Source organism: Clytia hemisphaerica, unplaced genomic scaffold (assembly GCF_902728285.1).
Source record: "Clytia hemisphaerica strain Z4C2 unplaced genomic scaffold, Clytia hemisphaerica genome assembly, whole genome shotgun sequence".
Taxonomy (NCBI): Eukaryota; Metazoa; Cnidaria; class Hydrozoa; order Leptothecata; family Clytiidae; genus Clytia; species Clytia hemisphaerica.
This window is the reverse complement of record NW_027104215.1, coordinates 189815-261903: the sequence shown is the minus strand read 5'-3', so window position 1 is coordinate 261903 and position 72089 is coordinate 189815. Positions and strand designations below refer to the sequence as shown.

The window sequence follows — 72089 nt, the reverse complement described above, 5'->3', positions numbered from 1 at the left end:
GGAATACCATTCATTCAATGGATTCATTATCTCTCGAACAGGAAAGGGTTACCAGAAAGAATTCAAGTTATGGTTAGCTCAAGTTAAAAGAGAAACAGAATAGTCTGTAAGATTTCTTCAGACAATAAAACGACAATAAAATCGTTCAAGTTAAGATTGGCGTTTTTTTTGGTCAGCGATCACGTTCAAAATAAAATGATATTCAACAAATTCATGATATTCAAGACGTAATGTTTTTTACGGAAAAAGCCGAAATAGCCAGATGGTTTGCCGCTAGTTTCATTGTTTTAACTCAAAGTTAGTATTTTTTGGGTGCTCCAATATAAAACCCTACGTCATGATAATCAACAATTGCTAAACTAATTGGTGTCAATGATATAACTTTAGAGCGAATAAAATAACATTTAAAACATCGCCTTCAAGAAAAAACGAACCAACTAAAAATCATAGAGTTTATATTATAAAAAAACTATTAAAAATGCTATTATACGTAGGTACACAAACAATCAGTTTCCTTCACACACAACGTTGTTTCAACGTTTATCTAACATTATATGGACGTTATGAACATTAGATAAACGTTGAAACAACGTTGTGTGTCAGCTGCATTGTTCTCCTTCATAACGTTATCACTGCAATTCTTGATATGCGTAGATCATCTTTATAACGGAAACACCCGAAAAAGCCGGGATTTGATTCATCTCTGTTATTAAAACACGGTGGTCTAAATCCGGCTTTTTTTGGGTGCTCCCATTAGAAATTATGACGTCACCTCGCTTTACTCATATCAAGAATACAATACGTTTTACCGCAAACCATGATTCCTTCTTTGTAACACTGTCCAAAAGCAAATCTATCAGGAGTATGCAAGAAACTTCAAAATTAGTCCCATACGAACTATTGAAGCAGATCAAAAGGGTTCTCCTTGTAGAGTGCCAGCTCTAATACTGGCCAACTCGAATCACCTTTGCGTAGGGAAACCATAACTCACCTAACACTGAGGGATGCACTAATCTACAAAAAGCTTTCGAATGTTTCCTTTGGTATTAATATTCTAGATGTGGTCAGTTGGTATAGAATGATATATATTACTGCAAAGAAAACTACTTTTTGAATACGTTTTCATTATTATAGATTGTTGTCCCTTCTTCTCACGTTTCAATAGGTATGTTTGAATTTTGCATGTAAAACGCACTGATCGGGTTGTGTTGGCATGATGCTGAAATTTAAAAAGATGCAAAAAAGTTTCAATAATCAAGTTCATTATTTACATTTTCTAACCTACTTTGTAAAACTACTTTAATTTTTTCAGAAATAGATGTTTATCTACTACCTAAGAGATCAAAACCCTTAGATCATTTCCCGACAGGTATCCACTTATAGGGCTACATAAACTCCAGGGCATAAACAAGAACCTAGATAATCATAAAACTAGCAGAGTTTGATTAATTGTTGTCCTAATCATCGCAAAATACCGAGAGGCCACCAACCGAAATGGATTGCCCTCATTTGACGTCAATGCAATGACTTTTTTCAAGCAAAAAAATTAACTGACAACTTTCTGCCCACTTTTAACCTATTCTAACAATTAGAATAGACAGGACAGAAAGTCAGTCGTCTAAAAGAAAATATAATTTTGGTCCTCCGCAAGTCGAGCATAATGGAAAAATATCTCACAAGCTTTGATGTGTTGTGTTTTCTTCAACATTCGTGATAATTCACTTGGATCAGAACCTGACATACATTGGATCTCTTGATCGTACGCTTGTACCTAAACATGAAAAATGCAATTTGAATCAGAAAAGGCTTTTTTTATTTTTCAAAAATTCGTCTGGTATGGAAGAACTTTAAACACTAATAATGCAAAGGATACTTGACACCTGTAGGTATTTAGGTAAAGGTTTTTAAGTTTGTGACAGTGCGCTGTAAGGCTCAAAAGTAAAATATTTGTCCACTAATTGGTGGATAATCTTAAAGATGTCATATTCCGATGAATTCGACAGCTTACTTTAGTAGTAAGTTCAGGGTATTTCATAGCATACACATACAGTAGAGTCTCTTTAACTCGAACGTCTATAACTTGAATGTCTCTTTAACTCGAGCAAGTCTTCTAGTCTCTTCAAGTTACAATCCATTTTAAACCTTACTCCATAACTCGAAATTTCCTTAACTCGAATAAATTTGTGTTCAAGTTACGGAGACTCCGCCGTGTTTTACTCCCGAAAGTCTTTTCACATTTCTCAAGTGTTTTTTTCTTCATTTTTAGGCTTAAAAATGCTTACCTTAGCAGCAAGTTCAGGGTATTTCATGGCATATGAGTGTAGAACATGGTTTTCATTGATCAAGCATGATAATTCTTGTTCACTACCCATAGCATGTGAATCGTACTGCCACAACAAGTAATTTGTCTCGATCATTAACCCGCAACACATGATAAAGATAAGCTAGAAATAAATAAGGCAAAATTTGTAATCTTTAAAAAAATTATCTATATTTTGAGAGACCCTTAGAATGAGTGCTACTTAGTGTGCAATTAGTTCGAAACGAAAGAAGAGTAGTTTTGGGACTATTTGAGACACAATACAGACAGAACTCTTAACCCAAAAATCAAATTAAGGATTTTTCAAAGTAAAAGAGATACAAGCTTACCTCTTCTAGTTCTTTGTTGCTTGAAATGGGTTGTCCATCACCCTGCATATCTTCGTTCAAGTTGTCAACCATACTGGCGGAAGCTTCAAGTTGTTCTTGAATTTCAAGTTGTTGTTCTTTCAAATCTAGCGGGATTGCACCTTCAATCTGTATGCTGTATTTCATGTTTCGAATGTAAATGTAATTACTGATGATTCCCTCAGCCAGTGTGAAAAGGGGATTCCTATGTTTCAAGGGAATCTCTTCGAACATTTCACGCATAGCTTTGTATTCACCATCCTCAATTCGTTGGTCACGGCAGACATTCAAAAGTTGTTTGAGCGTGAATCCCCACCAGAAATACAACGATTGATAATGTAAGGAGACTGGGTCGATTTGCTCGCTGACTGGACCAGTTCCCAGGCTCTCCAGATAGGAAATAGCACGCTGACGAAGTTCAATTTTACCTTCGTTGGGATAAAAGGTGTCAGGTACGATGATTCGTTTCAAAGCTTTACTCAGTAAGTGTTCTTGGAATTGTACAAAAACAATTTGTAGGAGGTCATCTACAAAGAAAAGAGAATTTTTTTTACAGAATCTGTTAAAATAATAACTTGGTACTGAGATTTAACGGTCAAGACTTTCAATTTTATGCCAGGAAAATATTTTTAAGGAAAGAAACTAGCCTAGTATTCTAAGCCAGATTAATTCAGTCAGTAATTCAGTAAAATCTAATGGTTTTTCAAGTCAAACTTAAAATCCGTACATCATAAAATATCATTAAAGCGCCGATAATGCTATATTGTCGTAAGCCGTATCGTAGCCTTGTAAAAACTGGCTTGGTTAACCAGGCTAGAAAGAAACCAGGCAAAATAATATATTAGAATTTTATGTGGAAAATCTAAACCAGTTTTTTTCCTGAAAATTCTCTCCGTCAAATAATCAAGATATTTTTGGAAACCATCTACAAAAGTTAAGTCATTCTAAGGCTGAATATGAAATTGAACTGAAAGAAAATGCTACAATTTGTTTCTCAAAATAACCTATAATTGGAAAAATAATTCAGCTCATTTTGAAGCGAGCAATAAAGCGTGCGTTTGAATTTCTGAAATGAAATCGACTTACTTGCATCGAGCTTGGATTCGTCATCTAGAAGACAAATAGAGAGAGAAAAATGATTAGTTTGTTGAAAGGACTAGGTTCAAAGCTTCTTTGCGGAAGAAGAGAAAAGCTAGCAGGGACTTTAGCCTATGTTTGAACCTAATGTTGAACTTTTATCGTTTAATTTGACCTACAGTTGTTGACACTCTCTAATTCGATTTCCAAGGAGAATTGGATCGAATAATAAAGCGTATGGAATAGTAGAGCGTCGTTTATAAGAGTTTCTTGCTGACGGTAGCTATCAATATCGAATAATAGAGCGCATCGTATAGTAGAATGTCGAACTAGAGAGCGTCAACTGTATTTTCAAGACATAATCTCAATTCAAAATTTTTTAACTTTTGAAATTCAACACATTATAAAACAAACATTAAAAAATTACCTGTTGCATTGAACACAGTTCCACGATTGATGTCCCATATGGAGCTGACGAAGAATGCATAGCCTCTGTTCTCAAAGATCCAGTCTACAGCAAACACACCGTCTTTACTGGCCAGAGAAGCGTGGTGAGCACAGGCTAAGAAGTAGTACTAAAATAAAGAAATTATGGCTATAGTTTTCTTTCAACCCATTCATAAAGAGAATGTAGTGCAGTGGTAGAGCATCCGGCTACAGTTCGCAAGGTTGTGGGTTCAACCCCCAGCCGGGTCATATTGATATTAAAGATTCCCAAAATGGTACTTGATGCCTCTCTGCTTGATGCTCAGCAATTAAGAGAAGAATCTAGGGTAAGTGAAGAAATCAAGGGAGAAAGAGTGGCGCCCTCCCCTACCTTCGGGTAGATAGCTATCGAAAGAGGAGCCTTCGGGTCGCCTCCGACTAAGGTCGCAGACTTACTTATAAAGAGAATTAATTTCAATTATTTAATACAAACAAGCTCTCCTCACCTCAGGGAAGGGAGCAAGCCATGTCCACAAGCGTTCTCTCATATGGACGACGGCGGTGGCATATAGCGTACACAATGCTTCCTTATCATTGGAAACTTCAGCCGCATAAATAGCGTTCATGATGTAACACGCTGACTCCATGTAAGTGCTTGACGAGTCTATGAAAGATATATAAGAAAGACACAGTATTAAAAAAAGGTCGAACTTTTTTCTTGTAATACATTTGAAACTGAAGCTCGATGAAAGGGGATTGTTGGGCTCGAGTTTGCTTTGATGGAATGTCTTCAGCTTGTCTGAATTATTTCAAGTCATCTGGCTTTGGTCAACTCTGGCAATCTTTGTCCAATGGTTAATAACCTTGTGAAATTACTCAGTAAATGATGGGATAAAAAAAACAAAAGTCGAGAATTTTTAGTGCTTTCAAGTGGATAACAACAACGTGTGCACTCTTCCTTGCTGCCAAGTGGTTTTAACATGGTAACAAAGAGGAGTGCGCACTGTAAGCTCATAGATGTTAAAAAAAATATTCAAAGGATCTTTGGATGGACATGATACATTTGGTAGCTTGGTTTGAATTAAAAAGGAAAAGATAATAATCTAACCTTTCAACGCAATCTCGTGTAATTTCTTGTACGCTTTAGCGGACAACTTGGCCGCAAATTGTCGCTGCTCTTTCTCATTGCGACAAGACACGGCAGCAGGTAAGATGGAATTTCCAATACTTTCAAGAGCTGTTAAGATACCAAGCTGATACAACATGTGACAAACACATTTCCATGCGAAGCTGGCTAACATTCCGTGGAAAGTTTTTGGACAACTGTTCCCAATAACGAACAATGCGATACGTAGTGAACTCTTAGCGTCGTGGTAGTCACCCTGTTGAAACAGAAATAAAGATCGAATTTTTTTATAAATATCCAAATTTAGTTCACAACCATTAGCGTGGTGGGTGATCGAAATTGTGACAAGCTGGAAAGTTAATTTTTCAAAGTTGGTATTTCTTGCTTAAAAAAATATCTTTGGAAAAGTTACGTGAGCGATGTCAACACGAAATACTTTTCCTTTTTGAAGCTGAAAACTGGTAAATGTAGGATGTAAAAATGTAAAGGAACCGAAATTAGCAATCAGAGGCCCAAAATAAGGAACCAAGTTGCCCCCTACCACCTATGCACCATGCATCTGTTCATAACCTTCATCCTTTAGAGAAGCTGTTAGAGAGGCAACTTTTCCGGATATACGCTAATCACAAGTAAATATTACCTTGTTGATTCTCTTTTGAGCTTTCCTGAACTGGCTTCGGAAACATTGCGTCAATTTGGAATTCTTTTCACATCTGGGATTACCACGTAATAACATAACCATTAGAATGAAGAGAGAGGAGAAAACATTGACCAGTGTGGAGAATAGCGAGAATCCTGGTGATGCATCTTGTTCACCACGAACGCCAAGTAAATGCCTGGAACTGAAGACTGGTGCTGGAAATGGCGGAAATAGATATTCATCAGTATAAGATAAAAAGTTCCAAATGAGCTTTAAGACTCGCAGCGCAATGGACTGTGTTCGAATCCCAAGCATTGCCAGGCAGTGGTACTTGAAATATTGAAAGTAATCTATTTAGCATGGTCAGAAATTGAAAAGATAAATATACCAAGGAGAGTTGAAACTCTTCGATGGGAAAATTTTCCATTCAGAACGCGTGACCAGCGCGGTTTCCATACAAACGCCAGATTGAAAAAACGTCATTTTAATGCGGTGCAAATCCTAAGGCTTCACTTTTTCTTGATTGAGAAAGGTTGAAGATTCCTCTCTAGCTATTCGGACCTTAAACTCAATGGTTAGGTCTTAGTATTAATGTATTCATGATATGCACCAATGGAGAGTCTTCTGAGAACTTTTAGAAATTTCCACCCAATACGTCACTTAAACAATAGAAAAAGTGACGTATTGTGTGGAACAAAAACAGAAAAATTGCATAATTTCGTGAAGTCATTGCAGTGGTGCATCACGACTTACCATTCACTGTGTCACCTTTACCACCGGCGAACAAAGACAACGGGTTGAAAATCAAGAAAGCGAACAGCGCAAAACAAGTCATGACTTTGGCCCCATCCTTGGCACTCTGTCTTTGGAACGGCGACGCATAATGGTCCTGGTTGACCTCGGGTTCAATGCTTTTGTTGGTAGCATCGGAGGCGGAGGATGTGTTTTCAGAGGTTGTCGTGCAATCATCGGATACACTGGAATCACTACTTGAACTTGATATACACATTTGTGACTGGGATAAGATACCAATATTTCGGACTGTAGATGAAATAAAACAACAGTGTTATACAAGTGTCAAAAGTTCATCAGCTACTATGGCGCAGTCCATTTTACTCTGTAGGAAATAGGGCTTTTATTTGAAAATAGAAAAGAAAGAGATAAACCTGTTGTCACGTTATGACTTAATTCACGAAAATCAAAAATTAATCAAAATCAAAAATTGAAATCGAAAAGTAAATTAGTTTTTCAAACGGTTTCCACCGACCCCATAATTAATTTTCAAGAAATTAATTCGTTTGTATCAGTATTAACATCCTTTTCAAAAGTTTTCCGTCCTGGATATTCTTAACCCCTGGTATAATGGTAGCCGAGAGTATAAATAAACGAAATACAAGAAGACTCACGTTCATCAAAAACACCTTTCATTTTATCGAATCGTCTTCTCAAAGTGTCGTTTTGTTTCTTTAAACGCTTGATTTCTTCAATAGCAGCTTGCAAAATGGAATTTTTTGTCGCCTAAGAGAGATTTAAGGGAGAATGGAAATTAGCCCCTTCAAACTGTTTTTATCCTGAAAACTCTGTACTTGCTAGTGTTTATTTTAAAGGCAGAAGCTGTTGGAAAAATATTTTGCTTATTCGCAAAAGTTTCTTTCACTAAAGAAAATCTCTTTTGGTTCCTCACATTAACAAATTGGTTAGAATTTTTAGTAATTCCATAGATTACGTCATGAACAGCATTTACTTTGTTTTCGTAGTAATGTTATAATATGAAAACCTATCCCCAAAGAATTGCGTTTATGAAATTCAATAGTCAAATTCAATAGACCTTCAAAAATACTTCAAGTTAGATAATCACATTAGGGATCGTTTCAAAACGAGGCAAGACCTCGTGTTGGTGAATATAAGAATCACAGACAATATCTGTTAACTTTGATTACCTTTTTATCGTCACTGCCCGGTAACATAATTTTCAACTCATTCAAAGAGTCTGTGATCTTCATCCGGTATCGTTTCTCAATGATCACGTGCTCAACACGTGATTTTTTCGCTTCAGCTACTTTTGCCGCTCGCTTCGCTTCTTTCTTAGCTTTATTATGAGCTTTCGAATGGACATGATGGTGAGGCGAGTGATGGTGATGCGTTTTATGTTGTTTTTCAATGGAAATTTTTGATGTATTGAGACTAGTGTTGGAAGCAACTGAAGGAGTAGTTGCGGTGACCAACCTTGGTAGAGGAGGGAGGGAGCTTTGTGAAACACTTTGTGGTGTTCGGTTGCTGGTTGTCATTTGGATAAGGTTGGTGTCTACAGTTGATGGAGGCTAGAAAAAATATGATAAGATTTATTTATCAATAAGAAAAGAAACGAAATATAACTAGTAAGTCCACTCACAACCATCTTTCCAACGAGCAGAACATTGCTACCTTTTTGGAAGTCGGATCAGAAGTAATTTTTATAAAAGCTAAGTGTTTGTTTGCTAGTTATAATTATATAAATGGTGAAGATCAGAGATACCTCAAGAAAAGGAAGTGTTGAAAGTACTAACTAGATTATTATTTTTTTAATTATTATCATACAATTATAATTTATAAATGGAAGCACCTGATTCTTATTCTAAAAAGGTCCATTTTATATGTTGAAAAAAAATTATTATAAATTTGTTTACCTGTATTGTTGTTTTAGGAGGTGCCACTGTTTTTGTTTGTCTTAAAAGAGCTTCTAAACTTTCAGCAGAGACAGGAATCTCTTTTAGAGCTCCAGGAATCATGATGTTGTCTTGTGGTGCACAGAGGGCTTGAACTTTATTCTCCATTTTAACATCTTCTGATGAACTGGTTATTTTTCTTTTGCCTGGCTTAGTGTTGGCTTTAGGAAAAACACGTTGTATTTTTTCTTTCTTGTCTTGAAGAGAATGGATGATTGTGTTTTTGGTTTGAGTGATGTTGTTCTTTGTTTGTGTCAGCATTTTACGGAGCTGGCTGTCATTCTTTGATCCGTTGATTGTTTGATCAATCAGATGACTATTGTGTTGTTGGGCTAAGAAGTTATTCACTTGTTGTTGTTGAAGATTTCGTTGTAATTCTAGTTGACTGGCTTGTTGGCTAGTTTGCTGGGTCAAATGCTGTTGTAGGGCAGTTTGATGATTTGTTAAGGAAGTCTGCTGATTTGATAATGAAGTTTGTTGATTTGGTACTGGAGAATGTTGATTTGGTATTGGAGATGGTAAGGCAGTTTGTTGAGCTTGACCTTGTTGAACTTGTTGTTGCTGTTGTTGAATCAAAGCTTGTTGAACCTGTTGTTGAATAAGTTTCAACAACATTTGTGGGGAGATTTGATTCCCATCTAACGAAGTAGGTTGTTGTCCTCTATTCATTAAAAGATCATTTAAGTTTGGTTCATCAGTGATAGGGCTTGGATAATCATAACAACTCAACGTTTCAGGAGACAGGATTGGAGAGTCAGCAAACTCACTTGGTATGCCACTATCAACGCTAGTTGTAGATGGTGAATACTGATTACCATAAGGGCTGGCTGATGAGAATGGTGGTGAATATTGACCAGCCAAACTTGAGTTGGAATCACTGATTATACTTTGATGATCAAAACTTTCAACGCTACCAAAAACCATGTTTGGGTTGGTCATGTGCATGTTAGCTCCACTCACTACCTCCCCATTTTCAATGTCTGCTAGCAATTTCTGGAAAGTTTTATCCTCTTGCAGCATGTCTGAAAAGTATAAAGAAAGTAGAAAATTACTTATTTTAAAACATATTAACGAGACTATAATATAGTAAGTAGGTCAAGGTTTCCTTTTGTATAAACAAAATACTAGTCTTGCATTTGGCAATCTTTGGGGAGGCTAGTTTGGTATGGTTCGGTTCAGAACTCGGGACCCAATAGAAAGATTGAAAGACTTCTCTAAGTCCTAGATTACTGGTAAACCTATACAATATATACATCTAGCTATAAAATAAACCAGGATGAAATCTTCTATCTATCTCTATCTATATTTTAAGTATTTTAAGAGGTCCTAAGACCCATTATCCATACATACAAGCTGATTGTAAAATAATTGCTTGAAACAAGGGAATGCTATCCTAGGTATCAAAACAATTGGTAAAAATAAATTTTATTAATAAATTATGTAGAGATAATAAAATGTTAATAAAGTCTAAAGGTTCTGACGCACAAAAAAAAAGAAACTCAATCTTTACTTACTACTAATATCAGGGTCAGTGAAATTTTCCAACGAGGAATCATTGGGCCAATCTTCCGTATCCATTGCATCCATTTCCATTTCGATTTTTCCTTCTAATTTGTATTTTATTTTTATTTGGGTATCATTTTCAAAACATTGATTGCTATGTCATATTAATTGCAGATGTCTAAAATAGTAATAAGTATAATACAAATTTAAGGTCCGAAAGCCATAAAAAGTTTGAAGCAAGGATGGGGAAAACTGAATTGACAGAATGAAAAACTAGACTATGAAAAAGACTTTGCCATCTATTCATTTCATTTGAAAATTACATCATTTAGCCAAAGAATAGCGTTTTGCAAGTGAGTTGTTTGGTAAAAAGAATCGCCCTGACTGGTGATTTATGCTAGAAAAGTAGAAAAACAAAGTGAGATGTTTGTGAGAGATGTTCTGAATGACCTTTCCTTGTATATTTGAGAGTACTGGTCACCTAAACATAAACAATCAAATAAAAGGTCCGACAATTAAAGATGAGGAAAAAGCATAAACCCTAGGATCACAGATTGAAACAAAGAAAATCAAGACTATAATTATAAAGTGCACTCACAAACATCAATTTGTCAGATGTAACAAAATCAAATATGTCACTGTCATAATTTTACAATCAAGCAAAAGATTTTCCATCAAGAATCTTGTAAAAATTCATACAACTTTCATTGAAATGATCTGTGGGTCAACAATCAACCTACACAATACAAACAACATAACCCCAATCTTCAAAGGAGGAGACCAAGGAGAAGCATCCAACTAACGACTAGTTTCTCTAACATCCCATCTAACCAAAATATTTGAGAAAATTGTTAGGAAATCGATCATCCAACACTAAGATGAAAACAATCTTTTCAATTCTTCTCAGCATGGTTTTAGAAAGGGGAGATCTTGTTTGAGCCAACTTCTTACACATTTTTATAGTGTCTTGAAAGAACTGGAGGATGGCATCCTTGTTGACTTGATTTACATATTGACTTCAGTAAAGCTTTCGATAAAGTGGACCACGTCATTTTAATCAATAAACTTAAAGCAGATGGGGTAAATGAAAAACTTCTGACATGGATCAAGTCTTTCCTAACCAAACACAAACAAGTAGCTGTAGTTGATGTTGAAACCTCTGAAGCAACCAGTCAGGAACAAGTGCAAATTAGGATACCTGCCGAATTTCAAAATGGTAGCCGTATAGAAGGAAGGGGCCTGGTGATTTTTGCGCGAAAAAGCTTTCGCGTATGCTAGTTAGCACATTTTGAGTGGTTTTGGGCTTTAGTTTTGCATTCCGCCAGCCAAACTCGATGAAATTCAGTACACAATCTCATTTGCTTATTATTTACATCTTGGAAGTGGTAAGATGGCGCGGATGTCTCTGGTCGGTGAAAAATACAGGGTTTTTTGTTTTTAGTATCCTAATTAGGATGTTGATTGCTATTTTGGATACTTTTTTGTATCCAATTTAAGATACTCTCCTAAGTAGGAGAGATTGCCGAAGGTATCCTAATTTGCACTTGTTCTTGACTGGCAACTGATACAATTTCTGGTGTCCCTCAAGGCTCAGTTTTGGGCCCATTGAAAATGTGGAGTATTCTTAACACTGTCAAGCTTTGCAGATGACACAAGAATGAAAAAAGCTATCCAGAACCTGCTAGACACCTTCAAGCTTCAAGAAGATTTAAACTGAGTCCACAAATGGGCATAATGATAGGCCTTAGGCAAGGCCCAATTGATTGTTTGGTTCGTGTCCTAGAAGCTTTGAAAAATGGGTCGGTCGGTCGGTCGGTAACTAAAATTGGAACCTTTTTTTCACTTTCCCACCAAAAACCTCAATTTTTGAAATTCCTCAAGCAATCATGCAATCTTGGAATCCAGCCGCGAATGTAAAGAAATAGCCTAAAGCCCGGGTTACACCTGGACATTTTCTGTGTGCGAAGTGGATGTTGTTTATAGAAAAATCAAAGCAGTCAGTTAAAAAAGAACCGCAGAGGTAGTTGTTATCATGTGAAAAGGAGGAGAATTTTTCCGACTCAAAGTGACACCTTTTCTCAAAAATTTAGAGTCGGTCGGAGGACACTGCTGTTATGGTGTCCATTCCAGCCAAGCCATATTTTATCATTCTACAGAAATCCCCGCTTGAAAAATCAAAACATTGATAAGTGGTCGAGTTTACTAAACTTTGCCGAATTAAAACGCGGGAAAATATCATATGACATATGACCACGGCTTCCGTTTAGTCCGATCATGATTCTGATCACGTGATATAGCTTGATGTTTTGACTTTTTTAAACCAATGAAATCATTTGTTTATACCGCACTAAAGGCCTTTCTAGATTACCACGCAAAAAAAACCGGGGGTCAACATGAACTTTAAAGCCTGCTGCGGGAAAGGGAAATGGTTTTGAAGAACCAAATATATACAGAAAGGTTTTAATATTATCCAAATATCAGGAAAACAAGTGACATTTACATGGTTGATCTTTATAAAGTTTGATCTGACGGTTTGTTGTAAAGAATGTTGACCCCCGTGTTGGTTTTATAACCTATATTTTTGGATTTGTGAGAAGACAAATGTTATTGTAAAAAAAAGTCATTTGGAAGTGTAATCATACCCTTTCCAGGGAATTGGACCAACATTTTTTAAGTCAGAATTCATTGCCAGTAGTAATGCCGCAGCGTGGTTTGAAACCTTGTTGTAGGCCTGGTGGAAAATGGATTTATTTCTGAATGTAAACATTACTGCAGCTAGAATATTTCCTTTATTTTGACAAACAAAAGGTTCAAGGTTTGTTTACTTTTTATTTTACTGCATTTCTCTGTCTTACAGTTAGGGAAACCATCCAGGATCCTGCCATTCTATAAGCCACCAAAAACTAAATGACACTTGTAAACTTAAGTTTCTTACCATTTTCCATCGAAAACAACCAAAAACATTGCTACTTCCCAAAGCCGGAGATCAAAACAAATTATCTTCCAAGATTATGGCGCCCTTTTGGATCTATTGTTAAGGCCATCTAAAATGGTGGAAAGAGTTGCGGAAAGACAAAGGCGCTCGCTGCGTCGAGGGTGGTAACGCCAAAACGCCCAATATGATCTTCCAACAGAAGGCGAGTTAGTTGCCGCGCAAGTTACGTCATGCACTCCACCGCAGCGCATAACGAAGCTTGTTTAAATGAATATCATTAATTATAAGAATATCTTATGTGCTTACTTTCAGTAAACTTTGAGTTCTTCATTGAAGATGAAGAAGGTAAGAAGATAAAAAATGCGCTGGATAATTTTCATTGTAACAGTTTGATCAATCATCGCTGAAAGTTTGAAAAAGTTTTTCCGACGCAAAAGAAATTGTCAGCCAATTAAAAGCACAGTGTGCTTATACTTACTATGTTTGCTACATCGTCTAGGCTAAAAAACGTGCGAAAAGACACGAACGCCATTTTTTATTGAGTGACGTTATGATTTTTCTGATTGCGGCTGCGTACAGGAACTCGCCAAATGTTCCTAACTGTCTTATTCTGCTGTAGTAGGCAAATGAAAACTCCTGATTTTTTGTTTTTGTCAGTGCTCGCTCGGCAGCCATTTTGAATTTTTTTTTTTCAACGTCTGTACTCGGCAATTTCGTGACCTCTACACTACAGAATCGACGATTTTGCCTGAGCACAAGTGTTTCAACCGGTATTCCAACGAAGCCATATTTTGGTTTGTACAGAAATTTCGCTCACTCAAATCTAAACAACAAAATGGTCAATCTCACTAAAGCTAAACATTGCGGCCACGGCATTTCCCTGGATAAAAATTCTGGTCACGTGACCATCCGTGATTTTAGACCAATGAAAACGCTTCATTTCCCCGGATTAAAGTTGTGTCTACACTAACGCGCGGGAATTTGTTAGAAAACGAGAGAAAAAACCGGGGGTCAAATTAAATATTTCTCCCTTCTTGCGGCAAACATAAAAGACTTTAAGAGGCCATTTATTTAAGAAAGGGGTGTTATATCATATATAAATTATGTAAGTAAGTGATATTTTAAGTAAGAAGTTCATTAACAATTTTATTTTGAAGTTTGTTTTTAAAAACAAAACCCCCGTGCTCTATGATAATCTCATTTTCTTAACTTATGGACCCATTTGGAAGTCTTTGTAATACAGATCATCTGGCAGTGTAGTTGCAGCCTATACAAGAATTGGAATCTAAAGTCTGAAGTCGTAACTCCTTGCCAGTGAACCCGCAGAGAAATTTTTAGTTGGCAGACACTGACTTAAGGTTGGTTTGGAAATCGTTTTATTTTGAAATGTAATCTTCACTTTAGATGAATACCTTTATTTATTTGGATTCATGAAAAGTTCAAGGTTTGTTTACTTTTTATTTCAAATTATTTCATTGATTTATTGAGCTGGCAATGTAGCTGATTGAAAAACGAAGATTTTTGATAGTTATCAGCGTGGGCTTGGCCGCCATTTTGAATTTCGATTTTTTTTCTCCTGTACTCGGCAATTTAGAGGTTGTTCGTAATACGCGATTTGGCTTACGTGTAACACTTGTGGACATGTTCATTAAAAAAGGCAAGTTTTTGAGGTTTCTGTGACATTTGAAGTCTATGTTACAAGATTATCCATTTTAGTGGTTTACCATTTCTTATCAAAGGTCATATTATTCTGATGGTTAAGGTGAAATGTTCTTCTTGGATAATTTGGTAACAGAATTTTTTCCCCTTTAAAAGAACAAAAGATATGTTAGTTTGAACTTTTTACAGTGCTGGATAATGATGTAACACCAACTTTTTCAGTTAAGCTGGATAATGATTTCTAGATCTACTAAGCAGCTTAACCTATAGATATCTTGAGTTATAGAACTTATTTAGGGTATAATAGATATCATTTTGACACGAAAAGTTTGTTGAAATACCCACTGGATAATGATGTAACACAGCTTAAAGGTCACAATATGCTGTTTCATAATATCCAGATATTATCAAAAAACATTTCATTTGAGTTAAAACCTGATGTTTTTATTGTACCTAATGTTTTTAAATTAATTAGCAGAGTAAGGAGTACTGTTTGGTAAGAATTGGATAATAATGTAACATTTTCAAAAGCTACCTTGAAAAAGCTTGCATAATTAACTGTCATTCATACCTCTTCACATGTCTCACCATATCTATAATACTTTTAAAAGCTCATAGGTTTCCTTCAGAGAGAAGTTTTTAAAAGTAGAAACCTTAAGTTTCGCAAAAGAAAAGGTACAAAAAATTGATATAATAGGCACTTTTTGGATAATTTTGTAACGTGATGGGTGAAAAATTAGCAAGAGGAACGCGATATGATAAAACTTCGTTAAATTTTCACTTTTATCACTAGCTGCTTGTTACTTTGTTATCCAAATAGTACTAATTTAAGAATGGGCTTTCAGAATTTATAGTACAATTTATAATTCTCTAATGTTATTCATAATTTTATATTACTAGTATATATTTCGTATCGTTTTCTCACCATAGTGTTTGAGTGGAAGTTCTGTTTTCTTTTATCTATGCAGATCTATGTTATCATGTTATCCAGACCATGTCCCATTAATAAAAATCAAAAATTTGAAAGCACTTATATCTGTTTAATATTTGTATATGCTTTAAATGATAGCAAACCTAAATTTCTAGTTTTTGCAACCAAAAGTGCTAGTAATGATAGGTGACAGTTTTGTTACAAATTATCCAAAAAGCCCCAATTAATGAAAATGTTAGCGTCATTTAGGGATTTCAATATCTTATATTCCTTGTTTATTATATAATGTTCAAGTTTTGACTTTCTATGCTCTATAATATTGAAGTTATTGAAAGATTATGATTTTCTGACTATGTTACTTCATTATCCCATATCTTTGTTACCATTCAACAAAACCTGTCCGAATAACAACAGGTGATAGTTAACATACTAAGCTTTGAAAATTTAAATCAATTTTCATGCATTCTTCAAAAAGTCATTTTCCAGGTCAAGGTGAATTAAACAGTTACATTATTATCCATTCTTGGTAAACTAACAACAAAAAGTGAAATTTTGTCCTTTCAGGGGCTTTGTTGCCATGTTACCTAATTATCCAGCAAATTTCATAGACTTTGAGACAATATTTATTGATTTATTAACAAAAAACGATTTTTCCAACTTTTTGACATGTCACAGGACTTGCCTTTTTTAATGAACATGTCCTTGTGTGAGGGGAACAGCAGTGAGGACAACGAACCAAACTATCAATTGGGCCTGGCCTTCCCCCCCTGCAATTTGGCCCGCCTTTCCACAAGCCGAACTTCTTTTGGCGTGGACCTCACTTTAATCAAATAACAATTCGGCATGGACTTTGCATCGTTTCCACACTGGCAAAAAACACACAAGCAATAAATTGAAATATATACTGTAATCGAAATCCATCGAACGATTAATGTTTATGAATTCAAACCCCAAAACAAAGAAACAAAAAAACTATACACAAGTCTAAACAGGAAATCGTAACAACATTGAGCTAACAAGGACAAGGTGTATAAACTGCAAGGCTCGAAATAAGTCAAAATAACGATATTTCAAGTGGGGTCGGACACAAAATGTCCAATCAGGATTGCTTTAGCTTGAAAATTATGATTTTTGGGTCAAACATGAAGCCATTTGGGTCGGACGATGTTCGATGTACGACCGTTATTTCAAGCCCTGAAACTGATTCTCTTTTTTGGTTGTGTGCGTGTGTTGTGTGTACACTTTTTCTGTGCCATTCCTCTCTCCGCCACCTCACAGCACAGCTAGCAACACAGATGATAGGGTCTCTAAAACACCAAGTAGAAATGGTATTCTGGTACAATAAATATTAAAACTTACCCGACCAAACATTTGAAAAAAAGATTTAAAAAAAGAAAAAAGTAACGGAAAATTGAAGAAACTCGTCATATTTTTTCGGCAAAACTTTTCTCCCACTATTCGCAGCTACCATCTTTGTTTTGATCAGACCATTTCGCTGGCGTCCACGAACCATGAACTTATCGATCAGCGGTTGAGATTACGTAATAGATTTTATTCTCTTTGTTATTTGAGCTGTTGTGGCGGTGGCGGTGGGCGGCTTTGGGGCGGCTGTGCGATTCAAATGATTTTACTTATCGCAGCAGAAATAAAAGGTGGTAAGACTTTCTAACACAATTGAAAGAGGAGTTTCTTGCCCGGGGGGGGGTACTAGGGCAAGATGGGTTACGGGGATGCTCCGCTGGTCAGGGTACCTTTTTTAACCTCCACGAGTCCCAGGTAGGGTCGCAAAAACAACAAAATAGAAAAATCAGTCCCTCGTAGGGTGCCTATTTTTGGAAAATTTAGGGAAAAAGTAGAAATTTTGAGAAAATTTTGGAATTTTAGTCCCATTCAGGGTCAATTTTTCGCAAATTTCGAGTCCCACGTAGGGTCCATTTTTCGAACCTCAGCGGAGCACCCCCGTCGGTCGATAAGGGTAGTACCCCCCCCCCGGGGTTTCTTGCAATTTTATAAAACTAAAAAAGGGCAAAAAGGTGGTTCGAGCTTTTTCATGACATTTCCACAGCGCAAGAATATGAAAACAGGAAGTACAAGTACTAAATAGACCGCAAATTACAAAGGTCGAAAGACGGTGTTTTCATCAGGGTCGAACAAGTGAAATTTACGTTTCATTTTGTGCTTTTTTTATCTTAGCTTCCTTTTTAAGACTTCGAAGTAGATATTTTACGATTTCGGCTTTAGTTTAGGCTATTGCACGCACGCACGCAGTCTTAGATATCCTCCTATAAGCATAGATTGTTCTATGAAAACGTTTCTGTTTATTAGCTTCAATATTTCAAAAACCAACTTGGTATGAGTAAATCATGAGATACTGATTAATTTACCAAAAGTTCTCTGTTCGCATGGTGATGCAGATCACTGTCAATAACCTCTTTGTTACAATAAGCCGAAGTAAGTATTAGAAGAGTTGACTAGACTATTGTTTAAAAGGGAGTCTCGTTTTTCAACGACATTTACCTTATCGGGGAAAACTTCGTCGGGGAAAAGTGACGAAATTTGATTTGCATAGTTGTGAAATCTTATAGCGAAGCACAATCTAGCGGGAAATACAGATGTCATACAACCTCGTCCCTCGTATTTTTGGTTTTTTGATGCTTACTGATAGCGCTAGATAATTTTTTTCTCCGGGCAACCTCGTTCCCTGCGTATTATCAGATATTTGATACTTACAAATAGCGCCAGATAATTTTTTTCCGGGCAACCTCGTTCCCTGCGTATTATCAGATATTTGATACATACTAATAGCTCTAGAGGACGCTGAGACGAGGTTGTTCTCCGGGGTCAATCAGTGGCCGTAAAGAAAGCGTTCTCACGCGAGGAGGTGGTTCGCTGGTACACAATGTTAGTTCAACGTCCATTCAACGTTACGAGGACGTTGAGTGGATTTTGTCTAACGTTCTGTTGTGGCTAGGAAAATTAACAAGGCGTGTATTTTATGTTATGCAAAAAACACAAAATGTTTCCGACTGATATTTACATGATAGGAGATAAAGAACAAAAAATATAGAATATATATAATAAAGAAAAAAAAAGTTTATGAAAACCTATTGCAAAATGTTTCCACACGCAAAACTTGTATACAAAAAGGTAGATGTAAATCAATCAATCAATCAATCAATCAATCAATCAATCAATCAATCAATCAATCAATCAATCAATCAATCAATCAATCAATCAATCAATCAATCAATCAATCAATCAATCAATCAATCAATCAATCAATCAATCAATCAATCAACCAACCAACCAACCAATCAATCAATCGATCAATCGAATTAAGAAACAGCAACAAGATAAAACTCTTATTGCATTTTTATTAAACGAAGAAAAGATACAGAACAGAATTCGCCATTCACCATTAGTTCTATTTATACTGAGACGATTAATTTGTCTGAGACGAGCAATTTAGAAAATGAGCATTATGGAGGAGTGTACTTTCCATTCATGTTTCAATAAATAGGATCTCCTCCACAGATCACATTTACAAACTACTCGTCTCAGACGATTTTTCCGTCTCAGTATAAATGGAACTATTCATCGGATAGTCGATGTAATATGATGCAGTTTTTTTCAAATGACACCTTAAAGTTATTATACTCTGGCTTTGAGACGATACTTAGAACAAAAAATATTTCAAAAAAATCCCTTTGACGTACAAGGGCATCTAAAAAAATCCTCGAATAAAATATTCTTCTATGCTTTTAAATACTTTTAAATTTGTAAATCCTGGTGAGGTATTCTCACTTTCACTTTTTCAAATAAATGTTACACGAAAAATTCCCATATTATCAAAATGATATAATAAATGTTGGATGTTATACCAATGTGTATGTTAATGCATAAATATTATATTATACCTTTGTAATTTTTCTATGATACTCACTACAATATAATACCATTTTTCATTTTTAGAAAATGTTCTTCATTACAATAGACCTTTTCATAAATTACGTCACGAACATCACTTGCCTCGTTTTGAAATTATTGCCATGGTGATTAACTCACAGCGGATTTACTACTTCCTATTCATAAAAGAATCATTTAATGTCTCAAGGGACACAATCACCATGGTAATTGTTTGAATACGAGGCAAATGATGTTCGTGACGTAATTTATGAAAAGGGGTATACTGGTCAAAATTAAATAACATCTAAACAATTTGAAATGTCGTCATAACTTTATAAGTATGGTAAATTGAACAAAACAAAATATTCTTATTCTTTGTCTTGTTAGTCCATATTGAGCAAGGGGACACTCTGCTGCGAGAACCAGATTAGTTTGGCAACAGTCATACATTTTTCTTGAGATGGATAAAATTATAACAGACAAATAATTATCTCCATTGATATTCTTAGAGGTAATTTGTTTTTCCCAGAATGCATTTATCGAAGATGGAAACGAAAGCACATATGCTACTGTACTGCCGAGTTCCCTCGACAATCAAACGCACCGAAATGACAAAAAGTCGGATAGTGCTGCGGTACAGCCATTTTGAAAAAAGACAAAAACAAGTTGGCGCTTTATCCCCGAAAGACTTCTCGCAGAATTTTTTTTTAGCCGGTCAGCTTGATTCGTAACTTTCGTAACAGAAATGTCGATTGTTGAGCGAACTTTTGGATTGTTATGCTTAGTAGTGAGTACAGTAGTTTTGTCAATTTATACTTTATTTGTAAAACGATGTCCAACAAGACAAAAATGCTTTCGTACATCTCAAGAATAGTGACTTTTCTTAAAAGTCATGTATCTACATAACTATGTAAAGTTCTTAGACTACTCAAACATCAATTAATACATTCTCTGGTTCTAAACAAAGAAAACGTTTATACATTGGATCTTATAGGGTCCCCCGTCACGTGCCAGGGCGTTTAGTATCCACGTAAACCCCACGTAAATTACCATCAAGTAGCTGAGAAACCAACCCATTAATCTATCCGCAATATGGGTTCCCATTCATAAACAGGTCCACAGGCTATCTCCCACCTTCTCCTAAAACTTTATATTCACATCACCTTCTTTGTCAAGTGGCTAACGAACCAGCTGAAAAGTCGATGCAATATTTTTGATACTTGTTTTCATAAACAGTCATTTCTTTGTGAAGGTCTTTGAAAGAAGGGCGATCGTGTGGAGACTGGATCCAACAGAGCGACATCAGGTGGAAGCTAAAAACGGAGGAAAAGAAAAAGAAAATGACAAACTTTCCATTTTTAACGTGAATAGCCACAAGAAGTAAATCTCAGGTTTTTATACAATCTTTCAATTGTTTTCACGATGTACAACGTACAACAAACAGCTAGTAGGATCGGCTAACTATGACCTGAAACATTTATAAAAAACAGCAAACTCGGACAGAACTCGAACCAAGGACCCCTGGACGCTTTAGAACACTCGGCCATTGCTCAGATAGGATTTCATCTGAGAAATATATGTAGTATATTATTTGAACAGAAAAACAAAACGGTTGTCAAATCATCACTAGTATTAAGTACGATGGAATTCCAACACAATTTAAACTTTATATTTCCTATCCAGGGAAGTTGAATCTTGAATTCAACTAGAGTGCATGGAAATTAATCTTAATGTCACGAATGGTTAGTGAAACAATAAAAAATCAAAATTATACTCTCAAAGGGTCGAAAATTTCACTATCTGGGTTTGGAAAGAAACGAGAAGTCTCTCTAAGGGTTCCCGTTTGACAAAGGTTTAGTTCTTTCTTAGGCTTTCGGAAGTCCGGTCCGGCATTTAAGATATTTCCAACCTTCGTACCTCCGGGTCTAAGTGTAAACTTTGCTATGTATCTTTCATGTATTATCAACTTACAATTCGTCTGGGCAATTCGTTGGTCGTTCCAATCTTTTTCCTTTGGTCAAAAAATCTTGTACTTGTGTATTATCCAGACCAGAATACGGTTGTTTTCCAAGGCTGATAATTTCCCACAAGACGATTCCGTAAGACCACTAGAACGTTAAAAAATATTGGTAACTACGTTTTCATTTTAAGAGTAAAGTTCAGGTCGTTAGAGCACTGTCAATATCAATATCAGATAATACCAAAGCGCTTAAAACTACAGAAATCAAAGATTAAGCTATACAGTTGGTCCTCTCTAATTCGACTTTCAAGGGGAGAACCTCCGGCAATGGGATCACCCCCCCTCCGTTTATCATAATGTGAAGATAATCCACCCTCCCCGTTTAATTAATCTGTACCGGAGTGTATCTCACGTTTATCGCTTCGTAGTAGACCTCTGTGGGCATTGTCTGCTTGATAAAAAAAATTCCAATACGGAGTCTCACAAACACTCCATCGCAGCGGTTGGTTTGAAAAATTTCAAATGAGAAAAGACAATGACAACAGACCCTCTAAAGCAATGAATTTTCAAATTAGCCGTAGATACTGGGTCTGTGAACACACAACGTTTGATAGGCACCTGAGAATATCAAGGGTTATAAAGGTGTACTCACCACATCACTTTTCTCTGAGAAAACAAACTGCGTCAAACTTTCGGGCGCCATCCATTTGATGGGTAATCGAGTCTTTTTATTCATACGGTAATTCTCTTTACTGATGTCTCGTGCTAACCCCAGATTCGAGATCTTCACTTCGAAATCTTCACCGAGACTGGAAACGAGATCATGTAATTGAAAATAAATTTTGACAAGATCTATCTATCTCTTTTTTAAGTATTAAGAGGTCCTAAGACCCATTATCCATGCATTTTGGTAAAAATTATAAGATTGTATAGAAATAAAAAGGACACAAAGAAAATTAGCTTAAAGTCTCACAATAATTTCCATATGAAGCTCATGGCTGAAAAAACCCTTGCAGAAGTGTATCAATTATCAAAAATTCAAACTCCTTCACCAATATTTATTCATCTGTCATCTTTGTGACAAATTCCTCCTATGAATAGTGGTCCGGGAAGCAAAACTAGACTCGCGTATACAAAATCTTGGAAACCTTTCAAGAGATTTCAAAAAACTTACATGCAATTTCTGGTTGATAAATCCCTGTGTACATATTTCATCGATGACAAATACTCCATACCACAAGAAATTTGCACCGCGAAATTGACCAATTGTCGAGTACTTATGGTCTGATGTCGTCGTGGCGTTCCTCGGGCGTTCCGTAAGAACTGATTTAGATCAGCAAATCTAAGAAAGACATTTAAATCTCTCAATATTACTTCAAAAAAAAAGGTACACTGCAAACTACGCAATGATTTTTATCTTGATTTTAAGCTCAGGGGGTCAATATTTTAGTTCGATTTACAGAAAGGTTCAAATAGTAGAGGTTCGAATTAGAGACAGAGAGAGTTGATTGTATTTACCTCATGAAGGGCATGACAAGGACTGGAGATTCATTTGGACGTAACAACACTCCGACCAACTCCATTAAATTCTTATGTCGTAATTTCTTCATAAGTAAAGCTTCATTGATAAATTTAGACATTGTGTTATTATCTTCGGGACTGGGAACAAGTTTCTTGATGACCACGGGTGTGAATTTGATGTTGTCATCTTTGTCGATCTCTTTCAGTTTACCTTGGTAAACGTTGTTCGTCACACCGCCTGGAATGTTTATAGAAGACAATAGACCTTATCAGAGTTTTTGATTTTTTTTAAAAAGCGATGCATTGTGGGATTGTTTCGGAGTTTTACAATAGAAATCTCTTGGGAATTCCTCGAGAGAAATCTTATGTAATACACTCGAAACAATCCTACAATGCATCGCTTTTTTAGAAAAATCAAAAACTCCGATAAGGTCTATAGTAAGACCATGGTGTCAGCCCCCCCCCAGAAATCTGAAGGGTACCTAGGCCAGGTTAGTAGAGGGGGGCTAATGCCTTGCAATTCTTTGGGGTTACCTATTCATTAAGGGTACCTAGCTGTCTTGATGGAGGCTCTGGGGGCTGGTTATATTTTCCAAATCGAATATTTCAAAATATTTCAAATTATTGAATTTTTTTACTAAACCACCCCAAAAATCATTAAGATTTTACGAATGACAAAAGAACAAAAAGTGTCAATTTAAAATATTTTTTTTCTTGAGAAATTGCTTTGAGTTACTAACTCAAAAGCAATTTCTCAAGGGGACCTAAATTGCTGGGGGCACCATGCTCAATGGGGGGGGGGGCACCTGAAAAGTGGGCTGAAACCATGGTAAGAGCTTCTTTGTTCTCGCGTTCTACACCTTTTCAAATTCTAGCGGTAAGTGTTACTTCCAATCCAGCATTTGTATGGACGAAACCATGCGGGCCGCGTAACTTATATAGGAAATAAGTGGCTTCAAATCCTACTTAGTCCTCCGCTACACCTTACTGATGGCGGTCATTGAATTCGACATTCTTTTGTACCGTTTTGTATTCAACCCTAAACCAGCCATCTATGGAGCTAAGTTTTTATTGGCTTGTATACCAATGTTAAAAAAGAAATTTTGCGAAATCCTTAAAATTGTGAAATGTAAACATGTACACAAAAATGAATGTATGAAATGAATTTATGTATTGGGAGAGAACGAACCTTTTCCGACAGGGTGTTTTCCCATTATGAGTTGTTGAGGTGTCAGCAAGCAATCATGAAACAATTTCATCCATTTGTGATTCAAATATTGAAAGACTGCTTCAAGTTTTGCTGTATCTGCATCTAAAGAAGTCGAAATAAAAGCGTCGTTTTGCATAAGGTTCCCTTTTCCGTACTAAGATTCCTTTGCCATTTTTCTAGCGGAAAAAGACCAGGACTTCGGGTAGTTGAAAAATAATCTTCAGAAAGTTAAGCAGATTCGTGAGTAAACACACGATTTTCTTCACCTTTAGAAAGAAACCCTTTCCAATCACTTGCCGGTTATCCCGGAAAAGAAAGACAAGAAAAAAGATTCCGGAAAAGTGACAAGAATCTTAGTGTTGAAATGGGATTCTTATACAAAACGACGGTAGCGAGTTTATGTATTTGCATTTTAGGAAGGAGGAGTGGCTGATGCGATTTGGATTAACCCACAGTTCTGTCGGACCTGAAAAATCGAGGACCGTAAAAATGCTTGTTTACCGTCGTCCTCAGCTGATCAGGAACTAGACAGAATCAGACACTAACTACCGTCTTTCCGTCGCTAAAAACACACATACAAAAACTCAACAATGTTGGTTTACTGGGGCTCCGAAGAACTGTTTTAGAGCAACTTATAGCAAATCTTTATTAAGTCAAATCTTAGATGTGAACAATGAATGAGGAGGAAGAAAATTGGCTAAAACATTCATCTATCCATTTTCATAATAAAATTGCTGCTTTTTTCATTCCAGTTTTCCATTCTCAAATTTAAATTTGCCACCCCACAGCCTTGAAAACTCAGCAGCTTACCTAATGATAATATCACTTTATCTTCGCCCGGTTTATCAAAAGCTCGTCTCAATTGCTTCTTTTTATAGATGGGTTCATTGTTTGACGGAAGAAAGCCATTACTTATAGTATCTGGAGCAGGATGATGATGATTTTGTGGATGAGATACTGTTATTTTATTTACATATTTACATTTAGTATCACCGGTAAGTTTTTCATCATCAAAATCTGTTTCGATTCCACTTTCGTCTTCAGCTATCTTTGGTAATAAGGGATGATCAACTTCTTCAACACTTTCAAAGTTTGTCAAATTTTTACAATGGTTACTTTGACACTGTTCACCACCACTATCAGTTAATTGATTGTCTATAGTAAAATTATTGGTCAAGATTGAAGATTCATTTTTATTCCCGTTGGGTTCATTTAACAAAGTCTCTTCTTCCGGTATCTTTTCCAGCGGGTGGTTTGCTATACGGATACTACCGGATGAATAGTAAGGTAATTTTAAAGTGTCCATCCAGATTTTGAGATTTTTACTGTATTTATTACTCTTCTGTTTTATACTGTTCTTTGGTACGAAGATTGGTTTTGGCATTTTCTCGATTTTATGTACAAAATCCTCTTCCCTCTCTGATGAGTTTTCTGCTGCATTTTCGATCTTCTCAGGCTCAACGGTTTTGACACTACAAAAAATAATATGAACATCCTCATAATGACTAAATGCTTACTTTGGTTGTGTGTCTTCAGTTGATAAGTTTCTGAAGAAACCCCTTGCAAAAAAATTAAAATCTGTATTTTGTATCTGTATTATAACTCCTAGAAAATTGAAAGAAATTAGGAAAAAATAAAGAGATTTGCTAAATCTATTTCACACTACGTCAAAAAAAAAAAAACCCATGTCGATTTTCATCTACTTGAATTATTCACCTTGAAAATAACAGATTATCATAATAAGAATACCTTAAGGGAAGAAACTTTGGCGGGAAGAAACTTTGGCGGGAACTTAATTTGGCGGATTTGAAATTCAGTTCCCACCAAATTTAATCTTTTCCGTCATCCGCCAAATTAAATTCCCGCCAAATTTAAATTCTTCAATTTATTCCCCAAATGTGCGCTATTTCAGGCTTTAAAACAGATTTTTCCTTTTTTAATGGCGTTTTTGGACAAAAATGTCCTTCATCTGCCAAATTAAATTCCCTCTAGAAAAACCTTTTCGGCCATCCGCCAAATTAGATTCCTGCCAAAATTTCTTCCTTTGAGGAATACCCAATATACATTAAAAATAAAGATTGAATAGGAACAGGGCGTATGAACTTACATTTTACCATTAAGGTTCTTTTCCCTATTCTTCACCATCATTTCATAATCAAAATCAAATTTCACTTGTAACTCCTTCTTTCGTTTTTGTAAATGATAATTCCCAAAACAAAACAAGAAGACACATATAAATACTGTAAGAGCAATTCCAACCGATAAACCGATGACAACACCATAGGATGGTGTTTCAGCACGCACTGCATTGTTGTCTGGGACATTGTCCGGATTCGATCCTGGAATAGATAGCAAAGCAAAATAAAAACAACTTGAATTGACGGCTATTTTACTCCATTATCACTCAATACGATTTTTTTAACTTGATACACCCAAGAGGCATTATAGCATAAGTAAGTTCATATTACTGGTACAATCAAGTCTTGACAAAGATTAAAGTTGACAAAAGAGTCTGCAGCACATTAACCCCCTCATCAATTTGACTGAAAGTTTCAATTTTTGTTTGATGAGGATGGAGGAAGCATTAGGATTAGTATCAAAAAAAGGCAAAACACTAACTTTAGATAATCAACTTTTTGCCGGCTCAAGAGAGCTGATTGTGTACTACTGACGCTGTGGTATAGTGGTCATTGACTTGGTTGCTGCACAGGAGACCGAAATTCGATTCCCACTTGCAGCGGTTCACTTGGCAAGTAAATGAACCTGGGTCAATGTGAGGGGAATTTGAGGTCAGGTCAAGGTGCTAAAGGGCGCTCATTGAAAGCACCTATACCGTATTACTTCGAATAAAAGCCCCCCTTCTTTTAAACGCCCCCCTTGAATAAACGCCCCTCCTAAAAGAAAAATTATTTAATAAACGCCCCCCTCAAATAAACGCCCCCTTCGAATAATCGCCCCTTTAGGAGAGGGGTGTTTATTAAAAAACTTGTGACTTGTGACTTTAATACTTCAATACCAGTGTTAACTGGGTTTGATTTTAGTCATTTCTTGTAACCATAGCAGTTTTCGATGCAATTAGTCGTTGAACCAAAGAAATTTTGCACTAAAATCCTGATAAAGAACAAAAAAAAGGGTGTATTTGCTCTAAATATTCGACTATAGACTAAAATAATTTAATAAATGCCCCCTTCTTTTAAACGCCTCCCTCGAATAAACGCCCCTCCTAAAATCGGAAAAATTAAATAAACGCCCCGGGCGTTTATTCGAAGTAATACGGTAATTGCGAAAAAGGGTCTCCTGCAACTCAACCAAATAGAAATAGAACAATCATATGAACCTTTCTTTTGACAGTGTCGCCGGACAATAACATTAAGGTGTCTTTCTTCTCTTGATTGTGTTGATGTGTAATTGAGATGAAAGCCAAGGTCAACCACACCTTCTTTTATTCCAGAACATGGAAAAAGTACATTAAAATCTGAAAAACGAAAGATAATAATTGTTCAACAATATAGTGGCTGGATAGGTTTTCATTGTATTGAGTGGTTAGATATATAGTCTATTCAGTAACATATAACATTTGGGTAACTGTCAACGACCTTTTCTTGAAAAGAAAAGAATGTCTTTGTATTGTAAGGGTTACAAAAAGCCGCTTAACATGAGAGTGGATGGATGGACTATACTCAAAATTCCTTATCATGCTAAAAATGAATGAATGAATGAATGAATGGAATAATTAATTAATGGAATAATATAATTAATAGACGAATGAGTGAACAATTTATTCTTTTCCGCACCACCCAATAATTATTACACTACGAAAATTTCACTACAAAGTTTTAACTTACTGGATTTGTCATGCTCATAAATAGGAACAAAATCTGAACGTTTGATTGTTAGTTTAGGGGTTGGCATGATTTCAATGTTACTTGATGTCAGCTTGATGGTATATTGAATCCTCTGACAAGGTAAGAGTCATAATAATTTGGTATGTTAAAATATTATTGATAAGTTAGTAGCTATGAACAACAAGTGAGGCGATAGTAAATAGCATTAGAAGATCAGTAAATTAAAAACTTTGGAAAGATTACTTTAAAAGCAACAGGTTTTAAGGAGATATGACACGGGATGTCGAACACTTTAGTAAGTACCAAAAGGGTACAACAAAATCATGATTTTAGAGATGATTTTATTCCTTTCTCTTTTCTTGCAAAAGTTATAAAAAGTATATATCTAAGCTATAAGCACTTTTTCATTTTGATATTTAAATTTGGAATTTCCAATCCGTTTAGGGAAAACAATCTGTGAAGAAGAAACATCAAAATAATGTATTTTAATTTGGAATTTCAATCCGTTTTAGGAAACCAGTATATATTATTATCATTAATGTGAAGTGATTGAATATACTATACCTGGTGCTCATTTTTAACAAAGGAATTCCATTGGAATCGCAATTTGTTGACAGTTGAAGGAAGAGGTGCCAAAAGATCGTGAAATGAATTTGGAGAATGCAGAAGTGGAGCAGGCTCTCCATCATTAACCAAAAATATATCACTTCCAAATTCCAAATCTAAGAAAAGATAGAAATGAGTAGTCAAACTAGTTTTTCAATTTTTATTGATTTTTGAGAAAAATAATATCAAAAATAGTATTCAGTTGTAACAGAAAACTGTCTTCAAGAATTTTGAACAATGAATTATCAATAACTTTTCTTGCAATGAAAATTCGTTCGGATTCAACTATTTTTTTGTTTACAAAAGCAATAGAATGTGAGGTCACATCTCGAAACCACTTGTCAGTATTTCGTTTTGCTTGGGGAATACTGTTGCGTAAATAAGTTGCTTTTATCTATCTTAGTACTCAAATTAGAGATGCCACCATTTCCATCACTTCCTTTTACCCCAAAATTTATCTTTTATAAATACCCCCCAATAAACTGGCTTAGACAAAAGAAAGATTGGGAAAATCTCCCTTTTGAAAAATGTGCAGTTCCTAAAAGAACAATTTTTTTTGGAATGAATATTAACAGGGGAAAGAAGACTTTTATGACGCGAGTGTAAAAAGAGTGAGGTGCAGCTTTCTTGGAGTTGGAGCCCAAGAGGACTCTTTTTTCTGTGAATGTTCTTTCTTTAAAAAAGAATAGTCGTTTGGGAGAATGTGTCTTTTGAATAGCTAATTATTCCAGCATAAATTTTGTTAAATAATGTCATATAATCGATAAACTTGATAAATATTGATAAATTACAACACAGCTGTTACCTAGAGGCAAGATAATTTATTCCGTTTGAACTGGATGAGGGAAAGTAATGTATACTGGAGAACTTTGCTATATTTAATAGACTTTCGTGTTCTCTTAATAGATGACTTTATCTGGAATCTATAAAGGAAAGAAACTTTTCCTCTAGCTCACAACTAAAAATTCTAACTTCTAATATAACAAATTATATCTCATACAGTCTAGACTTTAAAACTCTTTAAAACTGTTATACCAGAATTAGAAACTAGGCTAGTCTTGCAGATCTTACATCTTTTATCTTTCCCTTTGCAACAATACAATGCTGACAACACATTGCCAATAATCTCTGTGAGAAGTTTATATTGAAATCTGCAACAAAAACGAAAGTGGTCTCTTCTACTGATTGCTTTGTGGCAACTCCTTCACTGACTGTTTATTTAATTTCCCCCAATAAGATTGCCATATTTCACGTGGCCTTTCGTTTCAGCGTCTCTGGCCTTTCAGTGTCTTGCCCAACAGGCGGCTGTAAAATCTTACCCTTCATAGAGAGAGATCCCTGATCCTAAGGTATAATTTCTCATCTTCGATTCTCCGAAGAAAGCAGAAATTTGATGTTATATTGTCAACAAAGTACCATATGTAACAAATCATTGAATAAAAGTAGAACTTAAAAATCTGAAGTATTTTCATTTTGAAGAATTTGGGCAAAAAAGTGAAACCTGGAAAAGTTTCATTTTTTATAGTTGTAATCAAAATGGGGGATTTGGAAAATGTTTTATGTTTAAGTCTTTTGCACAAACCCACGTAACTATGGGCAAGCACCATGTTGCTAAGGTGTTGGCTTAAAATCGAAAATGAAACCACTGAAAACGAAAGTAAAATTAACCCGCACTGCAAATCCCATAATCTTGATATAGTAGTTCTTAGTCTATAGTGTCATAACAAAACCTTCCTTTCATGATATTTTCTAATGTTCAACCCCAGCATATTTAATGATGAAATTTATATCCTTTTTTGTTCCCTCTTTTTTGACTCCTCTGCTTTTTTATTTCTCTTTGACCCCTCTTCTTTTTTGATTATTTTTTTATTCTTTTTTGATCCGTCTTTGACCCCTTTTCTTTTTCAATCCCTTTTCTTTTTTAATCCCTCTTCTTTTTTGATCCCTTTTCTTTTGGCTCTTTAAATTTGGATCTTGTTAAAACAAAAAACTAGTCTTTTCAACATTTTTATTCAAAATTTTAACACACCTTTTTGATGCCATACATATCAATATTAGAAAATTTTCTCATTCTCGCTGAAAAGTGACAGGAATGATCGAAAGTTAAAACCTTGTCACACAAACCTAAACGATTCACTGTGACACAATAGTTCCCAAAGCTGGGTGTCCACTGGAAAAAATAAGTTCATTGCGAATTTGTTTGTCATAAAAAATAAATCCAGACAGATGTCTGGAATCATAAACCTATTGTTTTATTTGTGATATGGCGCTAAAATTTTTTTTTCTACATCGTTTATTATTTTTTACTTTGTTGTTAAAAAGAACAATAGATTTTTAATTCCAGACATATTTCTGATTTATTTTTTGTCAACAGGTTTTTGCGACAAACTTTTTTTTTCAGTGGGCACCCAGCTGAAGTGGCAATTGAGACAATGTTTTGATTTGGGTTTGCGATTTCCAAAATACCAAATAATTTTGCCAAAATTTCTGAAATTCCGTAAAAATGGAGGCTAACATGCATAGCCCTCAAATGACTGACCAATCAAAGCAGCAAAATTTCAAAGCAAATGAACTACACAGCTTTGCTCGCAGCTCTATTCTACCATTTTTGTTTTTATTTAACTTTGTATTAAGGACCAGACAGGTCATTCATTTGAGGGCTATGCATGTTAGCCTCCACTGTGATGCAAGTTACCCGACTTCACAGTATTGAATGGAAAGAAAAAGGTCCATTGGCATTGTTGTTTCAAGCAATGCAATGGACCACATTCACACATAGAAGCAAACTGATAGTGCACCAGGGGAAAGCAAGGAAACTTATTCTAACCAGCTACAGGACCCTGCCGACGCACCGGACTTAACGAACACTGGACACACGAAAGTCCGGTGTAAAATGAGAATTTTTTTTACCACCGGATAATTTCTACACCGGACTTAACAAAGTCGGCTGTCCAGTGTCGGAGAAGGAAAGTTTTTCCCACCGGACAATCAAAACACCGGACATGACCAGTCCGGTGGCGTCCGGTATTTCTTAATTTTTTGTTTCATAAATGTCAGTATAGACCTAACTCTTCATACAAAAATTACGGGAAACGCATATTTGGACTTTGAACCCTATGCTGCACTCAAGCACTTGAGCCAAAATCCCGCAAAGGCGGGACAAAAATCAGTTTTTCTAAGTTTGCAAAAAAACGCCACATAGAAGATCTTTCAAATTCAGTATGTGAATAGGGCAGTAAAAAATACAACTTTTCTATTTTTCCTTTTTTTTGCAAAAGTTCTAGGAATGGAAATAAAGGGATAATGATAATTGAATACTATCCATTGATGATCCGCGGCACTATCGTAAAGCTAGAATCACTTCGCGTACACTTCGCTTGAGAAAATGATTGACAGATTGAAGTTTTTCATCCCGCGGCTCGCGCCGCGCGGGAGCTCGGGCGCTATGCGAGAGTTCTCGGCTCAATCCTCGGACCGCGCTAAAATGGTAAACTGAACTGTGATAGATCATTTCGATGGAAGTTGTTGGAATGTTTACAAGGCTCTTGACAGAAAATCGTTTGTTCTATTGTCAATGATGACAGTGTGGTTATTAATTTTGTTAGATCTGACAAATTGATGTTTGTAAGTGCACTTTATAGTTTTGATTCCCATTGAAGAATCATATTCTGGTTTTCATGTTATTAGATGCTGTTTTAGAGCTTTAGGTCTACACTGAATGCAGGTCCTCCAGCTACTTTGCTAAAAGTTTTCATGGGTGTCATCAATCTATCAACCTGTATCAACCAGTAACCAGACAAAAATAATACTTACTCAGATCTTTTTTCAAGTCTTCTTTGTAGATAAAGAGATTAAGGTTTCCACTTGAACTTTCAACAAGCTCAAGAATTAGTAATGTCAGTATAAAAAGGTATCTCATGCTCTTTTTGTCTGGGAATTTCATGTAGATTCGTGTGACAAAGTTGCCAAAAATAAACAATCCAAAAGCCAATTGGAGCGATTTTTGTCAATCCAGAGGTGCATAGCGGAAGTCAAAGTACTTCCTTGTTAAATATTTGGATCCAATTACGACGTTAAGTAAACAAAATAGTCTTTTAAAAAGTATAAACTCAAACACATTTTTCAACAAAAACCAAAATGCAAACACTTTCTCGAATTTCTTTTCTCTGAACTGAAATTGAAACTTGACATTACAACCTGCCGAGACCGCATTTGGGCTATCGAGACAAAAAGTGCAAATAATTTATGCCGGCCGCTAGCTAAATTATGCATGCTGACTAACATTGATTTTTTTTGTGGGTCCGATTTTAGACTAGCAAACTAGTCTGTAAATTAATCATGTCAGAGGGCGGGAACATAAAGGCGGCGGGCGTTTGCTAGAATAGGAGCTGCGTAGGAGAGCTAGCAAAAGTTGGTGAGAGGCTGCTGATATACAGACTAGAACATTCCGCCACGGCTTCATTTTGGAGGTTGTGAGAACGGAGGAGTGCTTTCCTAAATTTTGGAGGGAGAAAAGCCGACAGACCACTTTGTTTTGAATTTTGGGTGGTGGAGGAGCCACCTTTCAAGTTTTGAAACTTTTACATCTTTAGTTGTTTTTGTTATTCATACATTATTAGAAAGGTAAGTATTTGCAATTTAGCTTCAGTTTTCTACAATCATCAAAAGTGTACAAGGATTATTCAGTTTTCCTTATGCAGGTTGGTGGTATATGTTACGTGCTTTTGGGGCTTTTTGCTAGCCTCTTTCATTCAAGGTAAGAAATATTTTTTCTAACAGTCTAATTTGGTTCCACCTAAATACTTTTTGCTTTTTATTTTAGTACTTACAGACTACTTGTTAAGGAACTTGATTACTCTAGTCTCATTGTGGCTAAGTGAACCCCTCCAACACTCTTTTCTATGAATACAACAGTAACACTAACCAGGCAGGAACTCTGCTCAAAAGTACCCAACAAAATAACCTTTTTGAAAAAATTTTGACACTATTTTAAGAATAATAACATATCATAATAATCAATAATTCTGACACTTTTAATATCTCACGATAACCTAACACAGGTTTTCAAGCCGTACCAAAAATTTTTTTGGTACTGTTTGAAAACTATTTTTAGGTTATCGTGAGAATAAACAGCGTTTCCTGGTTAGTTTAAAGAAACTCCAAAGATTATCCCTCTCATCACTCTCAATGTCATTACTGCCAGGCTGCTGTCTGACTGTCCGACCCTCTTCAATAGACTCACTGCTACAAAAAACAACCTGTCCTGACTGTCAGCATGTAACGTACCAGCCAAGCACAGGAAAATTACACGTACTGTACACATAGAAAATTAAATGGAAAACTTACAGAAAAGTACTTACTTTTAATAGTTAAGATGTCATATGTTGAATAACTAAAACTCCAACCACAAAAATGACACATTGGTGCATAATTATTATTATAAGTGTATTATTATAATTAAGTATTTCAGTCTGTCGAATGAAAAATGTAACATCTGTCATGTACAAATTTTAATTTGTGAAAAATTGAAATTTCCAGAATTTAGTGCTGTGATAAGATAGCTCTGATAGAAAATCCAGAGTTTATATGGTGACAGAAAAGTTTTTGGGTACACGTATTCATGATTTTAGAAAAATGCAGTATTTTTGTCATGAGAAGAGAATTATTGTAAAATCTGACCTTTTTCTATAAACTGTGGCTATGTGCTGAAGAATTTTCTTGTCACACCAAAAATGCTGAAAAATTAACCTTACACTTTAAGATTTATGGCTAAATTTTTTTGGGAGTTTTCTTGCCACACTAATTTTACAATTTAATATAATTATTTAAATTAAATTACCTATTGAGAAATTTTTGTTGTCAAACTGAGAATTCTGAATTTTCACCGTAATATAAATTCTGACAAATTTTTCATCTACGTACAACTATAATTTGGGGAATCCCACTTGTTCGACAGTATACTTGTCCGACGGTACATTTGTTAGACCGGTTGTTTGACAGTTATTAGTTCGACACCCATTTGCTCGACTGCATGGTTGTTCGACGACCACTTGTTCGACACTCTTCTCTCAAACAACTGGTCTGTTGAACAACTATGTAGATTGTCGAACAAGTGGATTGTCAATCAACTGCGGGTTGTCGATCATTTTGGCACCCATTTGTTCCACAACCCACTTGTTCGACATTCAATTTGACAAGAATTTGTTGAACAAGTAAGATGTGGAAAAATGGGTTGTTGAACATGTGACATATACTTATCACCCATTTTTCTGTAAATTGTAAGTATGTGTACTATAAAATTAACTTCACACTTGAAGATTTATGGCTGAATGAAAAAAATGAGTTTTCTTGCCACACTAATCTGGCAATTTAAAAATATGTAAATGTTTAAAGTTATAGTAGGTACTATGTGTACAGTACGTTTGAGAAATTTTTGTTGCCAAACTGAGAATTCTTAATTTTCTCCATAAATTCTGCTAAATTTCCCTCTACGTAAGTATATATAAGTTTTGGAAAAAATACTAGAATTGAGTAAAACAGAGTAAAACATAAGCATGGCGAAAAAATTTAATCATTTTTAGATGTAAGAAGACTTTTAATATTTCATAATTTGAAAGAAAATGTTTTTTGGAGAAATTTGTCAGTGCCTCTTTACCATAACTTTATTTCTACTCAAAACTGTGTAATTTTATCATAGGGATAGATACAGTACGTATTAAACTCAAAACAAAGGGATAACCAGGTAGATATTCACAAAAGTTTGTAGCACTTCCAATACACACGACATTGTGTAGTGTAGTAGTCTCTGGTAGTCCAACAACCATATATTTTTGATAAAGAACCTTTGACTTGTGAGTCCTGGAAAATTAAAACGTCTTATGTGTTTGAATGTCAGTAAATAATTGTTAGCTACTGTACCTGGGTTAATCCCTATTGATTACCACCTGCAAACCTAGGAAAAAGAAAGCTGAAATGAAAAAAAAACTCACAGTCCATAGTGTTTTCAATCTGAATATTCCATTCCTAAAATTGAATGAGTTATGAATAGGAAAAGATAACAAGTCAACAAGTTCTGATAACTGATGTTACAAGATTTTCCATCTTCTCTTGCCTCTCAAATCAAAACAAAAAACAATCAAAAATGAGCCAAAGAATTTTGCATGCAGAGAACCATGAAGAAAAGCCACATTATACACAAAGAAGAGACTCATCAATAAGAAACAAGAAACAAAACAAAATCTTTTCAAATAAAAATTTCCACTAGAAGTCAGCCATTATTTTTTCCAATCACTCCCTCCTCAAAAATCAAAACAACACGATCTGCGACTTTGACGGAAGTTTTCATTTCTCATTTCACGAATTTCTCAAAGTTCATTCATTTCTACAACGCCGAAATCTGGCGTTGTAAGATTGGGGCTTCAGCTTAGCCGTTTTTTCCTTCCTGGGGTTTCGCTCCAGTCGGGCTTTCAGCCCTCGCCGCCGACAAAATTTCTTCCTACGCTTACCTAACTCCTACGCTCACTTTTCCCGCGTGATACCGTTCCAGCCCGACTGGCGTGCCAGTCTAGTCCGATTTATCGTATCCTATTTCTTTGTGATTTTACTGAGATATTAGCTACAGGTTTTGATTTTCGTTTATGATTTGTCTATTCATATGTCATAAAAGTGGCAAATAATCAAAATCTAAGTTTGGGGTAAATGTAAGATGTAAGGTAAATTATTCACAAAAAATCGGAAATAAATATTCCCCTATCAGTATCACGATTTAGGGCAAATTCTTTCAATTAGCCTCCGTCTCAGAACGCGGTCAGAAAATTTTGCGGATAATTTCACAGCGAAAATGCATCCAGTGAAACGTAAGTAATGTTTTTTTTTTTTCTAAAAAGGAGTCTTTTGACTCAAGGAGAGCAATCTCTTTTTTTAAAAAAGTATTCACGAAGTAAATTGTCTGCCTCGTAATACGGTAGGTAGGTGGTAGATAGTTTGTGTTTCAGTAGATTTTTTGTATTTTTGTGGGTATTAGTTTATTGTGTTGATTTGAATTCAAGATTAATGAAACAGTTGATTAATGGGAAGTGTTCTTGAGGTCATCAGTTGAATGCTGTCACTCGAGCGAAGCTTTCGACCCTTATTCAATAACTTCATCGCGACAGTGGGCCAAATTGTACAACCGAGTTGAACAAAGTCCTCGACTTCTCATTTTTGTAGTAAGTTTGTCAATGTTTGGTTTTATAGTGTTTTTAGAGTACCAAATTAAGATATATATGATGGATGTGATAGTTATGAAAGGAAAGAGAGGAAAGAGAGGAAAGAGAGGAAAGGAGACACAAGAGAAGAAAAAAGGTTCTTTACCTTCGATAATTGGAGAGTTGATATTGTCCATGTTGTCTCAAGTCTTGTTAGAGTTAAAAGAGGTTTATTTCAATCACGTTTTTCGATTTTGAAAGTTCAGGGCCGTCGGAAAGATGGCCGTAGTTTTTCATCTATTGTTATTTTCTTTTCTTCTTTGTTCGGTTACTTGGGGTAGGCGAGTTCCGTTAGTGGGGGTGGGCGAGTTCCCTGTGGTGGGGGTAGTAAAATATATTTGTGGTCGGGTGTTCGAGGTGGGGCGTGTTTTAATGGCGATGGTGGTGGGTGGTGATAAATAGGGCGGTCGAAAAAGGCGTGTAGAAGAGTAAGGGAGGGATCTAAATCTAAGTTTGGGGTAAATGTAAGATGTAAGGTAAATTATTCACAAAAAATCGGAAATAAATATTCCCCTATCAGTATCACGATTTAGGGCAAATTCTTTCAATTAGCCTCCGTCTCAGAACGCGGTCAGAAAATTTTGCGGATAATTTCACAGCGAAAATGCATCCAGTGAAACGTAAGTAATATTTGGCTTGGCGTCAGTTTTGTTTGGTTGATGTTTGGTATCCTGATCATTAAAAGCAATGAAATGCCACACAGTCACTCTACACATGATGCCTCCAGCCATGATTGGTATCAGGCAGAATGTTGGAAAAAAAACATTTTACAAGAAATTGTTGATAGAAACTATATTGACTTATTTTTACAATTTTGGCGGTGTGGGTTTAGTTGGTTGATAATGTTTACACTGTGGGATGGTTTTCAAAAAACTGTTATATTGATTTTTGTTTGTTGGAATCGATTACCAAAAAAAAGAGAACCTTTTTTTGATAAATACTTTATTTTTTTCATGAATCGAAAAAACCGTGTGGATAGTATGTCTTGTATTAAGTAGTAACCAATGTAGTGTCTGTTTTCAAATTTTGAAAGCTCTATATTGAAGCTCTGACTAGCTCTGTTTTTAAAACTTTTAGCCATGTTTTTTTCTTTGTTGCTATTAAAGATAGATTTTTAAATTGTCGTAATGTAAATTTATGGTAAAGTTTTAGTTTTTGAGTTTAGTTCATCAGTAGTACATACAGTAGTATTTTTTCAGTAATCCTTTCTTGTAAATATAGTAACATTTAACCAGACTCATTGCCCTCATTATATTCGAATTTGTATTTTTTTAGGACTGATAAGTACATATTTTTAAACACCAAAACAAAGCAAACAACATGCCAGTTTTTTCTGGACAAATATATATGTATACTTTATTGTGTGCTTTGAGTTCTATTTTAATCAACCCTCTCAACTGCTGATCTTTCAACTATCATTTAGGAGTATAGAATGGGCTTCCATAGTACCTTTTTATCTAAGTATTTTGTGCAAATTTTCAACAAAAGTAGACTTCTTGATTGTCCTTGTCCCTTATGTTAAAGTTGTTCTGATGGAGGACATTGCTATTTTTGGTAGCCTTCACATATCAATAAGGAGCTTTGGTGTAAATGTTTTTTCTGATGAAATCATACTAATCTGAAACTATTAGGCCTTTATGAACTTTCTAGAACAATAATCTTGCTCCAATCTTGAGAAACACTGGAAAAATAGGTTAGCATTCCCTGCCATAATTTCACAGATTTCCTCTGCTTTCTGCTTGAAAACGCTGTTGTATAGCCGAAAACGAAAGTGAAACTGTGAAAACGTCCGCAAATTCGGGCCCAGTCCTCTTCCGAGACGGAGGCTTTTGACTTTTTATTATTTTCAGAAAAATAATTCAATAAACATATTTTTCACTTTACAATGAAGCAAATGATAGAAAATATGCTTTTTCACGTCAACTTTACTCACAATAGGCTCAGTTCTTCAATTTGTTTTTTTGAAAAAATTTCTTCTCGCAACAAAAATTGAAAAAAATAAACTGATAAGATATACTCAAAAGCTGATCCAAAAGCTCGTAAGTAGTAAAACAGTTTAAGAAAAAAAGTCCCAATAAATGCAAGGAGCCAAAGACTAGTGACTGAATTTGAAGCAAATCAGACTCGAAGTAATCTAAGTTTTATCGAAGTAAAAATTAGAAATACCGCTCAGTTTTGTTAAGAAAAGATAACTAGATCAATAAAAAATACAATATGGACAGTATAATGTGTGCCAAAAATAAGAGCGTTTTGAGCCTTGACAAAAATTTTACAGTTCTTGTAAAAAAAAGTCTGGTCTGGTCATTAAAAGGATGGTAAAATGTGACACATTCTGTATTTTTTTTATTTGATCACTATATTTTAATTATTTTAGTTTTTTTCCTAAAAAAAAGAATGAATTTCAAAATTTACAAAAACAAATCAAAATGACAAAATAATACAGACAACTGACATTAAAAATATACAAATTAATGGATAACGAAACTCAAAAAGCAATTAAATCAATTAAAAAACAATATTTCATAATTAAATTCTAAATTAAAAATCTATCATACCTATAATTTGGTTTTAAAAGAAACACAACATGAGTTAAGATTAATCAATCAATCAATCAATCAATCAATCAATCAATCAATCAATCAATCAATCAATCAATCAATCAATCAATCAATCAATCAATCAATCAATCAATCAATCAATCAATCAATCAATCAATCAATCAACCAACCAATCAATCAACCAATCAATCAATCAATCAATCAATCAATCAATCAATGTTACAAACAAAAGAAACAGCGGAAGAAAAATATTCCCAACAACAATAAAGTTAAAAAACCGAAATTCTTCTTATCAAAAAATAGTAACAAAAGGGGTTATTCTATGTAAAAGTAATAATATAAAAATCTGTCAATAATAATATCATACATAAAACATTGCAATATAACAAAAGATGTGGCGTGGTAGGATAAGTAGGCTGTCCCAGCTGGGGAATAGCCTGCATCACCCCGCCCAAGGGCGTTTTTTTTCAAGTTCCACCGGGGCTGTGAGACAGAGGTGTGATTTTGTAAGCTCGAAGTAGAACCTAATTGAGCCGTCTCAAGGTTCAACAAAGTGGAGCAGCCAGAATCTATGTGGAATACTGTGGAGATTCTTAGGATTTTCTCACTTATTTGCAAGTGTCTAAAACAGAACTGAAGTTGCTAAAATAGCAACTCATTGGTTGAGTTGTCACCAAGAAATGAAGCTTTCTGAAATCCTAAGACGTAAATCCTTATTTGATAGAACATTTTGTAAGTCCTACAAATTTTTTTTTTGTTTGCTATCAAAATTGGAATCTAAACTTGTTATGAAGAATTAACAACACTAAGATCATTTATTGAGATTGGGGCCTGGGGTGATACCAAACCACCAATCAGAATCGTTACATCGTGTAGTCTGTTAGCAACCTGAGGTAAAACAGGTATTTAAAGTCACCATAATCATATTAGCAATTCATTACCAGCTCATAGATCACAGTGCAACTAAGATACTACCGTTAGCGATAAATAATCTAAATCATCCTTTGAATAAACTCTTGTAGCCTTTTGGGATAGCACCATCAAAAGCAACCAGAAAATCGTCACACAATCGTGGTGATTAGAGCTTCCAAATGGAAAATCGTATCAAAGTCTGGTCACTAGCACCATCAAAAGCAACCAATTAAGAGACATCAAGATATGGAGATGCTTGAAGAATCATAGTTTTGGAAATCGGCACAAAGCCTGGTCATTAGCGCCATCAAAAGCAAACAAACCAATTAACATAACAAGGACGGATGTAAAGATTTTGAAGAATCAAAATTATGAACAATCGTAACACAGCGTGGTGAATAGCGCTCCCGAAGCATAGAATTAATATACCAAGGATATAGATACATGAGGAATCATAGTTATAGAAAATCGTCACATATAGCGTGGCGATTAGCACTTCCAAAAGCAAACCAATTCATAGATATGTGAAAAATCAAAATTATGGAAAATTGTCACATTGCCTGGTGATAAGCTCTCCCACATACATTATTTCTGTCTCGATCCTCCCAATGAAGACATCAACGATTTAAGTGATAGTGTGATGAAGGGTTATATAGAGAATTCATCGCACTGTGTCGATTGTGAAATGTATTGTTCTTTCCTCTGTTTGACCCCTTCCACAATTGCTAGTAAGATCTTCACGTGTGCCTGTAGAAGAAAGAAAAAGAAGATTTTTATACCGACCGAAACGTTGACTGTGTTCTATATAGGTTCAAGCATTTATTTAAAGCCAATCCAAGCCGATTCCAGAACTCGCAGTAACCATTGAAAAATAGGTTGCAAGATTGAAGAAATTGGAAATACTTTAGAGAAACTTATTTGGAAACCTCATACACTATTTTCATTCAAATTAAATGATACATCTAAGTCGATGCAAAATGTTGCCGAAAATGTAATAAAGTATTGAGAGTTTTTTAGCCGACCGGGCAAAGTGAATAAATTTTGAGGAGATTCCTAAAGAGAATTTTTATCGATCAAGTCCAGCGGGGAGGTGATGGAAATTTCGGCAGAATGACCAAATCTGCCCCCGCCTTTTCTCCTATTCTTGATATTGCGTCAGTCAAGATGACGTCATATTTTTAACGGAAGCACTCGAAAAAAGCCGGATTTTGACCTCCGTGTTTCTATTTTTAGTAACAGAGAGGGGTCAAAGCCCGGATTTTTTCGGGTGTTTCCGCTAGAAAAATTACTTACGCATATCAAGAATAAGGTAATACAACCTCCCGTGTATTAAACTAAAAAAAAACATTTTGATCTTTCTTGGTTGACAAAGGCATGATCCAAAAAAATATAATACACGATCAAAATAGCATATTTATTAAATTACGAAACCATTTATAGATCTATCTTATCAAACTAAAATCTGAGAACTTATTCATAGGAACTCATAGGTTTTCCACCGTGAATTCATGAAAAAATGTTTAGAAGACTAAAGGGAAGTACTGGGCTATGGGTGAAACTTTCTTATCGTGTTTTCAAGTCATATAGGTTTATTAGAGATGATTTTCATAAAGATATTGCCAGAATTTATGTGACAATGGCTTTTGCTGACAGTCAGCAGAATCATAATAACTATAAAGAAAGGCTTTAATTCTTATAAAGCTAAGTTTTGTGGTACTTTTCAGACGTAGGATACAAAGATAACAGCGTAGGAGTTGTGTGGGAGAGAATAGTGTAGGTGGAAAACGCAGAAATTTTTTTTCTTTTTTTGCGAAAACGAATCTTTTGGGAAATTAATCAAATTTGATTAAGCATGTCAGTTGTACAAAGATTTACAAAGCAAATTGAAATATATATTCCCATAGCATAATTGAATTATCTTTATGAAATCCTCTGTGTCTCGTTAACTCAATTCTGAAAGATTTGATTTAAGGTAAGCCAAACTGACATAGATAAAACACTTCTGTTTTTTTGAAAGACAATGAAAGACAAGGAAATCCTTTTTCAGATTTTGTATATTAGAACATATAATTTTTCTGAAAATTTAGCTCAAATTAGCAAGATCCTAAGAAAAATGTTGTACTTCCGCAGTTTTGCTTAATTTTGGAACCTTCACGGGATTAAATTTCCCGTATATTAATTTTAGAAATATTCAAATTCCGGATTTTGGCCAAAACCCCAAGGAAAATTGGCAGATTTAGGACAATAGAGCAAGTACGTCGGAAACACGCGAAGGAGTGAAACGCTCGTTAAAAGACAATGCAATTGTAATTACAAATCCCTTCCTCTGATAAGTTCGACGTGGTCTAAAACGACCTATGAAAATGAAAGAAATTGCGTGAACATTTTTACATTACGCGAAACATTGTTGACATTGTTACAAAACATTGAGATGACCTTACCTGGTTTGAGCTCAATTTCTGTAGTTGTGGATCGTGTTTGATGCACGTCTCGTGAATAGAGGCTAGATCCCTTGCTAAGTCACGTGACGTATTGTCTGGTTTGTTGATGTTTTGTTCAGTCATTTTGGATGGTGGATGTGAGTAATTCTGGAAAAAGAGCGAAATAGGTTCTTTTAATGTTTTTTAAAGATAATGATTAACAGAAGAAAGAATCCAGTTTGATATTTAGACAGAGAACATTGTTGTTTCTCTGTGCTACTGGCAATTCAATCATATGTCACTCGAGACAGGAGACCCTGTATTTTTATTATCTGATGAATACAGGACGGGACAGGACGGACAGGACGGAATTCACAGTGGGAAATTCGAATTTAGCGCTGTCCTCACTTACTAAAATGAAAACCAAATTTCGGAAGTTGCGTTTTCTCTAAGAAAGTGTGACCAATAAAAGAATAACAAAATTTGATTGGCTATGTTTTCAACCGCTATTAGGATCTGGGAAATTCAAACTCTCAGCCCAAACCATGCTATATATCAGTATATAAAATCATAGCATGGATCTCCAGGCGTACCTACGGCTATCTTTCCGAAAGTTCGCTCTTGGAAGTGTATCAAATCAACCCAACTGGTTAAATTTTAAAACTATGATGTATTTGAGCCATATCGACCATCTATTAGGGGTTGGTGTTTATTAGCATTTGCTATTTCATTGTATTTTTATTTTATTTCAACCCTAGCTGTTATTTTTTAAAACCAACGTGAAATAAAGAAACAATACAATCAGTGCTCAGAAATGTTCAGGAAATAAATTTTGGAAAGATATTCGTAAGTTTGGTAGTATTCATGATATGCACCACTGCAATAACTTTTCTGTTTTTGTTCAACCCAATACGTCACTTTTCCATTGTTTAAGTGACGTATTGGGTGGAAAATTTAAAAAATTTCTAGAGGACTCTGCAGTGGTGCATTTCAAGAGTCTTCTTTTCTTGTCTCACTTAACACGAAGCATTTTATAAAAAGGAAGAAGTCGTTCTTTTTTCCTTCTTTTTTTTCATAGTTCCAGGTTTTGTTTTTAAATAAGAGTGATATCGTTTGCTTACTCATCAATTTAAATTCATAAGTTTTTTTCACATTGGATTGAAACGGATGTGGAGCAAGATTGGTCAGAAAGAGGAAAATAATTTTTTTTTCTTATATCAGCATAATATAACATTAGGCAGACACTTTTCTGATATGAAACGAGAACACTTATGTAAACATAAAATCTTTCAAACATCAAAACTCGATTACGGCGCTAAAAATTTCATAACAAAACTATGTCCGACATATATGAAAGCTCTTCGATCATTGGTGATAGCTCCGAGCTATGACCTGTTGATGGAGATATAATGGACCTTTTTGGAGCATAAATATATGAATTTCGACTATTTAAAAAAAATAATATTAGAAGTAGAAGTAAGAAAAATATCGGTTAGAAGAAGACTTACAGATATGTCGTCTAAAAAGTCGATCATCTTCGATCTGTATTTTTTCAAGAAAGGATTTACAACCACTAAATATGGTTCCTAGAAAATAAAGAATGAAAGATAAAATTTAAGCAGCGATGACTGAATGGTCAATAGCGTTGGTGCCAAAAAATCAGCGATTCCCAGTTCGAGTTTGTCCCAGTTCGTTAACGATATCCTGTGCATCCTGTGATATCCTATTTCTGGAAAAGCCCAATGCTTAATAAGGGCCTTTTCGTAAATTATTTCAAGTGCAACGTTTGTCTCGTTTTGAAACCATTACCAAGGTGATTAAATCTCTTGGGTCTTCAAGTGTCACTTTCACTATTGATACCATAGCAATATTTTGAAAACGAGGTAAGCGTTGCTTGTGACGTGATGTATGAAAAGGTCTATTGTATTATATAAAAGAAAGGTACCTTAGCACCAAACTCGACAAGATTCGCAAGTTTCTGTAAGCACATTGCAACTAATGTTAACGTTCTGGATGCCATTGGTGAGGGCGATTCTATAATGGAAAATAATATCGCATTTAGAAAAGATAAGAAAAACTACAGGTAGGTACAGTCTGCTTCCCTTCTATTATATTTTACTATGTTTTGAATTAGTCGTCTAGTATGATAGACTAGATTAAACTTTGTTGGTTCAAACCAGTCAGCTTGTAAGAATGGATTGATTAAAGTCTGTTCACGATAAGTGTGCACTCTTTTTTCTTTTACCTATAACTTTTGAAGGAATTCTTAAATCTTTAGAAATTTGGTATCGTTGGAGAGATATTTGTGAGTGGAACAATTTGAAATAAAAAAGTCTTTAAAAAATTCTAAAAACGAAGATGAAAATTAAGAAGAAAAAAATGAAGATCTTGTAGAGAAGTGCTATAACTTTCATTTTCAGATTCTTTGATCTTAGGAGGTCATCACTGTGAAAAAATTTCACTAAAATATTTATTCAAGATAAAGTTATGATACAAAGTTTATAAGTGATTGACCCCAAAAAACAGCAGAGAACAGGAGAAAACAGCGTTTTTAGACTACAGTCAGCTTATAACTTTGTTTGATATCTTTTGATTGAATGATTATTTTTGAGAAATTTTTTCGATAATTAAGGATTTACTTCAGTGAAAATGATAGGTATAGCACTTTTCTACAAGATCTTCACTTTTTTCTTCTTCATTTTCATCTTCATTTTTAGAATTTTTTTATCGATTTTTTTATTCCATATTGCTCCACTCACTAATATCTTTCCAACGATACCAAATTTATAAAGATTGAAGAATTCCTTCAAAAGTTATAGGTAAAAGAAAAAAGAGTACACACTTATCGTGAATAGACTTTAGTTCACGTGGTTTGTAGCTTGTAGAATTTTAAGTTTTAAAGTAAGTTAATATTTACCTCCAACTAAATTATGCATTTTCGGATTGAGTACGGCCGGTACGATAAGACGAAGAAATAGAAAAGCACTAAAAAGGAAAAGTAATTATGAAAATAGATATTACATTATAAAATTATAAGATTGAAACACTGGGACGGATACTACGACAATAACAATGTGGGAATTTTCATACCTATAAATGTCTAAACAGGTACCGTAAGTTGGTCTAATGTCGAAATCCCTCTTAAAATTCACTCATCTTTAGTTAGAGCTGGGATTAATAGGAAAGTCGGAAACCCGGCGGATTGAAACTTTATAATTTCTTTGCTTAGTGGTCAGAGGAGAAATCATCTTTTTTAATCAGAGATTCCGACCTTACGATTTTTCATATCTCTGAAAAGGGTGTCGGAATTAGATTAGAGATAATAGACCAACTTACGGTACACGTACTTACGGTATGTAAACATGCGAATTTTTCAGAAAATGAGCTGGAATGCTAAGCAACCTCATCCCTGACCCGGAGATTGGAGTTGCTTATAAAAAAAATGTGTCACCCCTTCCCAAGTTAACAACACATATTTCTTATATGATATTTATGATGTAATGTTTTTTTATACGGCATGTTGTATAAGCACTCAAAATAGCCCGGGCGTTTGGCACTAGTTTCATTGTTAAAATTCAAAATTATTGGCAAACGCCCGGTCTTTTTTGAATGCTTTCGTATAAAATCACATCATGAATACCAAGAACCAAAGAAACTATTACCTGACTACTCGGGAAGGAATTTCCGGTTCGTCGGGCCATACCGATTTGGCTTCGGTTTGAAGGCAGTAGAAAAGGTACCGTAGATGTCTAGGAAGAAGAAAGGAAAGATAATTTCAGTTAAAAAGTGATACTTCTCAGCAAAAATTTAACTGTTCGCGGTTAGAAAATACAAGCAATGCAATGTTTATAACATCTGCGTATCAAATCAGGGACTTATGCCATCATTCCTTTGAGCCACTCTTTCCATTAGTTCTATTTATACTGAGACGATTAATTTGTCTGAGACGAGCAATTTATAAAATGAGCATTATGGAGGAGTGTACTTTCCATTCATGCTTCAATAAATAGGATCTCCTCCACAGATCACATTTTACAAACTTCTCGTCTCAGACAATTTTTCCATCTCAGTATAAATGGAACTATTGTATCTTGTTTCAAAAAAATTATACAGCTGGGTTTTTAAAACTCGAACACGCACAAGGAACACAAATTTGTTCGAGTTAATGAAATGTCGAGTTGTGGAGACTGTAAGGTCTGTAAGGTATTGTTAAATGAAGGTTAGGAAAAAACCTGCTCGAGTTAAAGAAATATTGGAGGTATAGATAGACGTTCAAGTTAAAGAGACTTGACTGTAAGTTGAACGGTGAAGAAGAAAGCGGCTATTATATTTTGATTTTTCCCAAGAGACTTGGCTGTACATTCATCCACACCACTTACTTTGGACAATCTTGTTTGGAGTTGAAGACATTACTGGTGATTTCTTCCAAGAATTTGATAAGTTGTTGGAGATTCTCAGCCACGTTCGATCCTTTCTCTATCCGAGATGGATTCAACTGGAATTAAAAAATGGGAAGTCTTTTTGAGTTTTTGTAACAAAAAGAAATTAAATAAGGAGTTACTAGATCTTGGACAAAAATCAACCGAGAAATCCTTATTTGAAGAAAGTTTGAGGGCTGGATTTGTTACAATAAATACAAACTGATGACGATGGACTCTCTCGTCGATTTCGACGGATGAGCGTTCAGCATAAAGTAGAGATGTTAAGAAAGGAAAATAAAACAAGTTAAGAAAAAACTGAAATGTTAAAATTTAAAATAAATACATACATACAAATATAACATAACTAAAATTACCTCGCAATTTTGTCGACTTTCCATGATTTTGAGGATAACACTTTTAATGGTCTTCTGCAGGTAAGGGATGGCAACCATCTTCATATATTGGTCCATTAGCTTTGTGGCTAACGTGTTCCCACGGAATAACGTTTCTTTTTTCTCTGTGAGAATAAAAGAAATAACATTTAGTCGAGTTATAATCCGCGTAATAGAATAATATTGGTGTCATTATAACAATACAATAATCGTAACGGAATAATACCAGGTATGGCCCTTCCGTTTATTCTTTTGTTTATTTTGCTTATGTCTGAATTACTTGCATTCTAGACAAGACAACATTAAAAAATAGAGAATTGTATGTAAAGTTTTCCAAATTCCTAAACTCAAAAACTTTTCAAAGGCATCAACGTATATCATCAGTTTTTGATTGCGTTACCAGTGCTCCTCTTGGGATTGGTTTAAGATTTAATCACATGATCAAAAATGATTAAAACGAACTAATTTCTCAACACAAGTTCAGGTAAGGAGCAATGGAAAGAAGCAAAAGGCTTCCAGACCGGGGTTTTTTATATCGACTTTGGTTATACAAAAGTGTCATTCATGAGGCTGATTTTGATGATATCTTCTACAAAGAAAAGGTTCTTTTGGAATGATATTTGTTGGGGTTTTTTATACGGACTATGATGAGAAGTGTATCAGTACTATGAACCAGTATTACCGATAATCGTCAATAAACGTCTTTTACTGTACTTTATTTAGTCTATTGTTATTATAAAAAAGTATTAAAGTTAGCAAATCCGATCATAGCAGCTTAGTAAATAAGGAACTCGATAAAGAACTTCGAGGCTGAAATTCTCTGGAAAAACAAGTAATTCAAGGCTCGGAGTAGACTAGCAAGCGTCTGTCTTTCTTTGGACACGGGAACGCGGGAATAGTGCTTATAATAAAGAGTTCTTATGAAAAATAGAAATTGCCGCGGGAGAGTGGATTGGAAAGACAGACTAGTTCCAAGTGGCGCAAAACGGGATTTTGCTTCAATCTAATCTCAGGCAACGTTCCCTCGAAAAAGAGGGAAGATAAAATGAATGGACACGGCTTATTTTTTCTTCTATTCTCATCGCAATATTTGAGTTTCTCGGAGTTATGGATGAGAAAAAAGATATAAACACAAAAACAGAAAAACGTGGCGAGGACTTCGGAGCGGACTTCTCCAACTTTTTTGCTAGAGAAATTTTTTAATGCTTTTAAATGTTTATAAACACAGATTTAAACTGTCTTGGCATTCTCTATCTGAGATACTTTATTCATACATTGTTTCTGGCTTGGTTGGGACGTTGATTTATTCACAAAAACAAACAAACTCATATCTGCATATACTTTCACTTTTTCATGTGATTGTTGTGATTGAAAGATTTTTTGATTATGCATGGTTATAAACATTCATGACATCTTTTAACACTGGGATCTTTGAAATTTTGTCAGCTTGGTACGTTGGTAAATCTATAGTACAAGTGCAATATTTATGACATTATGACACAGCTGAGATTCCATGACTGCATGCAGGATACTATTTGCAGGGAATGTTCAATAAGTTAATATGCTCACATTCATTGGGTAACAGATCACTGCTTTTTTCTATGGGTACAAGTTAAACCTGATAACTTTATCCCAGAGAATGTAACTCCGAAATGGCTACAGAAATCCTCAAAAATTAAGATGGAAAGTATGGTATTTATATAACATTTTTGGTGGTGCAATATGGTGTGGAAATGATGAAAAGTGAAGTGATAATTTGGAATTTAAAATTGAATGCTTTTTACGTGGAAACAATATTCTGACAAGCTGACCACTGAGACACATCTTGGTTCTATTTGTGAATGAAAATAACAACATTTTACATTGAGATGACTGGTTTCCTGGGCTTTCGGATGCCCGTCGTTTAGATGGATTTCACTACCTTTGACTCTAAATGGTAGATGTACAGACGTGGATGTGGCAGACTTCCAGGGGGAGCACTTAGGCAAAATTAAGTACGGGGACATGCCGCTGACCAGGGTCCCTTTTTCAGACTCTTGAAATATCTGATATGGTCCCAAAATTTTATAATTTTCAAAATGTAGACAGGGTTTTTAGGGTGGAAATTTAAAAATATTTGAATTTTTCGTCTACTTTAAGTCACTTTTGCCAATTTACAGGGTTAAAGTGGGAAAATATTTTGATTTTTTTCGATCGAATCATTTTTAGTTCTGAAAGGGTCCCAAATTTACCAAACATTCATATCTCACAGGGTCCACTTTTCAAACTCCAGCGTGGCACGTCCCGGTTATTCGCCAAGGTTCCCCCGGCAGACTTCTACCTTGTAATTTTGTGTTGTCCCCTGGTGTTGTTGAACAAGTTCAGACTGAAATTTATACGTGAAAGTCTTTCAAACCTACAGTTTGAAAATTTTCGATTGGATTTTTGCCAATTTAAAAAAATCTACTTGGATTTGGAAGTAATTTTATGTAGGTACTATATATAATTTTTATAGCAAAATTGAAGGTCGATATGAACAAATACATATAATTTTATGTTTTGTAAAAGTTGTTGCTTTTTTGAAAACATTTTTCTTTTTGGCTTCTACAAAAAAAAAGTTTTCTTATACCTGCAGTGGCCTGATCTTTTATATTTTTGATGCCGTTTTTCATCATTTGAAAAAGATTTTTCCCCTTATATGAATATTTTTGTTTTGGGGTACCTAGCTGGTAGGTACAGTCCAGTTCATATTCTTTTCATTCACAAAAATATCATACTTTTTGTGAATAGTTTTAACTCCTTGTCTTGTTGTTGGTATCTTATTAGTGCATTTATGCATAAATTATGGAAGAAAGAACTTTAAATTTTTTCAAAAAAAAGCTTCTAAATTGATATTCCATTGTACATTGCACTCACCTTCTTTTATAATACATTAAAATCAACACTGCAACGACTTCAACGTCAACGGACGCTTTTTTTTGACGTTCAGAAAAAACTCTTCGTTTTCAAGAGTTTTTTGCAAAGGAATTCGTCATAAACAGTGTTTTATAGTTAAATTTCACATGATTCTGATGAGGAACGGATTCTGCACACGCTGATATACTTTTTCGCGTGGAAACCAAGAAGTTTTCGAAAAATGGGACGATTAAACGTCAAATTTCACCTGCTCATCTTGCTGTTTGTTTTGAAGTTTCATGAATCGTCCACACAAGCAGAAACTGTTGTGAACGCAAACCAAACAAGAATTAACCGGAAGCAGATCACACTTGTTAGTTTACAAAGGAACAATCGTAACCTTAAAAGACACTTCAAGAACAAATCTAAATTCTTGACCATTTTAATCCTTCTGGCTGGAGATATCGAATCAAACCCAGGTCCAGACCATGTCAAGCGTGTTGTTCCTGAACTAGACCGAATGCTACAAAAGAAGGGGATCAAGATGCTCCATCAAAACATCCGAGGTTTGTCGAGTAAACATTCACATCTAGAGGAATTGCTATCCGACTTTCCTAAGATTGACATCCTCGGACTTTCAGAAACTCATCTCGAAAAGTCGCTCGAAGAAACCGACATTTGCTCAATCGAGAACTACGAATTGATCAAAAAGAATCGGCTGACAGGCACCCACGGAGGTGTAGCTCTCTACATATCTGACCGGATCAAATACAAACGACGAAAGGACCTTGAACACGAGCGTTTAGAGTGTATATGGGTCGAAGTCCTCGAAACTAACACAAGTCCGTTTCTCCTCGGCTGTATATATCGTCCACCCGATACGTCTGACTATTTCCCTCCCGACTTCGATGAACTTTTTCAGAACAATTTAACAGCTAACATGAACGAATACCGAGAGGTCATCTTAATGGGGGACTTTAACATCAATTATCTCGTCCGAAACGACCACAGAGATGAAAAACATTTCTTAAACCTGCAAGGTTTTGACCAAATTATAACAAAACCTACCCGTATAACTGACACATCTTCAACATTAATCGATCTCGCCCTGACAAACGACAAGTCGAAAATCTCCCACGAAACCGTAATTCCCTTATCACTAAGTGATCATGATATGATTGGAGTTGTTCGGAAACGTAACCATCAAAGATATGAACCCAAAACCATCAAATGCCGAAACTTTTCGCGGTACAATCCTGATGCTATGAACAACGAACTTCGCCAAGTCGATTGGAATCTTGTATATCAACAGTCCGAACCAAATGCTGCTTGGAAATACTTCAAACAAATCGTGACTAACTCCTTCAATCGCCATGCCCCTGAAATAACAAAACGCATCAAAGGTCGCCCATGTCCATGGCTCACCCAAGAAATCCGAGCACACCTGAACGATCGTTACAAAGCTGATCGAAAAGCAAGGCGAACGAAAGACGAAGGTGATCGAAATATCTATCGTCGTAAAAAGAACCGATGCACCAATCTCATCAAACAGGCGAAAAACAATTACCATAAAGAAATCCTCACCGAAAACCTCAAAAATAGTAAAAAGTTCTGGGGTCACATCAAAAAACTTTTACCATCTTCAAACGTAAAATCAAAACCAACTGACGTTCTCAAAGACGGTGACGCAACCGCTACTAGCCCAAAAGACAAAGCCGATATGTTTTGTAATTATTACGCCAAAGTGGCACAGAATCTAAAGAAAAAAGCAATGCCACTAATAGACTTTGTCTGGAGACAAGCTAGACCCTTTCCCAACCGCACCGATAAGATTTTCAAGTTTTCAATGGTTGGAGAAGACCTGATATGTAAACTTCTTCAAGGACTCAAACGAAAGAAGGCTACCGGCATCGACCAACTTCCATCTAACCTGCTGAAAGATGCAGCTCCATCCATCTCCAAACCACTCGCACATATAATCAATCTTTCGTTATCCACCTCAGCATTTCCGACCGAGTGGAAGGAAGCCAAAGTGACACCCTTATTCAAATCCGGAAAAATATCGTCTGTCGAAAATTATCGTCCAATCTCGATACTACCAGTCATTTCGAAAATAGCAGAGAAAATTGTCCAGATGCAGCTTACTGAATACCTGGAAGAGAATAATCTACTCACCATGGCTTATAAGCAGGTCCTAGGTCCCCCCTAAGAATTTAGGTGCCCCCTAGGATTTAGGTAGCCCCTATTGGAAAAATATTCTAGGTGGCCCCTAAAAGTTCAAAAATCGAAAAAAGCTAAAAATTGAAATCGTAGATATACTTTTAGAAAAACTTTCTTTTTTGTCAAGTGTAATTAAATACAACAGTTTTAAAAATAGCTACTTAAAGGCAAACAAAAGAAAATAAAGTTTATCACTAAAGTTTTTTATGGAAAAAGGTTTGCGAGAGGTTTCAAGGTTTTGTAAGTATGTAAAAAATTAGTCCCCCTAGCTCAGTAGGTGGCCCCTGGCCAAAGACTATTTGTAGGTACCAGTTGCCCTGAGACCTTTTACCCCCCCCCCCTGCGAGCAGGGGGGGGGTGAAGCCATGCTCACTGATTTCCAATTCGGTTATAGAAAGCACTCCTCCACGGAAATGGCTGCTAACCTCTTCATCGACGATATTCGAAAGCAAGTAGACAAAGGAAATGTTGCTGGCGCCCTGTTCCTCGATTTATCCAAGGCGTTCGACACAATCAGCCACGGTTCGCTACTGAAAAAACTACTGGCCTACGGGATCAGGACGACTGAGCTGAACTGGTTTCAAGACTACCTTTTCAATCGCCAACAATTTGTTTCGTATGATAAAGCCATGTCCCAACCGCAACCGGTCACCTGTGGCGTCCCCCAGGGAAGCATTCTTGGCCCACTTTTATTTCTTATATTTTTCAATGACTTTCCTGACTGTCTTGAGAATTGCAAAACGATCATGTTTGCAGACGACACAGTCATCTACACTGCGGCGAAAAGCTCCAAAGAAGTCAACGACATCCTAAACGCCGAACTCAACAACGTCCAACGCTTCATGACCGAGAACGAACTTATCATTAACCTGAAAAAAGGAAAGACTGAGGGGATGTTGTTTTCCACCACTAAGAAATTGCACGATTCTCCCAAACTGAATTTACTCTACGGTGAAACACACATTAACAACGCTACCAGCTACAAATATCTGGGAATTTTGATCGACCCAGAGCTTCGACTATCCGAACATTTTGAAAAAACAATTAAGATATCAACTTCACGTTTAAAGCTACTGACTTTAATTCGATCGAACGTAACTTCATTCGCAGCCTACCAAATATTTCGTGCTATGGTACAAACTATCATCCTTTACGGGTCATCCACCAACCTAAACCTCAACAGATCTAGCATCGACCGCCTTGACAGTATCGATCGCAGGGCTAGAAGGATCATTAACAAACGGCAAATAGATCGCCATATTATCGAGCCGACATCGAATGTCATGAAGCGTCAAGCATGTTGCCTTGTGAAGAAATGTATGCTGGGTAAAGCAAGTGTGTTGCTGGCTAATCATTTCGAACAAAATAACCACGGTGTCAATACACGAAACCAAAATGCTTTTATTCGTCTGCCCAAAATTCGTTTAGAAGTTGCCCGACGTGGATTCTTCTTTATGGGAGGAAGGTTGTACAATACGCTACCAGTGGAATTGAGAACCGTAAATGACTTTAATATTTTTAAAAACAAAATAAAGTCTCATACTTTCAATTTTATTTAAGTATAGTGCCTCTGCTTAGCCTTTAACTTGCCACTACACTATCTCTTTTCTGGATAATTTATTTTTGGATCTAGTGAGGCTTTGGTTTTCACTCTCGTTGCTACATTTAACTATATCCCTAATATTCTGTATCAATTTGTTTACAACACCACAACACTACGTAATGATCTTTTACCAGAGATAGTAAAGAGAGGCGTTTAGGATATTTTATCTACCAGAGATAGTAAAGAGAGGCGTTTAGGATATTTTATCTAATATTTGTTTCCGTCTTATTTTTTTTTTTTTTTTTTTTTTTTTTAACATTTTGAATATGATAATTTCACTGTTTTTGGGTACTTTCTCCTTTTCAGAGTTTACACATTGCGTCACACTTTTCAGTATTAATATTCTCAGTCTCGACATACTGTATTAATAGACTTCACATACATGTATACTCTTAGTCTTGTTTACATTAATTTTAAGATAACCTTTTGAAGTATCTATCGATCACAGCGTGATTTTTCTGCGGGTATAACCTTTCATATTTAGTTTAATATATTCTCTACTAGTTCTATTTTATGTTTGCCTCAGTTATTTTTCATACTGTGTTATGCCTCGTGTTTTTCCTTACTATCATTTACTCATGCCTTTCCAACATTGGAAAGTACGTACACCTCTCAATCAAAACGAGATCTAACATCGTAATTTCTACTTTCATAGCGAATTTAACTCCTCATTCAAATAATCAATTTTCAAGTGCTTTTTCATAGCCAAATTCAACACGTTCGTAAACTATACCAGCATGCCTTTTATTTAACTTATAATTTATTTATTATTTTAGATTTATAACAGGACCAAAGGTAATATCAGATACTTGTAACTGTTTGCGTAATCCTGTATAAATATTCAATAAAAACTAAAACTAATCCAAAAATAATCAGGATGTGAGTTTGTTTTGATTTGAGTGAATTGAATTTAGTTTAAAAAAAAAAAATAATAATAATAATAATAAAGCATAAAAAGCACAGAGTTTTGTCTTACTTTTTTATTCCAATCCGCGAGAGTGAGTGCGCTGTTTTTAGTGAGCACTCCGTCGCGGTATAAAAAGCACTCCACCGTTTATTTAGTAAATAGCGCCTTTTGGAACTAGTCGTTGTATTCAGCGAACATATAGAAAAATAGATCCTATTGCAAGTTTAATCTGCAGCGAAATACAACGACGTGGTTTACTAGTCTAGGCTCGGAGCAAAGTTAACTCCTTATTAAAAAAACGTGTACTTTGAATCAGTATACCGACCTCTATTATTAAGCTCGCGTGATGTGATGGTCTTGATGAGTTGTATCTCTTCGTGTTCATCTTGACTGCTTTGTCTGAAGATTTTCAGCAATGTGAACGCAAGTGAATTCAAATCTTTGGATACCTCACCAAGAGACTGTACGAAAGCGAAATCTCTACTCAGTAAAACCTGTAGAAATGAGAAGACATATTTCATAGAATGCTTATACACTGAATTACTTCACCAAGAGACTGTACGGAAGCGTAATCTATACTCAGTAAAACCTGCAGAAATGAGAAGCCATATATAATTCATAGAACGCTTTTACACTGAATTACTGAATTGGCGAACCGTGGTGCAGTGGTAGAGCATCTGGCTACGGTCCGCAAGATTGTGGGTTCAACCCCAGCCGGGTCATACCAAAGATTCTCAAAATGGTACTTGATGCCTATTTGCTTGATGCTCAGCAATTAAGAGAAGGATCAAGGGTAGTGGAGAAATCCAGGGAGAAAGAGTGGCGCCCTCCCCTACCTTCGGTAGTTATCGAAAGAGGAGCCTTCGGGTCGCCTCCGACTGCGATCACAGACTTACTTACTTACTTACTTTGACGAAAAGAAAAACGCATCGGAAATGCGTATAACGTCAACTCTCTCTAATTCGATGTTCAAGGGACCGATAAATTTCTTCGAATTGGAGAAAGATTCGAATGACACTGAGAATTACTTTCTTTTCCAGCTAGGGTGAAGGGCAATTTTCGAAGTTCGAATTACAGAGGTTCGAGCTAGGGGGAGGGACGGAGTTCGAATTACAGAGGTTCGAAATAGATAGAGAGTTAACTATGAATTTCAAATTATATAAGCATGCTTTCTAATAACAGAACTAGTTTTATTCGTCTTTTCTCAATCAACCAGCTTTTTATTTATAAGTGAATAAAACTCACCTCTGTCAATTTTGAATATTCTTCGACTGGCATTATGATTTCGTGCTGAGAAATTGAATGATAAATGAGGAGGATTAGTGGAAAGTGAAATTGGAATCGTAAAAATAAGACAAAAGTAGGTTTAATAAGAAAAATGTAGGGGGAGTTACTGTCTTTGGATTACAGAATAGTACTCTTTATTCATGTAATGCATTCAAAATATTTTCGACTTGAACTCAATTCGATATATTTTGAAGGCTACAATTGGAAAAAAAAAGACCTTGTTTTATGAACGATGTCGTTGTTTCCTTGTCAAAGTCAAAGCCAAGATATTTTTTAGCGTTCCAAAGAGAAGAAAAAGGCGCAAACTATTTTAATCAATCTGTAATCACTACTTTCTTAAAAAATGCAACCAGAATTCAACAACGCCCATTAATTGTTACAGAGAGTTACAATCTCGGTCAAAATATATTGAGAATTTTGGTTAATTCCTCGTTTTTAGCAATTTAAAGTTCGGGCAAGAAAGTCGCTTTTGGGCTAAAATTGATAAATCTAATCAAATATTTCAATTCGGGAGAGGTTTATAGACTTCCAGGCTATATTTTGAGCCCTATTGGACCATTCTTGGACTCTAGCAGTCTTAAGTCTAGCGTTAAAACTCAGAGTTAAAACTCTACCCTTACAACCTAATTTAGAGCGCTTCCAAATCGTTTGTGGTTATAAGATTTCGTAGGAATTTCCCTATTTTCTCAAATATTACGACCATGATTGTAAGTCATAATATTTAGGCAGAGAAAGTAATTTTCAAAAGAATGGAGTTTTAACTTACTGAATTGAGTAGGGCTTCAAGACTCCCAGGGTCTCTTGGCTCTTGGTCGGACCATACAAGGATTTAGTGGTTGTAAAGTAATTATTCTTAATATGCGTAAGGGATCAAATCCAGGCTTTTTTCAGGTGTCCCCGTTAGAAAATGACTTACACATATCAAGAATTTCTTACTATATAGATAAGACACTTACTTTGAATTTGGCTGTGATTCGGACGCTACCCATATCAGATTTGTGTTGTGCTGACGTCAGCGAATGCCAATTATCTAATGCTTTTCCCGGTTCCATCGTGTTTAAATTTACCGTGACTCGAGCTGGAAGTAAGAAAAAGAGTTATATAGTTGGCTGACATTTGCCCCCTAGAAAATTTGCCCTCATTTAACTTTTTGGGGACAATTTTTTTCTTTTGGTTCAGCCCTTCTAGTTCACTCAAATCATACCACTTTAATTCACTTTCTCCTTCAAGTTAGGCTATCCATCCAAAATGTCAAATATTTCATAACAACATATTTCAAAACAGCGCCAATGTAGCAATTTTTATCAAGTGGATCAACACCGACTGAAAAGCCTTATCAATTGAAGCTAATTTTAAACATAAATTATTGGAACTAATTTTCGCGGGAACTGATATTTGCGGTTTTGCCCTTTTTTGGGCAAATTTCTTTCATTTTCCTAGGGATTTTTCATTTTTTTTCTCGATAAAATTGGAAAAATTGTATTTAAATTGTGGTTAAATTAATTCCCGCGAAAATTAGTTCCAGTAAAGTATATGAAGCTGCTTCCTGATTTTGCAAGACCATCAACAAAAGAACAATCAACTAACGTTTGCGCGCGCTGTTTTGGTTTGATGATTCTTTTTATAAAGAACTTCAATGTTTTCGCAATGTCAGCATATTCCGACCTCCCCTTAGGTGCCGTTTAGTTAGCTTTAAACAATTTCTCCTAATGCAAGAAATTGATCTTAGCTGACTTTTACTCACCCATTTCTTTATCTTTAGTATAGGGCCCAGTCTTCCGCGTGTACATTGATACGGTAAAGGATGTGATGTCATTTGGTAGGTCTCTATGATGGAAAAATATACATCACCACAGTTAATCGTTTTCAATATCGTTTTCAAGGGAATTGGATTTTCATTGAATAAGGGAGCGTATCGAATGGTAGAACGTCGATTTAGAGAGCGTCAACTCTCACCCTGGTCCAATTTCAACAGAATATTATCTATATAGGAGAGGTCTGGTCAATTTATGGCGAAATCAACTCAAATTGTTTTCCAATCAATTTATGATATATAAAATGGAGGCGTGCCTCTAGGCTGACAGTACAGAATGGACGAGCGATCTTTCTTTTTCGCATTCACGAAATCTACGTCTTGCCCATACATATCTTATATAAAAAAAATAGGGACGGAGCTCTATCTAGTGTTTTATATAAGATATCTGTTATCTTACCCTGCGATATTTCATTCCATTAAAATACAGTACCCTAACTTACTCAAATTTAAATTCTTCGTCGAAAACTGGTTCCGGTGCTTCCTTAGCCTGCGTTCTACACGTCTTAATATCATTCAGCGAGACGACACAGTACGGATGAGGGAGCTTGTTGACAGGTATTTTCTGTGCGTGACATATGGTAATTTCCAGACTTCGTAATTCTTTGATGGCGTTTTGTTGTGAGATTTTCCGCTGATTTTGTTTGTTCATGGAGCCGCAAAATGGACCGATTGCTTCTAACCATTCCTTTAAAAACGTGTACAAAATAATCATTTAGCAATAGAGTTTTGTAATGAAAGCAAGTTGTTTAAAATAATTTTACATTAGAGTCTCTTTAACTCGTAACCTCTATAAATCGAATGTCTCCTAAACTTGAATAAGTTTTCTCGTCTCTTTAGTTAAACAATGCCTTATGAACCTTACTCCTTGACTCGAATAAATATGCGTTCCCCGTGCATGCTCGAGTTATTGAGATTCAACTGCGCTAGAGGCTGTTCAAGAGGAATGGGCATGAGTTAGAGTCCATACGATCGAATAGCATCGAGATTTTGTATCTTTCAGCACGTTGTTTCAATGTTCATCTAACGTTATATGGACGTTGTGAACATTTTATTGACGTCAAAACAATGTTGTGTGCTAGCTAGGACGTAAAAGGAATAGACTTCGATATTTAACGCCAGCCAGCACTGATTAACTAAACCTAAATATTTTCCTTGATTCAAACCTCTCAATAATTCGAACAAACTAGCTCTTCTGTTAGTGAGAGTCAAAAGCAAGCATTTACATCTTTGGGAATGTGATGAAATTCTGGGAAAGAAATGCTTTAGAGAAGATATTGTGATTGAAAGCTTACTTGTGCTTGATCGCTGGTTTCTGTACACAAGAAGTGTGTCTGTGTTTCGTTCAACGCTCGAACCACTATTTGAAAACAATTCGGCCTGAAAGAAAAGAGCTCCGTTACTTACTAGCGAAACAGTTCTAGCCCGTCTTCTTCTCCCAAAATAAAACGCAAGGCTTTCTATCTTCTCAATAGTGATTGTTTATTGAGAGTGGATTTTGAATTAAATCTAAGTCAAAGGTGCGATGATAGTTTATATATGTATGGACAGTAAAGTTTGGCTCCAAACAAATCAATAAAGAATCTCGTAGGGAATTTCTCTTCTATCCAATTTTCTCTCAGCTTTGAACCACAAGTGGTTTGGTAGTTCAAGGAAGCTGTCCACTGGGTTGCAGCACCCAGTGCTGATGAGTTCGAAAAAGAACTAATATACTGCTCGGCCACCCAAATCTCATGTGTGAATAGAGTGAGTGAAAACAGGGCTTTACCTTCCAAACAGCGAGTCGTGTACTGTGTAGACTGATGCATAACTTAAATCGAATAATCCTTTGGGTTTAGCGCGCTGAAAGAAAATAAAAACATTTTGTATTAAAATGTATCAAAAGACATCCAGTGTTAATTTTTTTAGCGAGTTTCGGAAACCTACCCCATAACTTTCTCCCCTAGATTTAAGGAGGGGGGCTGGGAAAGTCGCTTCAACTTAGGGGGGTTGTTACCCTTTAGTTATCCCTCATTAAATAATTCTGAAAACTTATAGCCCTATAGCCTTCGAAAGTCCTCAATGTAACAGGGAGGACTGTACTCTTAGGTTTCAAATAAACGCTTGTTAATTTTTCGAAAATTTTCCAATCCCTCCGGGGACCTTATTAGGACCCCCCCCCCCGTTTATTAATTTTTAAGAATATTTTCAGCTGTCAAAGAGAAGGCTCCTTATTTTGCTCTAAATAGCCTGATTTTAGCCTATATTTACCTTATTTTTGGGTTTTCAGAAGTACAATTTCCAACCCCCCGGCAATTAGGTCCCCCCGTTTATTAAAATCTCGAAAATTTTCCAACCCCCTCCCGTTTATTCGAAACCCCCCGTTTATTTGGAACCTAAGAGTAACGACCTCAAATGTAATGTGAATGTGAGGAAAAAGTGTAAAACGGGTTTAACTTGTCTTGTCATTTCGAGGTGTGCTTCAAAAAGGATTAAGAATTATACAGAGAGTATACAGTATACAAACCTTTTCATTTTCAAAGTATAACAATTGTTGTTCGTCTCCCTTCAGCACCATGTATAACCGTTTCCATTTGTTACGATTGCCTAGGGTAATAAGAAAACCAGCCATTATGAAAATCAATTTCTTTGGGGATAAGTTAATGCGTGATCACATAAATGGATCCAGTAAGGCAAAGAAAGGCAGCAGATATTTCGATATGAAAATATGGTTTTTTCGGTCTACAAATCATCGGTTCCCCTTTCTTAAGAGTAGTGCTATTTAATATACTGCCATTCAATTACGAAATGAACGAAAACGAATGAATGAATCTCTATCGCCAGTACAATTCGTCGACTCTTAGATAATCTGCAGGTTTCTCAAGGAGTACAACCAGCAACAAAACTGAACTTCCTTGTCATACGGTATATATACTGAAAGACCAAAACACGCAAAACATAAACAAAATACGAGGAAGAAGAAGAAGAAGAAAAGAGAGAAAGAAAAAAGGGCAAGTAGATTTCAAATACAAATAGAAAATATATATATGAATAAAGGGTTTTCTTTCAAAAATATTTTTACTAGCAACAAAATGGCAATATGGTATAATGCGTAACTTCCGCCTTAAAAAAATACATACTCCTGGCCTTAGTCATCTTTATTTAAGGTCTTTTTTTTTAAACAGGTTGTACTTCCTCTCTTCTGAACAATAAAAACAACAACTAACTAAATGAGTGTTTTAACACTGTATTGAGATTAAACGGAGCGCTTAATCGGAATGGATGCTTTTATTTGATGATTTTCTATTGACGAGCTTGCCAGACTGGCTGAATATCAAAAACCGAAAGCTCATGCAGCCTCGGAACTACCAATAAAGTTACTGGGTTTCTTCATCTTTGAATATTCCGAACTTGACTATAATTTCAGGACAATTTTGTTCGTTTTCTGAGTAAATTTTTGTACTAAATTTTTTCGTTTAAGGTTTTGTTTTTAAATAAAAGTGATATCGTTTGCTCACTCATTAATTTTAATTCACAAGCTTTTTCACATTGGATTGACAAGGATGTTGAGCAAGATTGGTCAGAAAGATGGAAAGAAAAACATTTTTTTGCTTATATCAGCATAATATAACAATATGCGGATACTGTCCCGATATGAAATATGTGTCTGAGATGAAACGGGAACACTTATGTAAAATGCTACTATGCTACTAAATGCTACGATACGGCCAGCCGTGAGAGCCTTTGAAACAGTGAGAAAGAAACGTCAAAAAAATCACAGGCATTTTCACAATTTTTGGAAGATATCATTTTTCATAATATTGCAACCACAGTCGAAACCAGGGCATTAACAACCATTCTCAGCAGGCGCGACGCAACGCGTACGGCAGGTACAAAAAAACCCGAAATTTTCCTCTTCGTCGGTATAAAAATCGCTATAAAATCAGAACTGCTCCGAAACGTTCCGAAATCAGTTTGGGCACTTCCTGTCCATAACAAAATATCATACCGGGGCGATTCTAAACCGTTTATTTTTCTAAACCATGTCTGAACATGATCATAAAACCCTTCCATCAATGTTGTTTTGACGGCAACCAATTGTTTTTCGGTGAATTAGACGGACAGTATTTATAAGAAAACCGTATAGACTGTATATAACAGGATGGGAAGAGAGGAAGGGGCGGACTAAATCCCACAAGAAGGGAGGAGACAACCTCTAAAAACTTCCCAAACTTTATACCAAAATAAATAAGTTAAGAAAGATTACGTGGGACAAAAAAAAGTACTTTAAGATGCCAGCCCATGGGTGAGGAAAAAGAAATGAAGAAAGAATTAGGGGAGTCTAAAATCATAGTCAATTTGAGTGCCAGATACTTACAGGAATGGAAATATAAAAGCAAAATTGTCAATAACATTCACAAAGGACACTAACATTTTATCGGTCTCTCTATAAAAATTTACTAAGTAATAAGAGGTTATAGAGGTTAGTTTAAACAGGATGGATGAGTAATGACCAGTCCTCCAAAAAACCGGTCGCGCCGCTAAAGGTTGAAAGGTGTGTATTACAGCCCTAGGTTGACGAAAGATCAACTGAATTCTAAATCTTGCTAAGGCGGAAGAGTTAGGACCAGTTTGAGCTGGGGCCGTTTTTGTAAACTTAGATTGTACTAATATGCCTGAGCTGGGAACTTGCTCAGCAAAGCTGTACATTGATGAAGCTGTGTGTCTTATGTTTATGAGTGTTCAGAGGGCGAAGCTCCCAAAACTGCGTAGATAATAATTAGTTATTGTTGCTCATAAACAACAAAAAAGGTTAATTTCGCTAGAAAAAATCTCATTTATTTTGTATTGAGTTTCAAAAACTCAAAAACTCTTAGATCGAGTATTTTGGCCGGTATACGGGCATAAAAAAGTACTTAGAAAAATCCCTGCCGACGGAGCGAGAGAAGAAATTCTTTGATGAGAAATGAAGCCACTTCTTTCCCAATCTAAAACACGTGACCCATGTGGTTTCCATACCAACGCAAAATTGAAAAAAAAAAATTCATTGCAAGATTTCGTCATTCCAAAAGGGGCACAAATTCGTCTCTAGACTTTAAACTCAAAGGCTCACTTTTTCTTGCTTGAGAAATTGGTCTCTAAGACTTTAAACTCAAAGGCTCACTTTTTCTTGCTTGAGAAATTCGTCTCTAGACTTTTAACTCAAAGGCTCACTTTTTCTTGCTTGAGAAATTGGTCTCTAGACTTTTAACTCAAAGGCTCACTTTTTCTTGCTTGAGAAATTGGTCTCTAAGACTTTAAACTCAAAGGCTCACTTTTTCTTGCTTGAGAAATTCGTCAAAGGCTCTTACCCTTTTTGATTAAGAATCCACTCTTGGTGACAAATCCAGTATCGGAGAGACGCGAGTTCAACCGTGGAGGTGGTATACGTGGAAGGCCACCGTTGTGCTGTTCACGAGTCCTCATTGAGCCTTGTGCGTTCCTTAGAAATGGCTCATATCTGACCTGTGAAGACAAATGAAGAAAAATGAACCAGACCATAAGTTTCATGACCATGTTCAGACGTTACGGTTCCGTACGGTCCAAAACAAGTGTGAACGTCAAAATTCGAAACATCAAAAAAGAAGACGTTACAAAGCAAGACAGATCGAATCGGTTTCGCTCCACTTTTTTTCATCGGACCGTAACTGCTCCGTTTTCTTGCTCTTAAACAATCTGAAACCAATATGAACACTCTCGATCTATAACGGAAATTATACCGGAGCGAAACGGAACAGTAACGTGTAAACATGGTCTTAAAGTCATTATGTGATATGAAGTTTCCTCGTTTTTCTTCAATAACGACCGAAATAAAGAAATTCATTGAAATGCAAGATTTTGGTTTGAAATGTGGAGCACTTGTCAGAATTTTTATTAAACTTACTACAAGATTTCAGTATGTATATTCCTGAACAATTCTACTTTTGCACTTAAAAGAGGTCTCAATTTATTACCGTCTTCGGTAGGAAATAGACTTTAAGTCTGTGTTCCTTTGCAGTAGAGAAAGGGGACTGTCGCCTGTAAAGGTCCTTCTATAAGCATTTACAAAATTAAATAAAATTCTTACAGTTAATTTAACCATAATAATTCATTATACTGTGACATCTGTTATTGAAAAATTTGAATAAAAATTCTTGACAATGTGTATTTGCCTTGCTTACCCTCTCTAGCGGACGACTAAGCGAGACACCTTCGGCCAGTTGTTCCTTCTTATATCTTGAAATTATGTCTTCGATACTGTAAAAAAACATAGTTGAAAATGACCTCATAGTAAAATTAGCCTCTATTCATGATATGCACCACTCCATTAGAGAGTCTTCTGGGAATTTTTAAAATTTTCCACCCAATACCTTACTTAAAAAATAGAAAAAGTGACGTATTGAGTGGAAAAATTTAAAAGTTCTCAGAAGACTCTCCAGTGGTGCATATCATGAATCCAAAGCCTCTACTCATACAAACTTTGAAGTATCAATTCTTTGCTGTAATAATAAGGGAATGGGAAGTATCTTAGGAAATAAGTAGCCACCTCTCTAAATTCCGTACTTTAACGTGTCTAATCTCGCTACAAAGCAACAGCAATTAGCAGCCATTCTCAAAGTTAAGGTGGTAAATCCTTCAAGACAAAAAACATTAAAACAGCCCACTATCATCCATTTCTTGAAATTAATGTGTCAAGTTTCTACAGTAAGAAAAAGGAAATAAAAACTCCTTTACTATAAAAAGAGGCCAATTTCTTGCTACAAGACAAATGGAATTAGTGTCATGTTTATGGGAGTAGAAATAGATGTTTTCTATTTGGGCCGAATTCATGTTTCTACTTATGACAAGCTCAAAAGAATTCATGATATTCATGACGTAATGTTTTATACAGAAGCACCCAAAATAACGTCCGGGCGTTTGCCACTACTTTTATTGTTTAAATTAAAAACAAAAAGAATTTTAGAAAATTCTAATGCGAAAACAAGTGAATTTTACACTCTCTAAACATTTAAAACTGTCCTACAAACCCTGTCACAAATCACAGGAACACTGAACTATCTGGATGTTTTTCGTTTTTTTCCTTTCTTATTTAAAGTCCCATTTTTTCACCTGGCTTTTTCAATTTTTTTCATTACTTTCATTTTTTTAATTGTTTTCTTGGAGTTTGTTTTCTAATATTTTTAAAATATTGCTTTTGTGTTTAAAGCGAAACAAAGTGTAAATGGAGACCCCCTTCATTTATTCTCGAAAAGTAATGAAAATTTCAAGTTTATAAAATATTCCTTTTGTTTTAAAGTGACGTAATCCGTTGAAGATAGAGACCCAATTCATTTTCTCGAAAAAACAAAAATTTCAAATTGCTGTTTATTGACGGCTTTAAAAGACTTTTTTTTTCTCATCAGTAATTGAAGGGATTTCATCAAAAAAGAAAACTGTGAATATTAAAACATACTGCATCTCCTTGCTTTATCGCATCAGTACTTTAGAGTGATAAAAGAAAAGGGAAAAAAATAACAGAGAAAACCTCATTGAAAGTTTTGTTATTAAAACCTGCAGTGAGTTCCAGTACAGTTCAACCAGTCACAAAAAGGGCAGGGTAACCATTACAGAGACCATACAAATGACATCCAACTTATCCATTTCTTACCTTCAGAATGGTCAAGGCATCAGCACCTAAAACCAGGGGTCCCCGTTTCAAATACCCACTCTTTTCGAAGTTCCATTCAGCTCTTAATTTGCCGAGACGAATGGCTTTGAACCCCGTGAAAACAATCGAAAAAACTGTCTAAAAGTTAAATATTGACTATCGCATGGGAAATGAATGAATAAGTTTTAAGACCTCCGGCACTTAACTGAATTCTTTATCCATCATTGATGCAATCCTTGGTAAAACCCTAATCTACTAAGTTTCTAATTAATATTCTGTAAAAAGAGAAGAATTAAGGGTAAATGAACCTGAATGGATCAACCCAGGGAGAAGAAAGTAAAATGGTTATTTTTTTCCAATATAGTAACAACATACCTGTTAAATGAACGACCACCAAGACTGAACTGTTGTCCAGTACGCTTGATCAAGAATCGTAGTGTTTGTGTGCGTTCTCTGACAAATCAAGAAGAAAATTTCCAATTTAAAAGTCTTGTGATATTTACACGCTTTTTTATAAGAATGGTGTTTTTCCAATTCATCATGAATATTCTTAACTTTTTGGGATGAAAATCATCCTGAAATATTCTTACAGTATTCTGGGGGAATAATTGGCAATTTAATGGTAAAATGCTCTAAAAATGGCATTCTTTGGTTCAGTTGCCAAATTCCATGATGCTGGCATTCTTACCATATTCTTATTTTGGCCAATGTCATCATAAAAAAAAAGAGTAAAGTGTAGTATGAACTCTTATCAATCATTCTTCGGCCATTTGACGTCATTAGATACTGCAGTTGGTCAAAGCAAAGCTTTGCATCTCAGACAATTTACCTTAGACATAATGAATAGTCTCCTTGATTTTGACTCGGGCGAATTATAAAATTACCAACTTCTCCATCTGAAAAAAAGAAGAAAAATCGAATGTATTGATAACATTACAGTGCAAAACAAGGAAAATGTATAAACAAAACGTAAATCTGTCTGAAACCAAACCAGAACAAGTGATACTTTTATAGACCTACCTGGTTATGCAAATAACACATAAATAATTGATATCTACGTGAGCATGAACGTTAAACAATCATTCAGAACACAAATATTGACGATTTATTAAAATTAGTCGTTTGTTTCTTATAAAAAAAAACGTTTAGAAACCAAAATTTCATGCTCTTGAAATATTCTTTCATATTCAAGACTTCGTGAGCATAAAAAGACATCTATCTCATAAAAAAAGTTCTTTTTTACAAAAATCTGCTTGACCTATCTTTTACCTACTTTCATGCAAAAAATCAGAAAAAAACAATGATCCAATATTTCACAAAGTCCAAAAAACCCTTTTTTTAGCCGTTTTTTGGCCCAGATTTGCCCAAAAACATTTTTTTTTCGAAAATCGGGCTCCGTCACATTCGAGGGTTTATAGTTATGCATCTTTGTGCAAAAAATCATAAAGAATGAAAGAGCCAATCTCGAGAAAAGCTAATACCTAAGTAATTGATAATGTGCTTATAAAAAAATATCGAATTTGGCCAGTTTTTCTATAAAAACACGCAAAGCAACCAAAATTTCATGTCTAAACACACATATTCTTTAAAAGTAAGCCCTCGTGAGCAAAAAAAAAACAACATCTATCTCATAAAAAAATTGAGTAATTTGACTAAGAACATTGATGTATGCTTATTAATAGTGATTCTTATAAATAAACATGCGTTTTTTAAGCCAAATAATTTTTTTTGGAAAAATCTGCTTGAGCCATCTTTGACCTATGATGGTACCCTACTTTCATGCAAAAAATCAGAAAGAATTAATTATCCAATTTTTCACAAAGTCCAAAAAACCCGTTTTTTAGCCGTTTTTGGCCCAAATTTGCCCCAAAAAATTTTATTTTGAAAATCGGGCTCCGTCACATTTTGGCCACTACCATTTTGCACCTTTGTACCAAAAATCAAAAGATTCCTATGATTCAATGGATTCAATCTCGAGAAAAGCTGGTAACGAACGGACGGACGGCCGAACGGACAGAGGTTAATTTATAGGACCTCCACCCCACCGGGGTAGGTCCAAAAGGTATTCAATAAGCTGTTTATTCATCATACTACGTCAAGTCACCCACACTAGCTATGGACAGATTATACCAAGAGCGCCAAAGACCATAAAAACCAAAAACTATTAAAAGCACCCCACCACCATGTGGTTATTCTCCAATTCTTCAATCCTGGTTAACATTCTTCTTTATTGTTATGAGTATTGACTATCATATTGAACCATGTTGAGGTGCGATATCTAAGGGTTTCATAATAATTCCCCTAATTCCAGGGGTGAAATCACTGCCATCAAGGCAAAAGGCTCAATCTCAAATTTAGTCTCTGAGAAAACTGAAAATTTTTCTGTTTGGCTAACCTTAAATCTTGAGCTTGGCCCTTTTTTCATAGTGAGGGGGATCCCATCTACATGAAAAAGGGTCAATCTCAAAATTTAAAGTTAGCAAAACAGAAAAATTCTTAGTTTCCTCAGACACTGATTTTGAGATTGGACCTTTTGCCTTGATGACAGCGAAATTGAAACAGGGTATTGTGGTAAAAAAAAGGCTTACAGTTCATGAGAATGGTTTCTGCATCATGCTTGTCAACTGCAACAAACCAGCTAAAAGAAAACATGATACAGTGTCAATACACCTATCACCCTTAGCGACGCGGTAGGCTTAATAGGGGACTGGTAATGAATTTACCTTCAATGCAAGAGTACATCTATCCGCAGACACGTGTTTCGTCCTTCCCAGGACTCATCAATGCAAGAGTATCTTATATTTTTCTCATTTTTATTATCGGAAAGAACTTTCCTTGTATTTTTAAAACCAGTCACTCAAAAGCTGATCGCACCGCTACAGTTTGATAAGTTTATTGTTAACCTTTGTTGGTTTGTATAAGGGGCATTGGAGTAGTAAACGGACAAACCACATGTCATTAAACGAAACAATTAGGATATGTTTAACACACTTATGAAACAGTCAAAGTTTTATTCAATTCAATAAGAAATAGTAATGGTCAATCATTATGATTAAAGATTACACATAATATTTCGAACTACTTAAAAAGTGCAGGACTTCGTTAGGTCTATACATTGAATTGAATTGAATACCTTATTCTTATCTCAAGTATTATTTGAAAATTACATTAAACCTTTGGTGCAAAATTCTTATTTTGAAAGTCAAAAGTTTTCAAATCGTCGTCCACATGACTAAAGGTTCAATGTCAAAATAAATGTCTTGGAAAATTGGAAATCTTGTAATTCTGTTATGCTTTTAGATTGGCCTTTTTTGTCATATGAAAACATTGACTATTTCTCTACATGAAAAAAGGGAAATCTCAATCTCAAAGATGACCACCACAGTAAAACTTCAAATCTTGTAAGGTACTATTTTTGAGATTGCACCTTTAGTAATTTGAACGAGGAAATAAAGGTTACCTTTGGCCTTCAAAGGGATCAGCATCCGGACCCAAGGCCTCTGTGAGTGCTTTAGGTACCAGACCACTTTTATTATCATTTTGTGAAACAACCCACATCCAGTCATCATCAATCTCATTTTGGACAGCAAATACATCTCCAGCAACAAAACTGAAATTCAAAAAGTATTTTGTCGTTGTCAAAGCAGAAGGAACAATCTCAAAATGAGTCTCTTAGCATTATTGAGAATTTTTCTATAAGATGAACCTTTGACAATGAAATTAGCCCTTTCATTTCATAGAGGAGAGATTGATCCAAATATGACCCAGGGCTGAATTTCGTTGTCAAAGGTTCATCTTATAGAAAAATTGCCACTTTCCTATTGATACTAATTTTGAAATTTTCCCTTTTGCCTTGGCAACGAGGATTTGAAAGTTGGATTTCTGATAGTGAAAAGGATGATATATAAAACATGTTTCAGCATAGTATCATTTTTGGTGCTGAATTTATTTTTGATCTTTCAATTTTTAATGCAAATTACAGTAACAGTGTTATAAGAGGAATAATGAATTTGCCATTGTCAAAGAATGTCAAAAATGTCTGGAATCATTGCATTGATTGAAACTGAAGCTAATGTGATATAAAAGCTTTTTAGGGGACTAGTAATGAATTTAAAAAGAAGACTTGATCTCTGCGCACTGCATTTTTAGGCTACAACTAAATCCAACTAAGCAGATTCTTACCAAAACTCTAGAGATATCTTCCCAAGTCTATACAGTAGAGTGCATTACTTTACCACTTTAATGCAACGGTATCTTACATTTTTCACAAGAGCACTCCCACACAGTTTTTGTCTACACTGCTGTCATGATGAGAGAATTTCCCTTGTATTTTCCTTAACAGTTGCCTCCACCGCTAAGGGTTAATAGGTGTACACTCCCTTATTGCAATAGAAGGTTGCTACACCAATTAAAAAATTGCATACCTTAGTTCATCAGTATCAGTTGATCCAGTAAATGGGAATTTAGCAACAACGCGATACGCCAAATGAACAGGTTCCAACGATGCAACAGGTGATTGTAATTTCTCATTCTTTACCAAATTACCATAAGTTGAATAATAACCAATCAAGTGTTGTAGGGATTGAAATTTTCGTCCACCAATATAAAAGTCACCACATATAGCGGTTATACGGAAATGACTGAGGTTTTTGGTTGAGCTTAGATATGACAAGGAATACATTCCAGGTTTGCGATCACTTTCACGTACTAGGTAGGCACATGGTGTATTGTTTTTAAGGAGAAACTCTTCTGCACCTTTTCTACCAAGTCTCCCATGGTACCACCTGGAAATAAATTTAATAATAAAAAATTAAGAATGCAAAGGCTTAAAAAAGCTCACTTATTGTTTCTAGATGGAAAGCTAATTAAAGGAACATTATAACAGTAGTAAAATAAACATTGCATGAATGACAATCATGTCATAAAACAATTATTTCAAGTGGCAAAACAACACAAAACCAATAGCGCTTCGTCGTGCAAACGTCACGATTATTACTTCTCTCATTTGACCGAAATTCAATCCCACAATCCTTTTTTGTTTTAATTCAAAAGTCGGGAAAGTTATTACTTTTTCCTTTGTAATTGAGTGTAATTTGCGTGCAAGCATAATTAACGCAAAGGTTGACGGGATTGAATTTCGGTCAAACAGAAAAATCAATGTCTATTTTTAGATTCGCTACGGTATGCTATTGAAATTGGTTATATTTGTTTTCACTTTTTATTTCACAATGTGACATTTGCTTTGAATCAGTTTGAATTTGTGTCCTTCTATATACAGTTTGTTTACAAATTCCAAAACTCCTCTAGTTTGGATTTGCCAAGTCAAAGACCTATTGACTCTCCTTCAATGAATCAAATTTCTTGCTGCTTTTTGGCTACTCCAACTCAAATAAAATAGATTGTCGACATCAAATTAAAAATGTGAATCTTTATCGATAATCTACCTTTCAGGTGGTGGTGCTTTATCAAGAATTAAGTTTTGAAGTTTCTCGTCATCCAATTCATCATTCCCTCCATCGTCAATGTCAAAATCATCTCGATGAACTTGATCATAATCTAATGAATCATGATTTGCCATAGCCAACCAGAAAAACCATCAAGTTTTTGTCAATTCATTAAAACTTTAATTTTTAATTCTGAAAGAACAAATTGTTTTTATGATTGGATGAAAATAGATGCTTTACAATAATTAGATACCGAATAATGGAACTTTATAGAACCCAAACAGAAAGGAACTTATTTACTTTTTGAATGGCATGAAAGGCATACAGGATCACAACCAGCTTTGGTTAATCTATTTCTTTTCACAACGTGTTTTTATCAGTATACAATATGCAATGCACTTTCTACTCTAAAGAATCATTTGTAAACAAAGTAACAGTTGTATTTACTTAAAGATTCAAAATTTGTTTCAGCTTTTTAAAAATCATTTTACAAAAGAAGAGACAACTTTTTTTGCCTTTATTATATAGGGAAGGCTAAGCATATGAAGCACACCTGTTTGTAAGAAACATGTATTTATAAACAATTATCATTTTTCTATATTGATAAAGTTTCTTAAAACTGCTTTCTAA

At 35.3% G+C, this 72089-nt stretch overlaps 3 protein-coding genes across 3 annotated transcripts in view; all 3 read right to left on the bottom strand.

Moving 5' to 3' along the window:
- LOC136815721 (sterol regulatory element-binding protein 2-like) overlaps positions 1-10344 on the bottom strand; it is a 10779-nt gene extending 435 nt beyond the window's left edge. Inside the window, exons 1-14 of the mRNA XM_067072166.1 lie at positions 10156-10344; positions 8603-9663; positions 7877-8257; positions 7343-7454; positions 6690-6977; positions 5937-6151; positions 5279-5552; positions 4677-4834; positions 4172-4319; positions 3754-3777; positions 2650-3194; positions 2283-2444; positions 1678-1771; positions 1-1219 (exon numbers count right to left, since the gene is read on the bottom strand). The exon at positions 1-1219 is cut by the window's left edge and continues 435 nt beyond it. Coding sequence (XP_066928267.1) covers positions 1152-1219; positions 1678-1771; positions 2283-2444; positions 2650-3194; positions 3754-3777; positions 4172-4319; positions 4677-4834; positions 5279-5552; positions 5937-6151; positions 6690-6977; positions 7343-7454; positions 7877-8257; positions 8603-9663; positions 10156-10234 — 3609 coding nt within the window. The 5' untranslated portion in view covers positions 10235-10344 and the 3' untranslated portion in view covers positions 1-1151. The remainder of the gene's footprint in view (positions 1220-1677; positions 1772-2282; positions 2445-2649; positions 3195-3753; positions 3778-4171; positions 4320-4676; positions 4835-5278; positions 5553-5936; positions 6152-6689; positions 6978-7342; positions 7455-7876; positions 8258-8602; positions 9664-10155) is intronic.
- A 10031-nt stretch (positions 10345-20375) lies between these two features.
- LOC136815703 (uncharacterized) lies at positions 20376-32885 on the bottom strand. Its single transcript, XM_067072144.1, has 12 exons — positions 32531-32885; positions 28676-28833; positions 28112-28223; positions 27604-27741; positions 26374-26605; positions 25077-25738; positions 24246-24368; positions 23054-23294; positions 22710-22877; positions 22188-22344; positions 21547-21683; positions 20376-20888 (listed from the first exon to the last, which is right to left on the bottom strand). The coding sequence occupies exons 1-12, from the start codon at positions 32658-32660 to the stop codon at positions 20747-20749; spliced, it is 2400 nt and encodes a 799-aa protein (XP_066928245.1). The 5' UTR covers positions 32661-32885; the 3' UTR covers positions 20376-20746.
- Positions 32886-39790: 6905 nt separating this feature from the next.
- Positions 39791-71668, bottom strand: LOC136815702 (ras GTPase-activating protein 1-like). The gene is made up of 24 exons (XM_067072143.1): positions 71460-71668; positions 70440-70799; positions 69476-69625; positions 68604-68653; positions 66845-66911; positions 66391-66468; positions 64550-64625; positions 63701-63854; positions 60877-60956; positions 60139-60212; positions 59666-59750; positions 58814-59058; positions 58302-58384; positions 57514-57635; positions 56516-56560; positions 55596-55764; positions 47649-47791; positions 47233-47348; positions 46516-46602; positions 45771-45838; positions 44799-44887; positions 44362-44439; positions 42875-43021; positions 39791-41180 (listed from the first exon to the last, which is right to left on the bottom strand). The coding sequence occupies exons 1-24, from the start codon at positions 71591-71593 to the stop codon at positions 41082-41084; spliced, it is 2799 nt and encodes a 932-aa protein (XP_066928244.1). The 5' UTR covers positions 71594-71668; the 3' UTR covers positions 39791-41081.
- Positions 71669-72089: the final 421 nt, after the last annotated feature.

Coding starts and splice junctions, on each gene's coding strand:
- LOC136815702 (XM_067072143.1), bottom strand. CDS start 71,593: ATGGCAAATCATGATTCATTAGATTATGATCAAGTTCATCGAGATGAT. Junction 64,626..66,390: donor GGTGGTCGTTCATTTAACAG/GTATGTTGTTAC, acceptor GTTTTTTTACAG/TATCGAAGACATAATTTCAA. Junction 63,855..64,549: donor TTAGTCGTCCGCTAGAGAGG/GTAAGCAAGGCA, acceptor TTGTCTTCACAG/GTCAGATATGAGCCATTTCT.
- LOC136815703 (XM_067072144.1), bottom strand. CDS start 32,660: ATGAAATTCCCAGACAAAAAGAGCATGAGATACCTTTTTATACTGACA. Junction 24,369..25,076: donor TAAAGTGATATTATCATTAG/GTAAGCTGCTGA, acceptor CGACTTCTTTAG/ATGCAGATACAGCAAAACTT. Junction 22,878..23,053: donor CTTGTCATGCCCTTCATGAG/GTAAATACAATC, acceptor TGTCTTTCTTAG/ATTTGCTGATCTAAATCAGT.